General features: G+C 53.1%; 1 protein-coding gene across 1 annotated transcript; it reads left to right on the forward strand.

Annotated features, from left to right (window-relative positions):
- The first annotated feature begins 6,377 nt into the window (after positions 1-6,377).
- LOC111154748 (peptidyl arginine deiminase 2) lies at positions 6,378-46,910 on the forward strand. The gene is made up of 16 exons (XM_022514634.1): positions 6,378-6,469; positions 18,296-18,479; positions 19,443-19,515; positions 25,416-25,477; positions 27,701-27,818; positions 28,456-28,581; positions 33,484-33,662; positions 35,391-35,494; positions 36,231-36,342; positions 37,049-37,156; positions 39,736-39,887; positions 41,754-41,898; positions 42,627-42,720; positions 44,468-44,553; positions 45,827-45,955; positions 46,586-46,910. The coding sequence occupies exons 1-16, from the start codon at positions 6,378-6,380 to the stop codon at positions 46,817-46,819; spliced, it is 1,998 nt and encodes a 665-aa protein (XP_022370342.1). The 3' UTR covers positions 46,820-46,910.
- The last annotated feature ends 11,986 nt before the right edge of the window (positions 46,911-58,896 follow it).

Genomic DNA, 58,896 nt, shown 5'->3' on the forward strand with positions numbered 1-58,896 from the left:
CCCAATAATTAGCCTGAAGCAAATCCTTAAAATAAGTGTCTCTCAGGGCTCCTGAGTGGCTCAGTTGGTTAAGCATCTGACTCTTGATTTTGACTTAGGTCAGGATCTCAGGGTCATGAGATCAAGCCCCGCATCAGGCTCTGAGCTCAGCGGGGAGTCTGCTTAAGATTCTCTCTCTCGGGACGCCTGGGTGGCTCAGTTGGTTAAGCGGCTGCCTTCGGCTCAGGTCATGATCCCAGAGTCCTGGGATCGAGTCCCACATCAGGCTCCTTGCTCGGCAGGGAGCCTGCTTCTCCCTCTGCCTCTGCCTGCCATTCTGTATGCCTGTGCTCGCTCTCTCTTCCTCTCTCTCTCTCTGATAAATAAATAAAATCTTTTAAAAAAAATTCTCTCTCTCCCTCTCCCTCTGCCCCTCCCCCTCTAAAAATCAATCAATCTCCCCCTCTCTGTCTCTCTCTCTGTACACAGACACACATTTCCATAGGTGATAGTAGCCCTGGAAAGATTTCAAGTGTGGAGCGAGTCACACTTCCCTCACTCTGAATACCTATGGTATAAATGGTAGAATAACTACTTTGTTCAAACCACTGTATAAATGTAACAATGTAACTTCCCAGCCCTTCCCTTTTCCTAAGTGGAATGGTTTACAGGACTGAGGGCTGAGGCAGAAGTGGAAGTGATGCCCCATCCCAGAGCCCCTCCTTCACTGACTGGCCAGAGACCCCTTCCAAGAAAGTAGGATCATAGGATGGGCTTTGCCAGGGAAAAAGGGATGCAAGGGAACAAGGAAAGACCCAGGGTGTGGGGAGTTGCTCTTGAGGATAGGGTGGGGGGAGGTCCACTGGGCACAGAGGAGCTACCTTGGAGATGGATGGCCCATCACCTCCCCACTCTGGCCTCCTATCAGAATGTCTGTCAAATTCAGCTCACGTGGTATCCAGCGTGATTTTCCTAAAGCACCCATCATGTCATTTGCCATGTTTCAAGGTCATTGCAAGGCTTTCCTGTGACCTTAAGAAAAACATCCTTCCGATGACTTACAAGGCACTGTGTAACCTGGTCATGGCCAGGCCAGCCCCTGCCCTACCCAAACCTTGGCCAGATAGAACTCACTAGACCCTTGTGTGTGTGCTTGCTTCTGCCTGGAGCACTCTTCTCACCCCCTCCTCCCCTGCAGCCCACCCTCTAAGTCTTGCCTGGCATGTCTCCCTCCCCTCATCTACAAGGCAGCCCTGCACCCTTCCTCTGGGTCCCCAAGGCCCTGGCTCAGTGGCTCTTCCAAAACTTCTGTATAGAGGGGCCTCAGATCTAATCTGCTTGGGTGGCTTTAGGGGGCTTAGTGGTGATGTAGGGGAGCAAACTTTGTCACCCCAAAATATGCCATTTTGGCATGCTTGTTATTTTAAACTGGTTATTTTTTTTAAGATTTTATTCATTTATTTGACAGAGAGAGAGATTACAAATAGGCATCCAGAGAGGGGAAAGCAGACTCCCCGCTGAGCAGAGAACCCGATGTGGCGTTCAATTCCAGGACCCCAAGATCATGACCTGAGCCAAAGGCAGAGGTTTAACCCACTGAGCTACCCAGGCACCCCTAAACTGTGTTTTTTTTTTTAGAATGTGCAAATCTGCAAAGAGAGAGAGAGAGAGAGAGAGAGAGAGAGAAGTTCTAAAGAATCAATAGAAGTTACCATTTCATCAAAGATATTTAATATGTATAAGGGAAAGTTCCATTTGTAGGGTGTCTCCCTCTCTGTACCAGAAAGAGATATTTAGGATGACCCTAAGTCTCTAGAAAGTCTATCAATAAGAAGACATGGACTTAAATCTGCTTAAAAACCTGACCTCTTGTTGACTGTGCTTTTCCTGGTCACCTCCCATAACTGACTCCCTACCCCAACATCTTCTTTCATCTTTAGCTGGAGATGGAGCTACTTCAGGAGTTACTTGGTTTCCTTGAACCTCCCCCATGTATACAGAACTTACACATACTATTAAACTTTGCTTATTTTTCTCTGGTTAATTGTTCTCATGTTGGTTTGAGTCTGAGACCAGCTAAAAGAATCTCAGAGGGTAGAGAAAATTTCCCCCTCCCCCAGCAGTGATCAAGGGCAATCCTCTGCTCCTGCCCGCCCCTTCTCAAGAAAGGCCACAGCATGGGCACCTGGGTGGCTCAGTGGGTTAAAGCCTCTGCCTTCAGCTTGGGTCATGATCTCAGGGTCCTGGGGTCCTGGGATCGAGCCCTGCATCGTGCTCTCTGCTTGGCGAGGAGCCTGTTTCCCCCTCTCTCTCTGCCTGATTCTCTGCCTATTCGTGATCTCTCTCTCTCTCTCTCTCTCTCTGTCAAATAAATAAGTAAAGTCTTAAAAAAAAAAAAAAAAAGAATGGCCACAGCTACTTGTTTTTACATCTCAAACACCTGGTGCGCAGTACGGCCTGGCACACGGTGGCGCTCGCTAAATACCACCCACACCCTGCTCTACATTCTTCCATTTGCTGTCTGGCTGGGTGACCTCTCTCCAATCTCTCCCCTTCTCTGAGTCTCCTTAGCTAATCAGAACCTTGCTTTCATCCGCAAACTCTGAAGTTCTGGACACCATAAAGGGGGAGGATGATAGCACCCTAGAAATACATGCTCGTGATAAATTGCAGAGGTTTTTTAAATTGTTATAGAACAGCATTTACAGTCCAAAATATGCATCTAGAAAATAACTACCATCTATTAGACTTAGTTGGAGCTAGGCTCTGGTGCACCAAGAATGTTACTGTCTGTACCACCTCGTTATTCCTTACAACCCTGCCAGCTGAGTATTGGGGTCCGTTATCAAAGAAACGAGACTGAGACAAAGTGAAAATTATGCAATGCCTTATTCTATATCAAGCATTAGAAGTCAGACTGACCGGCCAGGACCGCCTCTGAAGAGAGCGACCCCCTCCCGATCTCACAGGCTGGTTTTATAGGGCATAACTGCAGACCCAAGGTATGTGGCTTCTATTGTCAAGGCGTTTACTCCCGGAATTGATACCCAGACCATACCAGGGACTACGGGGGCGTTTATTCCCAGAATGAAGTCCGTGGATGTAAACAATATGGCTACCTAGGCAATATGGAGTTGCTCTGGCTAAGCAGGCCCTAATAGTTAAACAGGTTTTAACATTAAATTGGCCCTAACACTGAGTACCACCAGCATCTCCTATAAGGAAGAAGCAGCTAAGGTCCAGAACGGTCCCCTAGCTAGCGAGGGGCAGAACTGGACTTGACCCCAGCTTTGCCAAGTCCAAAGGCCATGCACGCTCTTCGCCACCAGGCCAGTTGGTTCCCCTGTGCAAATTGGGAATAATAATAGCTTCCACCTCATAGGGTTGTTGGAGGATTAAACGAGCTAAGAGGTGCAAAGCCCTCAGGGCGGCTCCTGGCAGAGACTTAGGGCTCAGCCAGCATCATCACCCACAGCAGCACCGGACTGCCTCCAGGCGGGCCCTACAAGATCACACTCAAAAAAAGTTAACAGTGGTATCTCTGGTCCTGAGGTCCTGGGTGATCATATCTTTTTTTCTTTTTCTATACTAATCAGGTATTTATTGTATATTTCTTTCTTCTTAAATTTTTCCATGAACTATGTCCTCGGTGATCTGTCCCTTGTCTCAAAGCAGGCCTGTGATGTCTGAGTCACCTCCCCACGACCTGGCACAGGGAGACCCCCGGGGACAGGATCATAGCACGGAATGGCTCAGAAGAGCCCTCCCAGCCCAGGCTCTCCAGCCACACACTTGGCAGGAGATGGAATTGCGGGTGTGGGGTGCAGATCAGTGCCAGGAAGCAGCCCACACTAAGCCTGTTCTTTGTTGGCATTCCCCAAAAGACACAATGAGATGCCTTTGCAGCTCTTCCGGGCCCCAGGGGAGCGGTGGGAGCAGCCGTGATGCGTGAGACCTCCGGCCCCGAATCCCCCAACAGCTGTGACCACTTCAGCTATTTTAAACCCTTGGGCACCAGGAGGCTCCCCTCACACCGACCAGTGCCGTGACCCAACTGCAGGCCCTGAGCCAGGGGTAGGAACCCGAATGTGGGTCCCCTGGGTCCAGGTTGGATTTTTGAAGGAGTAGGAGTTTCATCTCTTGACTGCTTGCTTTGTACCAGGCACTGTGTTCGTGTTTCCCACACATTGTCTCCTTTAATGCCATCCTCACACCTATGCGAGAGCTGAGTCGTTCACAGGTCCCCAAAGGGCAGGGTGAATTGTCCAGGGCTTCATGATGCGGTCCCCACAAAGGAACTAGAACTTGGGTTTCTTCATCTACCAATCAAGAGACAGCATTCCATCTCTGCCCTGACCTGCTCTGTCCCCCAACCCATTCCCCCATGGCCACACAAGTCCCTACATTGGCTCTGCCCCTCTTGGGAGCTGGGAGGTGGAGGGTGTTGGGGTCCATTATCAAAGGAACGAGACTGAGGCAAAGTGAAAGTTATGCAAGGCCTTAGTCTATGCCAAACATTAGAAGTCAGACTGACCAGCCAGGGCCGCCTCTGAAGAGAGCGACCCCCTCCTGATCTCACAGGCTGGTTTTATAGGGCATAACCGCAGACCCAAGGTATGTGGCTTCTATTGTCAAGGCGTTTACTCCCGGAATTGATACCCAGACCATACCAGGGACTACGGGGGCGTTTATTCCCAGAATGAAGTCCGTGGATGTAAACAATATGGCTACCTAGACAATATGGAGTTGCTCTGGCTAAGCAGGCCCTAATAGTTAAACAGGTTTTAACATTAAATTGGCCCTAACAGAGGGCAAATTCCTTGCCATTTGTGCAGCTCCCTTTCTTCATCTGGAAAGTGGCAGGGTTATGGGGAGGGTACAATGATCTAATTCTAATACATGAAAAGTGCCGCTGGGACAGCGCCTGGCATGCGAGAAGAATGCATTAAGGGCCTGCTGTCATTCCTTCTCTCCTGGCAATCACCACCCCTTGTCTGACGTTATCACTATCCTGCTCCGGTCGTGACCTGCCAGGGCCCCAGTGGGGTGCAGCATTCCTCCCCCCAACTCCAGGGCCCTAGTTTCTGGGTGGGTGAGATTGAGGTTGTCATGCTTCATAATCCCCAGGAAGGGGGCACCCCTGGCATATGCCCAGGATCTGCCACATAGTAGGGACTCAAAAACAATTCTGGGAGAGGGGTGCTCAGACGAGAACCCCCCCTCAAGGGACCCTCGAAGTCAGCTCCCAGGTGCACAAGCTTTCTCCTCTTTGGCGGGTAGCTGCCGTCTCCTGAGTCTCACTCCTATCAGAAGTTACCAGAGTCTCTCTGGCTCAATGCGCCTTTTGGGGCAGATGCCCCCCACCCCAGCCCAACTCAGACCTTCCCCTTTGTCCACCCACATTCCTCCCAGATCCTGGCTGCCCATGAGCAGCCGGGCTTTTCACCATCTCTTAATTTGGGCCCTCTCAAGAAGGCTGCTGGGGTCAGAGGCTGGGTGTGCCTCAGCTCTGGGCACTGGTAAGCCCCCACCCGCTCATTCAGGGGCACCCCATCCCAGGGCTCCATTCCCCCAGCAACCCTACCCTCTTCTCAAACATGAACCCCCTCCAGCCTACTCCCTCCTTCTTGTAACCTGCGTCCACTCTGACCCCTCCTCGCTGAAGAAGTCACCCGAGGCTCCCACTGCACACCCAGCCAGCGATGCCTTAGCTTGGCGTTCTGACCCTGTAGGCTGCTGGGTTCCCCTGCCAACTGCTCCCCGTTCTCCCTCATCATAGGGGGTGGATGGGGATGTCATCTTCTCTCTGGCTTCCTGGCTTTCCTCCGGACACTGCCTCTCCTCCCTTCCCCTTAGTTTGCAAACGCCTCCTTTAGGAAGGCTCAGGTCAGGACCCCAAGCCGGGTTAGGGCGCCCACTCCCTCTGGGCTACCACCACTTCCTGTCCTCGCCCCTGTTAACAGCTCCACGGCTGCATTATCTGCCCTGAAAAACTGGGGGCGCCCGGAGGGGAGCCCGGGCCTGCGTCCTGGCGCCCGGTAGCTGGGGGCCCACTGAAAGTATACTGAGTCAGTAAACCAGCCGTGGAAAGGAGGAAATGGGCAACCGCCGACTTCACCCCGATTACAGACCCGGGGATGGGGAACGCAAGTGCGCGGGCGAAGGCGCGGAGGTGGGGGGAGCTGCGGGGAGGGTGGGGGCGTGGCCACGCTTGACGGACGGGCCCGCCCTCTGCTGCGAAGCCGAGGCCAAGCGGCCGCCCCGCCCACCGGCCATAAATAGAGCGGAGCGCGAGGCCCGACCGCCGGCAGCTGGAGTGGGCTCACCTGCGGCAGGTGCTCCGGCAGGTGCTCCGGGCCGACGCGACCTGGACGAGCGAGGACCGGCACTGCGGAAAGATGCTGCGCGAGCGGACCGTGCGGCTGCAGTACGGGAGCCGCGTGGAGGCGGTGTACGTGCTGGGCACTTACCTCTGGACCGATGTCTACAGGTGAGTGGGGCCCCCCGAGACCGCCGGAGACACCCCTCCCCCCGCCGATCCCAGAAACCCCGAGCCCCTCCTCGGATGTGGGGTTGCGACGGACTTCCTCCAGCGCGAGTTGCTGCTCATCTTGAGGCCCTTGTATCCAGAAATCCTAAGAAACTCACCCGGAAGACCGACTGCCCCCAAACCGACAGCCTCCCCGAAATCCTGACACCCTCTCACACACCCTAACACAGACCTAGCTCCCTCATCACCCCTTTCCCAGACCCGCTCCCCTGGAGCCCAGTCTTCCCATGGTCTGACCCTCTGCAGCCCCTCACCCAGAACAAACCGGGAGACCCCTAGTCTTTCCCCTTGCTCTCCCCTCAACACCTCCTTCTCCCCCCTAGGCTCTCCGCTTCCTCTCAGACCCTTCTGACTCATCACCCACCTCAAAGCAGCTGAGCTTCTTCCAGGATCTGCTGGGGGGAGGGGGGTGCGGCCAGGGCCAGGCCGCAGGGGAGCTGCCCTGGGGCGGAATCTGGCCCTGGGGGTTACTCAGGCTCCAATTTAGCCCTGTGGGGGCTGCTGGTGGTTGCCTGTCCCCAGGCACTGGCTGTGAGCTCCATGTCCCTGAATGCCTTCCCCTGACTTCACCCTGGAGTTGGGGAGACTTGGTTCTGCCAGGCTGCAGGGTGCAGAGGAAGGGTCTTCAGAAAAGGGTCCTTGACTACACCCTGTTCCCTCCCCCTCTTCTCTGGCCCACAGATTTTGGCGGGATACAGGGTTTCTGAAATAGCAGGAGATAGGGTGGGGAAATTGAGGTCATGACCCTCCCCACTGCCCCTAGCCCCCAGGAAACAGGGGGAACCCATGGTCCCCCTCCTGTATTCTGTGGGTCACCCTTGTGAAGTTGTGGCTGGTGTGTGCAAAGGGGTGAAGGGGGACCCTGGCAGGATCATTCCGTGAGCAGGCCTCTCCTGCAAGCATGGCTAGAGTGAGACAGGCCAGCACTGACAGGAGGGAACATGCCGGACTCTAAAGTGGGACCCCAAGCTGATAACCTTGGACAGGTCCCCTAGCCTCTCTGTTCCTTGAGCTGAGCTGAAGCTGCTGATGTGTCTCATTGCCTCCAAATCATTCTGCCATCCAGAGTACCCGCCTCCCCAGGACCTTCACCAAATCCCATCCCTGCCTCTCCCCACGCCTCCTCCCCACCCCATCCTCGGTCACCTCCGGTGGCCCTGGCAGCCCTGCCCAGCCAGTCTCCTGCCATCCCTTCATCAGGCTCTGGCCACGCTGATACCATTAGGGCCCCAGCCTCCTCCTTTGAGGACAAAGGGTCCCGTCACCATGCAGACAAGGCACCCTCTCTGCTCATCGGCCCCTGGCCTCAATTGTGCACATGGAAACTTCAAGGTGGTTTCTGAGGGTCAAAATACAGCAGAGGACTGTGGTCCAGGCCTCGGTGGCCTGGAAGGGCTCCCCTCTGTTCCCCACCCCCAATCCTAAACCAGGCACTGCCAGGGAGCGGGCGGGGAGCCAAGGCACTCAGGTCTCTAAGCCTCAGCTGTCCCTATACCCGCCTGTTTGTTCACTGGAGCACTTTCGCTGCAGCCTGAAAGGCTGGCATTGTGCCTCTGGTGGGGGGATGGGGAGAAGGGAGGGGGGTCATCCTTAGGCCTCCTGCCCTCCCCTGTCCTGGCAGAGAGAGAGGCCCAGCCCCAGTAGGGAAGTGTGTGGGGGAGGGGTGGACCCACCATCCTCCTTCTGGCAGGGGGCAGAGGTGTGATGATCCCCTTTGTCCTTTCCCAAGAAAGCCCCCACAGCCACAATGACCCCCGTCCCCAGCTGCCCTTCGCTTAAGACCCTACCACCCCCCAAGAGTAGAAGCTTGGTCTAGACCAGCACGGTCCAGCAGAAATAGCATGCCAGCTACAAAGAGAGCCGCAGGTGTACATTAATTTCCTATCACCCACAATTTTTAGGATTCCAATAAAGAGGCGAAATTAATTTTCATAGTGTATTTTATTTAACCCAAGAGATCCAAAATACTAGCACTCCAACATCTAATCAGTTTAAAATGATTAAGGAGATAGTTTACATTGTCTTTTTCATACTAAGTCTTTGAAATTCAACGTGCGTTTTACTTTTTTTTTAAAGATTTATTTATTTATTTGACAGACAGAGATCACAAGTAGGCAGAGAGGCAGGCAGAGAGAGGAGGAAGCAGAGCCCTGCGGAGCAAAGAGCCTGATGCGGGGCTCAATCCCAGGACCCTGGGATCATGACCTGAGCCGAAGGCAGAGGCTTTAACCCACTGAGCCACCCAGGCGCCCCCAATGTGTGTTTTATACTTAGGGCTCGTCTTGGTACAGACGCACTGAATCTTGGGCTCTCAGTAGACACAGGTGCCTGGTTGCCACTGTCCTGAACAGCCCAGGCCGGGGTTCCAACCCTCAACACTAGTGCATTTGGAGCCGGATAATCGTTTGTTACGGGGGGCTGTCCTGTGCAATGTTCAGCAACATCCCTGACTTCTAAACTCTAGACGACTATAGTAAGTCCTGTTGCTGTGATGACCCAAAATGTCTCTAGATAATGGCAGCAGCCCCCTAGCAGGAGGACAAAGACACCTCCAGCTGAGAACCACTCACTGGTCGAGTGGAAGGAAGCCTCTTTCAGAACGAAGGAGACGGGCTGTTACTCCTCCTGCCACTCCTAGTATCCGTGGCGGTAAGGTCTAGGGTCCGTTTTAATAAAAGCGGGGATATTAGTGAGCACTTGGAAACCGAATGCATTCTCTTGTCTCTTCCTCACCACGGACCTTGCAGGTCAGGCTGAGATCATCTCATTTTCTAGATGAGGAAGCAAGGCTCAGAGATGTGAGGCCAGTCGCCTGATGTCAGACAGGATTTGGGTCCGGGTCGGTCTGACTCAGAACCTGTACTCTTAACCTCCACTGCATTGTGTGTGACTTTAAAACTAGCAAGTTGAACTGGGTGACCCTCTCGGCCAGTGTTTCTTCCTCCCTCCAATGTCTCAAGACCCTCCACCCACCCCCCTTTCGACCCTGCACTTCCTACAGAGTCCTTCTGGACCCAGATATAGGTTCTGACTCTAGATCCCACATGAGTCTTCCCCTCTGCCCAGGGTCTCCAAGGAGACATCAAGGGACAAGGCCTTGTGGACCCTGGGCCCAGCTAGTAAGGGAGTGTGTTTGGACCCCTCACTTCCCTTGTGACAAAAGTGAGTGAACAGGTCTCAACACCCACCTCCTCTTCCCAGGGGCTCGGGCCTCTTTTCCTGAGATGTATGCATGGCCCCCCTTTCCTACAGACACACAGTGGGGGCCACAACTGTGGGTGAGGAGGCCACACAGGGGGGTCCTCAGCAGACCCTGTGGTTGACCCACCCTCTCCCAGCCACACTGGCCCCTGGGGATAGATGTCCTGACCCTGGAACTTTCTGCGTGCTGGTTTCCAGTGAGCTATAAGTAAATAAATGCACAGAAAAAGGAAGTCAGTTTTTTTCCTAGAGATTTACTTTGCAGTTGTTAAAGGTACTTGCTGTTTCCTTCTCTCCATCCCAAGCATCTTCTCTTAGATCTGGCACGTGTACGCCTTGCCCACACCATCTCCCCCGACAGTCCCTTTACCTGCCAGATGCTTCTTCACTGGGGCTGACCCGGGTTCCCCTCTGCTTCAGGCTTGCAGCTGGAGAGAGCAGAGAGAGAGTGGCTTCTCCATGTTGATTTCAACCTCCCCGCTCACCTCTGGTTTCCATGAGGAGACACCCCCAGAGCCGGGAGGGATCAGAGAAAGGGCAGCCTTGGAGTCGGGTAACAGGGGTGATCACACTGTGCCTGATTGTCCCACTGACCCACAAAAGAGGCTGTGTAGACAGCTTCTCCTCTCCCTCCCTTGGTCTATGCATCTGTCCAGGGGAATCAGAGGCGTACCCTTCTCTCTGGTGCAGAAAGGTCAGGATCTGTTTCCTAAAGCCTGCAGAAGCTTTAGGACGCAGATGACCTTAACAATGGTCTCTTGCCTCTGCGGAGCATTCTCCTAATTATAGCTGACATCAGGATGAGATGGGGGATGGGAGTGATTCCCCCGCCCCCCTCCCGTGGGATACCCCAAGGCAGAAGCTGGCCAAGGGTACTAGGGCAAGAGAAGCGAGCACAGTAAAATGCTGGGAAAACAAGGAGGGGTACAGAGATGTACCCCACCTTGGGGAAGAGCCTGGAGAATCAAAATTCACCATCTCACTCTCTTGACCCTTCTTAGACTTCCTTCTTGTTCCTTGGTTGGTGTGAGTGTTTTAGAAAGTATCCTTAGGACAAAGGCCAAGGGTGGGGGGAGGGTCTGTGATCCAGTTAGAAGCATTAGAGAACTGGGGTGCCATGGTGTCCCCATCCCTGAGAGTGCCAGACCCTGCCTCACAGATCCCATCTCCTGCCAACTACCCTACACACATTCTACTCTGGCCACGTTAATTTTGTGGATGCTATTAGCTCTTGACCACACTAAGCTCATTTGTGCCACAGGACCTTTGTACGTGCTATTCCCTCTGTCTGGAGTACTATTCCCCAAACCTCTGCAAGCCTGACACTTCATCCATCAAGGCTTAGCTCACACATCACCTCCTCTGAGAAGCATTCTTCATTACCCTCATTTCATGACACACTATCTCAAGCCCCAAGCATTCTCTGCCTCCATGCCATTTTTCCTCCTGCAGATCTTATTAACTTAATATTACTGGATAACATTTATTGAACACATATTCTGTATCAGACTGCCTTCCTAACACCTTCCATACTCATCTCACATGTATTTAATAATTTACATGTGTTTAAACCTCACGACAATTTTAGGAGTTAGCTACAGTTGCTGGCCCCCTTCGTTGGGGAAACTGAGATAAGGAACATTTGTCCAAGTTGGCACAGCAGGTAAATGATGGCACTGCCTCACCCCAGCCCCAGACTACTCTGCCAGGCTGCCTTCTAAGGACTTATGTTTGGGGCGTGTCCCCTTCACACCTGCTGCCTTCCTTACTCCCCTGTACCTCCAGCCCTCACATCAATGAAGGCCTCCTTCACTGAGTAAATGAATGGATGGATGTGGCCAGTGATGCATGTAGATCGGCCTGTCACTGGGCTGAGCTCCCCACCCCCAGCATCAAGGGATGAGCACTGTTGGACTGGCCAGTGGAAGGTCAAGGGCATGTGGCCGAGCTTGGCCAGAGCAGCACTTGCTCCTAAGGAATCAGGCCAGATCAGGTGGCCTCATAAATTAGAACAGCACCCAGCACTCTCAACCCTAAAAAGGAGGTCTTGCCAGGAGCTGTTTTGAAGCTCTGGTTTCAGGCTAGTTCCTCGGGGGGAGGCAGGGTTCTAAGGAGGACCTGGTACCCTGTGTGTGCAGCCCACAGCCCCAGACACAACTGGGGTCCTGCAGAGGCTTCCCTTCTTGCCCACAGGACCTGCCAGGTTGGGAGCAAAGTGGCAGGAGCTCACCACTGTGTCAATCCCCCAGCTGGACAGGGACACCTGTTAGATGGGGGAGGTAGGGGGAGGCCAGTTTTCAGAGGCAGCTCTGCCTGCCTAGCCCTGCCAGGCTCCATGGCCGGGGGCTTTGACTGGCCCAAGCCTGCCTATCTAGATCACACACCCAAGCCTTCGGTGTTCCTTTTCTGGGCCTCAGACCCCACCTTCAAAATAAGTAGGGGTCTCTAGAGGTTCCTTCGGGCTTCTCATTTGCTCCTCTCCTGAGCCAGGCCCAGGATTCCCCATCCCCATCTAGAGGACCTTTAGGGAAGACTGTAACTTCTGGACCTCCCCCCGGGAAGGGAGCAGACAGGCCAGGGGTTCAGAGAGCTTGAGTTTACCTCGCACTTGGCCGTTACTGTCCCTGAGACTCAGATCCAGCGCTCACACTCTGGAGGTCTGGACAAGCTCATCTGTAAAAATGGATGATACTGACACAGACCTCCTGGGGTTTCAAAAGGATGGGTGGAGATCACGTGGGCCAAGGGCTTAGACCAGTGCCTGGTGCATGATAAACACTCAGTAAGTCATTATCATGAATTAGTACTGGGATTATTGTAATATTATTAAAACAGTGATGAGCTTTGGCCTCCAAGCATTCATAACACTCATGGGAGAGAAAAGTTGAACAACATTTGTTTGAGGTGCTGTTTAAAGCATCAACAAAGTGGGGAGGGAGGGAGGAGTCCTGGCAGATGGAATCAGGGAAGACTTCCTGGAGGAGGCGGCAACCAAGCTGAAGCATGGACAGGGGTTCACAGTGTGACCAGGACATACCACGCAGGAGCAACGGTGCCTGGCAGGACTGTTGGGACACATGCAGACAGAAAGGCAGAAAGGGCATAGACTCAGTGGCCTATAGTGCAAGGCTGCAGAGTGTATGAGCTCAAACCAGGGCTTTGACTGTGAGGCTCAGGTGTTGGGCTTTGTTACATAGGCAGTGGGGAGTTTTTGAAGCTGTCTGGAAAGGGAGTGATCACGGATTTGAGTGTTTCTGCCCTAAGGAGAGGGGCCAGCTAGAAGTACCAGTGTCCAGGGAGAGAGGCAGCTGAGGTCACCAGGCAGAGAAGGGGACTTGCTGAAGGCGAGGCCTTTTCAGGGCAGCCACCCACCTCGGGGCTCCAGACCCCGTCATGCCAAGCTGAGGCTTCACCTTCCTCCTCTCATCCACGTCCTTGAGGGTGCTCACACTGGGCTTTTGTGCCGGGTTGGCACCTGCGAACCCCTCAGACTCCTGCAAAGACCGGAGGGCAGGATGTCACACCCGCAGCGCCAGGAGCCGGGTTCGCTGGAGCGGGGGAAGTGGGGGGGGGGGTGATCCCTGGCTGGTGTTAACGAGGCCCAGGACAGGTGGAGAAGCTGGGAGGGCCAGACGCCAGCCAGAAGCAGGCACATCACACCCTCCAGCCTGGGACTGAGTGGGCACCCCAAGCCTGCAAGGCCAAACCAGTAACCTCCCCACTGAGTGAGTGAAGACCAGAGAGGCTGACTGGCTCCCCAGAGGCCCTACATGGGGCCGAGCAGCTGTTAGATCACAAAGCCTATTCCCCTGGGCTGGGCTCAGGAAGCAACCCTCTTCCACATCCAACACTGCGTTCCAGTCTTGCTCAAAGTTCCTTTGTTTACCAGCCATTTCTCTCCATTTCCCCAGCCACCACTTTGTCCCACACCACCATCATGACTCACCCAGACAGCTGTGGAGTCGCCCTCTCCCTGAGTCCCCCCTTCCGGTGTTGCTTTCCTGAAATGCTTTCCCCACTCTGCACCCTGGGTGATCCGTCCTCGGGGCAAAATCAATCATGACCCCCGCCCCCAGAAGCCTTCGGTGCCCTCGGTGGGGAGGGCCAGCCCCTCACCACAAGCTAGGTCCTCTCCCCTGACCTGCCGCCACTCCCCCCCCACAAAACTACAGCCACAGTGATCTCCCTCCAGTCCCTCCAACGCACTGGGCTAACATCTACCTCGGCCCCCACCCAGGTGGTCTGTGCTGCCTGGAAATTGCTCCTCTTCCTCCTCCCTTTGTCCAGTTCACTGGTTCTTAAACTGGACCAGCAGCAGTAGCAGCAGCTGGGGACTTGTTAGAAACGCAGTCTGAAGTTGCGATGTTAAGACCATGACTAAGTGGCCAGGCTTGGTCCTTCCCAGGTCTGGTTTGATAAATGCTGGTGATAGACCAAGTCTGATTTATATCCTGCCTCTTCTGTGGGAAGTGCCTGGGATTCTAGGGATCTGATCAACCTCAAGAAATGATAGCACATTCAGCGTCATAGCTTTTGAAGATGACTGTTGTTAATTTGCCGTTAAGTGAATTATAAAACTGGGAAAAGAAATGTAGTTTCTTTCCATGATGTATATGTACAGCAAGTCATCGTGTTGGACATGTTAAATATACATAATTATATTTGTCAATTGTTCTTCTGCAAATTTGGGGGAGAAAAAGAAAGGTAAACCTCGTTTCCCGGGCCCCTCCCCAGATCAGCTGAGTCAGAGACAAGATGGTCCAACAACCTATATTTTAACAGACCCTTCCGATAATGCTGATGCACGCTCCAAATTTAAGATCCGCTGGTCTAGTGAATTCTTGCTGTCCTTCAGAGTATAGAGTTAGACCTCAGCTCCAATGCCACTTCCTCCAGGAAGCCCTCCTTGACCTGCAGGCCGGGGCTTCATGGCACACATTGCTTCTATGTTAGAGCCATTCTCACCACCAAAACCACATCGTCAGCTGTGTAACCCATGGAAAGTTCTTCTCTTCCACTAGAACATGTACTCCATGGGCCCAGGGAACCTGTTCTCTTTTGCTGATCTGCCCCCAGCACCGAGAACTGTGTCTGGCACTTAGGAAGTGCTCAGCCAATGCAGGTTGAGTGACCACATAAGCAAGCCCTGTTCTTCCAGTCCTTCCCGCAGCAAACACCTAGATTTACTGTGAGCCTGGACTGGGCCAGGGGCTGAAACAGGAAAAAGAGACAACCCCCACCTTCAAGGACCTACAAGAGGAAAAAACACGGATGGAGACAAATGGATTGAGCTGGGTCTTTAAGGAGGGATGGTGAGTTGCCTGGCAGAGAAGTCAGGGAAAGGAAGGGTAGAAGGAATGGCATTTGCATGGGATAGTGCAGGCTGCAGAGGCTGGAGAGTCATGCTGAGACCCAGTGACGGAATGTCACTGGTTGGGCCCCATCTTTTATTGTATTGTCTGCCATCGAGGAGCCACTGAATATTTTCAAGCAGGCAAGTTGCCTGATTTCATTTTATTAATCCCTCTGTGATACAGTTTGGGAAACCAAGAAGGGTGGGTTCAATCATTCATTTATTCCCACCGAAGAATATATGGAGGGTGTGGCCTTGTCCAGGGCACTGGGGTGCAGTGGTTGGCAGAACAGATGTGTCCTGGGGACTGGCAGCCTGTCCCAGGCACGCTACCTTTAGCCTCCGTCCCATAAGCTGGAGGTCCTGGCCACCATCAATACCCTCATTCTCTCCCTCAGTACCATCCTGGGCCCCTCCCTGCAGCCCCCTGGGACCACTGAGGCACCCCCCCCAGCCCCTGGTTCTCAGGTTTCTGGGGGATGAGTTCTGAGCGGTTCTTCCTGGGGAGGGAGGCAGCCAGCAGGCTCTGTAGGGGACAATGGTTGCCTTTGTTGCTTCTGCCAGAGTCTCTCCAAGAATAGCTGTTTGCTCAGCTCAGAGCAGGGCTGGAGCTGGGGTAGGAGGGTGTGGGGCCCAGGCACTAACCCCTGGAGCCTCTGGGGTCTCCTGCAGCTTCTCACCAGCCCAGAGGAACGAAGCAGGCAGCTATGGTCATCACTTAAAGCAGCTATGGTCAGTGTCCCGTCCTAAAACGCATCCTGTCTATGAGTTTAGAAAGCATTCTTTTTCCTAAATAGAACTGTATGCAGAAACCCAATATGCGAAACCAGGTGGCATCAGTGGTTCTGCTTAAAGGAGAGCGGGGACACAGCCCAGAGATCCCCAGCTTTTCCGTGCCTCCCTCCTCACCCCTTTGCCCAGGGCTTGCCCCCTCTGCGCTGCCCAGATGCCAGCCACCAGCTGACCTGGTGCCACGCTCCCATGTCACACTTGGTGAAACTGAGGCAAAGTGCCTTGTAGACAGAACGTGGCAGACCACTGCCGACAAGTGTCCAGCCTCTGATCAGCCCAGTGGCCCCGTGAGGAGCTGGGAAATGTAAAAAGGAGCAGATAGACAAGAAACAGGGTGGCCCTGGAGCTTTTCTTTCAAGCTCCTCTCCCAGGCCCAGGCGTGGACTGCCAGACCCTGGTCCACACTCTCCTGCGGTGCCCACCCAAGACCAGTGATCTCTGCCGCTGTCAGTAGCCTGGGTCATCAGAGAGACCCTGCGTGACTCACACTCATGGCCCCGGCCACTCCAGGGCTCTCACCACCAGGCCACACGGCTGAATGTCCAGACCAGTGGTTCTCAGAGTATAGGCCTGGACCAGCATCACCAACCGTTCCTAGAAATGGTAGAAACACAAATTCTCAGGCCCCACTGCAGACCTACTGAATCTGAAACTCAGAGGAGGGGCCGGGCAATCTGTCTGCAGAAAAATATTCCAGGTGACACTGCTGAGCTGGGAGAACAACTGGTGGAACCACTGGTTGGAGAACCACTCCAGCCCCTGGCCACAGCTGCCCAGCCGAACCTCCACCCGGCCAGCCAGACTCTCCAGGGAAAGGATCTACTAATCTCTAGCCTTAACAACACCAACAGAAAAACCAAGCAAACAAACCCGGAGACTTAGACTGTACCCCTGGATGATTCCAATGCCCAACCATTCCGGAAGACTATTCTGGAACCCAGGAAGGCACGGCCCTCCAAATAGCACGTGTGGCTCTGAGGCAGACACTTGTACCTACGTCTTAGTCCCAAATCCCACGAGAATCCCGCCTAAATCCATCTGAGCCCTCTTCACCCTCTGGGAACCTTCAGACCAGGGGATGGATTTAGCAAAATTGTCTGCCCTGGGCACCTCCCTCCCCCAGTCTCCCCATCCTTCCTGTCACCTCCGCTTAAACCAGTGTCTTAGGCAGTAACAAAATACCTCGGGCTGGGTGGCTTAAACAAAGAAATGAATTTCTTACAGTCCCGGAGGCTGGAAGTCGGAGATCAGGGGCCCTTGTGGTCCTATTGGGGTGGGACCTCTTCCTGGCTCACAGGCGGCCGCTTTCTCGCTGTGAGCTCACACAGGCTTCCTTGTAGCATGGGAGAGAGAACAATCTCTCTTCCCTTTCTTACAAGGCGACCAGTCGGATCAGAGGGGACCTCGCGCTCATGATTTCATTTAAGGCTATCTTCTGAAAGCCCTCTCTTCAAATGCAGTCATGTCAGGCAGGGGAAGAACTTTGGCATGTGAATTTGGGGGCACACAGACGTGCCTACAGCAACTGAATCAAACTAGTCCGTTTCCTGCCCTGAAATCTTCATGGCTTTTCAAGAATTCCAAGGATACTAGGACGCCTGGGTGGCTCAGTCCTTTAAGCCTCTGCCTTCGGCTCGGATCATGATCCCAGGGTCCTGAGATCGAGCCCCACATCAGGCTCCCTGCTCAGCGGGGAGCTTGCTTCTCCCTCTGCCTGCTGCTCCCCCTGCTTGTGCGCTCTCTCTCTCTCTCTCTCTCTGACAAATAAATAAAATCTTTAAACAACAAAAAAATAAAAATAAAATAAAAGAATTCCAAAACTATCAGCCATTTGTAGAAAAACCACTCCAGAGCCCCTAGGAATGACTCTCAGAGAAGGGAGTTCCAAGCTGGGAGAGGAACGTGTGGCCGGAGGGAGAGATCCTTGTGACAGAGCCAGCCCATTGCTGCCCCTTGAGGACCCAAGTCCCAGGCTCCTCCCCTGGGCAAACCCAGCGTTGTGACACCTGCCTCGTGCCCTTCCTCTGCCTGCAGTTCACATCCTGGATCGGGGGTGGGTGCTGCCTTTGGTGCAAATTCATTTTTTGGTCTGAGCCTCAGTACCCACACCCTTAGGGCCCCACATGGCGGCCCATCAGAAGCACCAGGAAGTCTGTTAAGAATTCAGATCCCCAGGCCCACCCCCGAACATGCTGGCTGGGTGGATAGAAGACAGCCCCCAGGCTCTGTATTGCTACCCAGTGCCCTCCCCACTACCGGGAGACTGTGGTGCAGCTGGGTCCTTGGGGGTCCCCCAGACCTGGCTCTCCCAGGGGTCTGCTGCAGCCCCACCCCCCCCAGGAGTCTTTTTTGGAAACCCCTCGTCCCACCTGCCCTGGGATCCTCCCCGCACCATGACCCGCTCTCCTCTCTCCCCACAGCGCGGCCCCCGCCGAGGCCCGGACCTTCAGCCTGAAGCACTCCGAGCGCGTGCGCGTGGAGGTGGTGCGCGACGGGCAGGCCGAGGAGGTGGCCACCAACGGCAAACAGCGCTGGCTTCTGTCGCCCAGCACCACGCTGCGGGTCACCATGAGACAGGCGAGCGCTGAGGCCAGCAGTGACAAGGTACCCTGGCTAGGGTCGCCCTCCGAGGGCGGCGAGGGCAGCGGGAACCGGGGGCGGGGCTAAAGCAGCGTCACCCAACTCAGACAGAACAGAACGTGCGCCACACTTGTCACTGCCCCGTTCGTAGCATCCATTCTCAAAAAACAGAAAGAGACAGGCGGCCTCCATTTTTATAGTATGTTTTCCTTAACCCCATAGATCACGTATTATTATTTTGACATGATGCTAATATTAAAAAAAAAAAATCCATGACATACCGTATGTTCTTTTTTACACCAAGTCTGTGTCATGCTTAGAGCAACATGTCAGATCAGATTTGCCACGGGACACTCCTGTGGCTGGTGACTACTGGACACGGAGACTCAAGGCCAGACCGTGGAAGGATGGCTTCCTGGAGTGTTAAAGCTGTGGGCTGCTGAGTGATATATTAGAATCACTGGAAGTTACAGCCCCAAATGTCCTTGGCCTCCTCCTGTATTAAATGGGGTGCTGAGTGCCCACATAGTAGGGCAATTTGCCCAGTGGTAAAGCTGAGACCTGACGTCTCTTCGCTGGGTTCTGTAGTTATGAACTTCCGATGCGCCCCGTGGCAGTGATGGCACTGGGCATTATTTAAAGAAAACCCCTCAGCCCTACCCCGGCTGCTTAGCAGGAGCAAGTCATATGCCATGGCAGATATGGCATGGGGGTAGGCAGCAGAATGCACCAGGACTCATAGGTAAGCAGTCAGTACCCTAATGCCCTCTAAGAAGAGGGGAGCCCCCTATCTGTTGGATAATTTGAGAGAAGCAGCCCACCAACCCAGGAATGCTTCCTGGAGGAGAGGGTTTGTGTGTTTGGGGAGAATTGGCTTGACAGGCTGTGAGGGGTGAGTCAGGGAGAGGGGTCACCGCAGATTTTCCTGCCTGTGATCTGTGATCTCTGCTCTTCTCTCCCTCCCAATGCACCCCCTTCCCTGCCAAGGTCACTGTCAACTACTATGAGGAGGAGGGGACTATGCCCATTGACCAGGCTGGGCTCTTCCTCACAGCCATCGGTAAGTTGGTGTGACTGCGGCCTGGGTGCTTTGCTCCCCGGGAGCTGACCCTGCTGCCCTTCTCAGCGGCACTTGGCCTGAGTCCAGTGCTGCAGACCTGACACTCAGAGCTTCCTCTGAATAATGCAGGCCTGAGAAGTGATGCCACACGTGCCCGGGCCCTTCTGTCCTGGGGTGAGGGATGTCCTGCAGGAGGAGGCATACCCTGGTCTGCCAGCACCTCGCCCCCAATGTCAGCATCCCCACCCCAGGCTCTGTGGGCCCCTGAGAAGAAAGAGCAGAGTCTGTTCCTCCCCTGCCTCTCCCCCACAGCCTGGAGAAGAGCTTGTCCCTCAAAGTGAGGGAAATGGCCAGTCTGCTCTGTCCCTGACAGTCCCAGCTACCCCCTTGCCCTCCCTAGACCCTGCCCTGGGAACACAGAGAGGCAGCCTGGTTCCTTAACTCACCTAGTCCAAGCCTTTCATTTGGCATGGAGGACAGGGAGGCCCAGAGAGGTTAGGGAACTTGTTCAAAGTCACACAGCATCTCCCTGGCAGGTTGGGTCCGGGGCTCAGGACGATCCCCCTCTCCGGGCTCTTCACATCTGCAAAGCACTCCCCTGCCCGGGTTCTGGGGCTCGGGCGGTGTGGTTTTCTTCCAACACTCCCCTCTTCTGCAGGTGAGGTGTTACTTTTACATCTTCCTTTTCATCTTAATTACATAATGTTTAAGGCAGGAGGACATGTCAGGGGGTCGTTCTGTCTGTCCAGCCTGATTTAGCATTGCCCGAGCTGCCCCACCGCAGGGCGAGAGAACTTTCAGCTACTGAGAACCAACCGAGTGCGGAGAGCTTTAAAAGTTGCAAAAATGTCTCGCACTTACTCAAAACCTACTCTGGGTCCTCTACAGTGCTGGGTGCTTCGAAGAGGAGAAGGAGAAACACCCAACCTTTCTTGAGCGCCGACTGTGTGCCCAGTTCCGGTCCTTCACTGTCACGGTCTCAATCTTCTCTTCCAACTATGGCCAGGATAGATAAGGGGTCTCAGAACTTCCCCCCAAAACAACCAATTCCCACTCAGCTTCTCCTCCTCCAACCACCAGAGTAGCAGCAGTGTACCTCTGCCCTCAGCTTCTTCCCCGGTGGGCTTTGTTTGCTGGTCACCCTGACCCTCTTTCTGCATGGGGGGGAGTGCCTGGCCTTGGGCTGGGCTCCTCGGGACACCCTCGGGGAGGGGGACCCTGGAGGAGGGTCCTCACAAGCACACACGGCCCCTGGGCGTCTCAGATGACCTGTCCTGAGGAAACCTAATCCCACAGAGACGGGGACACCTGAGGACGTAAGCAGGAAGGGCAGTGGCCAGTGGTCCCAGAGGGCTGACGCCACCATGAGCAAGTCTACCCCCGAAGCCAGGCAGACAGGATAGATGGCAAAACAGTGCCCCGTGAGGAGGCAGGACCGGACCCCCCCCTCTCATCCGAAGGACTGGGGAGCTTGTGCTCGAGGGAACAGCAGGTTCCACAGACCAGTAAAGTGCCCACCCCGTCCCCAGTAATAAGCCTGACATTGTTGGTGCTTGGCCAAAAAGAAAAAAATATGTGAATATGTATTTATAAAATATAAATAAAATAATTTGCCAACAACTATCACCATCATTCTAACATTTTTCACACTTAAAAAGTAGACAGAGGAATCATTCCAGAATAGAAGACAGTCACTTACATTGCCGAAATAAAGTCTTGCGGAAACCTCACCCGCTGAACTTACATTTCCTGTTCTACCAGGGACCCTGGGGGAAATTGGTTCCCCTTAGGGCCCGCTGGTCTGTCTGACCCTCTGGGTCTTGTCTTTCTCAGGCATCTATTCCAGGGGCCCTGAGCCCCAAGTCCTGAGTAATCATTGCCCCTTCCTAGGAAGGGCACCTCAGAGGCAAGGAATACCCCAAAAGTTCTGGGATAGGGGGCTGCCCCCCCAGGGATATATCAGAGTCCACCAAACCCTAGCTCTGCCCTGAGCCCCACATTCCTCACCTGCCCCGAGGGACCCACAGTGCCCTTGTGCACAGTGCTCACGGAGATCCGATCATGGGGCCTGGGGTAGACACTCAGTCAATACTCGTTCTTCTCGCCCTTCTGCTTGGGGTAGCCACATTTTCCTTCCACCTGGGCAAAGCTGAAGAACCCTATTGTCCCTCAGTCTTCCTCCTGGGACTTGGAAACAAATCCATGGTGCCCTTGGCCAAACCAGGCCCTGGGGCTTGGCTCCCAGTCCTGCCAAGGACATGCTGTGTGACCTCACCAAGTAGCCCGCCCCTTGGGACCTCACTTTCTCCCAGCTGTAAAACCAAGGCTTTGAGCCTGCTGACGGCCTTCAAGACCCCAGGTAGGACTGAATTGGAAAGTCCTTCCTGTGAAGGGGACTGGGGGAAGAGAGGGGTGGGAGACAGAAGAATGGTCTCCCCGTCTTGGCTGTGGTTCTGGCAACAGGAGCAGGACATGAGCCTTGAGAATTATTAGCCTCATCCTAAGGATCTCATTTCTTGTGCCCCCTCCCCAGAGCCTAGGCTGATTGCCCTAGTTGGCTGTGGGGGAGAAAGTCCTGCCTCCCCACCACACCCCGTGCTGCCCGGTTACATAAGAAGGGCAGGCACCCTGCTCCTGCCCCTGCCCCTGGGGGCCGGCAGCCTGCCAAAATGCTTATCCTCTGTGTCAAGCCTGAAGCCTCGGTGTCTGGATTCTCAGGGCAGACTACCTTGAACTCAATCCCAATGACATTTCCCATAAATCTGCCCCACACCCCAGGTGCCACCTGACCCCTTGGGGCTATTCTGGGGAGCTGAGGTAGGATTCTGAGCCTCTGGGAAATGTCGTCTGGAGCCCAGATGCCCCGAAACAGCTGTCCTCACCCCCTTCCCCTTCAGGGAAGACAGAGCTATCTCAAGACGACAGAGCTCTGGGTGGGTCACGATGGCCCTGTCCTCTGTCCCTGCAAGGATCATCTCTGCGGAAATCTAGTTAAATGCGACATTGGAGGGAACTTTGAAGGGGAAAAGCCCAGGCGGTTGGGAGGTGGGTGATAAGAGAGCCTGATGACGTCATGTCTGAATTTTATAACAGGAAGTCAGTGAAACTTGTCTGAAGTTAAAGTTAAAACTTGTCTCAAGGGAGAGCAATAAGCGTAAGACTCGGTATTCTGGAGATTTCCTAAGGCAGGTGAGAGGATAGAATGGGCAGGAAACTGCTATTTTTTAGAAGGTGTTTGGTGCTATTTGAGGTTTGCTTGTTTTGTGTGTGGGTTGTTTTGTTTTGTTTTGTTTTGCATTTTGTGCAAATATTCCATCGATAAAATTTTTATTTAAAAAAAATTTTTTTAGAGATTTTATTTATTTATTTGAGAGAAAGAGAAGGAGCAGGGGGAAGGGGGGGGGAAGCAGACTCCCCACTGAGCCTAGAGCCCAATGTGAGGCTCGATCCCAGGACCCCGGGATCATGACCTGAGTGGAAGGCAGAGGCTTAACCGACTAAGTCACATGGGCGCCCCTACATCGACAAAATTTTTAAATTTAAGGAATTTATCATGAAGGAAGACACAGTTAAGTGCTTTGTAATTTCTCTCCTGTGGCCCACTGTGTCCGTGGACCCACCAACAGCCATGGTGTCCTGTCACCTTGAACTAGAGACCAAAGTCCCAGGGCTGCCAGGGTGGGGATGTGCCCAGCTCCCCTGGGAATGGCCTTAAGGGGAATAAGCCTTGGGTCTTTGATGGCGGACTTGGCTTTTAGAAACATCCCAAGGTGGAGATCAGCCTGAGTCAGTGGAGAGGAAACGGGCCAAGGTCAGGGGTCTGGAGTCAGAGGCCTGAGTGGGATGCCTGGCTCTCCACTCTCTGGAGACTTTGTGGGCATCTCCCTGCAGGATGCCTTGGTCTCCCCATCTGTGCGGTAGTGGTAAGTCATCTCTGCAGGTGTGACTAAGGGGAGAACACGCGATTAGAGGCACTCTGCCTCTGGAGAAGGGAACTGCACACACAGAAGAGATTGTTACCTGGAAAAGCAAAGACAGGGGGTTCCTTAGGGAGCCCAGGACTGTGGTTGGTTCCCGGGGAGGAGCTTCAGGAAGCCAACCTCCCTGAAAGGCAACACTCACTGGGGAGTGTCCAGTTGGAAAGTTCATGAAGGTCTGGAAGTCAAAATCAATACTGTTCCTCCATCAGAGCCTTCAATCTCTTTAACAGCAGCTGGCGGTACCTGCCTCCCCACTTGGTCTGGAGAATCCCTACCCTGCACCAGCCTCCAGGTTATCTATCAGCCCAGTTTGCTGACAGGTGACGTCTCGAAGGCTGGGTTTGCTCACCTCTACAGTCGTGGCAATAATAATATTTATCTCATCGGACTGGGGACTCCAGGGTAGGCAGGTGTCCAGAATGCCCACCGCTGGGCCCCCCACACTCTGTAGAGCGCCTGGAATGAGGGGATGCTCAATGATGATTTATTGACAGATGGGATCGATAGGACGAGCTTATCTAATAATCACGGCCTATGGCACCCAACTGACAGCCGGGCTGCAGAGACTGGGATGCAGGGGTGCTCCCTCTCCCAAAGGACCAAGCGCCCTGAGAGTTTCCCCTGTCCTGCCTCCTTCTAGACCCAGAAAAGCCACATTCAGGGAATCAGACTGTGAGCAAAGAGAGGACTTGTGTATTATCCCCAGGGTGAGCCGCCTCAGGAAGGGTGACATCAGCAGCCCTTCCTGTGCCAGGACCCTCCTCCCCACCCGATCCAGGGAGAGAGCACGCCTGCCAAGGGGACAGACCAGGAATGCATTCACTCCCACCCAGCTCCCGCCTCTGTCCAAGTCATGCTCCGCGTGAGGCCTGGGCATTTCCAAGACCTGGACTCAGCTCATCCATTGTGTGACACTCCATCACCTCGGGACAACTCCTCAGCCCTGCCCTGTCCTGTTAGTCTCTAACTCGGGGGGCCATTTGGCCTCCCAAGGGACATTTGGCAATGTCTGAAGACATTTCGGTTGTCGCAGTTGGGGGGTGTCACTGGCATCTGGCAGGTGGTGGCCAGGGATGCTGCTAGACATCCTCCAATGCAGGTAGAGGAACTAGGGCTCAGAGAGGCTGTCCAACCTGCCCAAAGTCACACAGCTTATAAGCAGAAAACCAGGGTTTGAACCCAGCACTGTCTAACACTTAATCTTGGGCTCCTTTCACTGCCCCACATGGTTTCCATGAAGCTGGTCCCTAGGACAGGCCTAGAGATACCAAACAGCCCTTCCCCAAGAGAAAGAATAAACAGAGACCCCAGATTGAGTCCTCTATCTGAGAGCCTGGCTTTCTCAGGCACCCTCAGACCAAGAGGGATTGGAGACCCAGCTTCCCATCCAAGGTAAAACCCCGATGGGAGGCGGAAATTCTAGAAGAGATCACACACGTGCGTGTGTGCACACTGCCAGGACAGACGGAGAAAGGCAGGGATGCCTATGAAAGTTTTCAAAATCCGAGCTTCGGGTCAGGCCAAATGCAATGTGCCCCAGTTCCGCTAATGCCGCCTGTCCACACGGGGCACGTGACTTGGCGTCTCTGAGCCAAGTCTCCTGGACCTATCTCATGGGGCTCATCCCACCCACCACCCAGAAACGTCTGCGGAACCATGAAGGCTGGGGGGATCCCTGCCCTATGTGATCGCCCCTCTCCAGGCCGTCATGTGTGAGGTTGGCACAGTATCCACTTACATCCTCCATCGGGCGGTGGGGGGCTGGGGCAGGGGGCTGCCTGAGATGGCAGCAAGACCCTCCCCTTCCAGGGACCCAGGGACCAAGCAAACGTGTGAGCTGCACAGGGCTTCCCCCCCGGCCCTTGCCCCACCCCGCCCTGTCTGGCAGGCTCCACAACTCACGCGTGTGTCTGTCCCCAGAGATCTCCCTGGATGTGGATGCAGACCGGGACGGTGTGGTGGAGAAGAACAACCCGGGAAAGGTACCGAGCTACCAGGGCAAACGGCCCCGGACTTGGTGGGGAGGCTCCCGGGGGTGCAGAGCAGAACCCTAGGATGGGTGCTGCGGTCAGCCGCGGTCCTCCCCGCAAGCACGGACAGCTCCCCTTTTACAGAGAAGGAGACTGAGGCCCAGCGCAGGCTCCCACACAGCGCGCCCATGGCAGAACCCACAGAGGAGCCAAGTGCCTCACAGCCGTAGCCGCCAAGCACCTTCCTGAGTCGGTTCCCCGTCCACAGGACGGAACACCCGGTTCGTAGAGCTGTTGGACGGCGTCCTGCCACAGAGGAGGCATTCGCTCTTATGCCTCGGCCTTCTTGTTCATTTTAAAACCGAACGAGGGAGACCCTCGGGAGCAGAAGGCCGCGTAAACCATTCTCGTTCAAGGCGTGTTATCTTTAAGGGCGCACCAACACCCCCTCTCTTGTTTTATTCACCCATTCATTCATTCATCCCTGCATTGGTTCATATCTTCATTCCTTCACTCCCTCTGACCCTGCGTTCCACACTCCCATTCAGCTCCCCTACAGAGGACCATTTTAATGGGTTTGGTGTGTTCCTTTCCGTTCTCATGATTCTTGCAAAACACACCGTGTGCTTGGTGCACATGTGTCTTTTACCTGCGTAGACAGCACTGTGTTCTCCGGCTCCTTCGGCTGTGGCCTTCGCCCTCCAGCCAGGTTTTAAGCTCCACTGGTTTTGCTCTGTGTACATGCAACGTTCCTTCTCCATTCCATTTCCCGGCCTTCTAGATCACTTATGTTGGTGGTTTATGTTACTTTCATAATAACAACCCAAAGCCTGTTTTAAATTACATGTAGATGGATACTTGCAAAAGTTAAATGAGCACAGCCCAGGGAGAAGCCTGGGTCCCAGCAGCCAGCCACAGACTCTCTGTACCAGGGATGCGGGTCCTCAGGCCTGTGGGGGAGCCCCCTCTCCCCGGCTCCTCCATGGGACTCCGCCTTCTGGAGGGCTCCCGCTGCAAGGAGACGCCGAGTCTGTGTCCGTGGCCAAGCCACATGACAGTAGACTCCACGGAGGCCTCGGTGACACCCCGCCTCCCCCGAGCAGTTCTGCAGCCTTGGTGAAGTCCCACAGTCCTACGGGTCTAGACTTCCTCAGACTCTCTCTATCCGGGCCTGTGAGGCTTCATATGTTCTACCCTTGTCCCATAAGTATTTGTTGATGTTCCCGGACAGGTCAGGCCCTGCAGCTGCAGAAGGAAAGAGTGGAATTCAGCTGCTGCCCTCCGGGAGCCCGCGGTCCAGGGCAAGAGGAGGGAAGGGGGGCCTCTTTAAACAGAGTGTCCTGGGTGACCATCTCATCACAATTGTCCCAAGCTCGCCTCCAAAGGGAACATGTATGGGGCCCTAAATGTAACCCCAGTGCAGCCGCTCAGGGCTGGAAACTTAGAAAATCTTCTGGAAAGAAGGGATGGTCCTGCCAGGACCCCAGGAGTTGTGAGGTTGGTCAGGCGAGGGGAGACCGACAGTGTCGGGAGCACAGGACCTGTGAGGGCACCAGCCTGAGAGGTCCTGAATCTGTATGGAGGGAGCAGAGCGAGCCAGCAGGAAGGGGGATGGATGGAGAGTGGGCCGGGCTTACCCGGCCTTGCAGCCCACAGTCAGGGATTGGGGCTTTATCCTAAGTCAACAGGGAGCCCCGAACAGGGCTTACAGCAGGAAAGCAACATGATCTGGTTGGAGCTTGTTCTAGTAAGGCCCTGGCTACAGTGGAGAGAACGGATCACCTTGCAGGTCCCATTTGGAGCACTCAGCATGTCTGGAAACAGCTGGGTGTCCGTCCATCCAGGCGTCTCCCCTCTGATCCCCTCCGGGGACTCCAGAACCTGTTGTAGAATGCGAACCTCCTCATTCCTCCGGCCGCCCTCCGTCTCCCTGCCTCCACCCCTTCCAGACACAGGCACACCAGGCTTGCGGCTCATAAATACCCAGTGTCCCCATCTCTGTGTCTCCTTATGCCACCATCCCCCTCCTGAGCTTGTCTCTGGTGCCTGCACTGAGCCTCTCCGGGCATCAGACGTGGGGTTCACATTTGCCACATCACCCCTGCCTCGATGCATGGTAGCTCTGTTTATCCTCATCCTGGGACTGTCTCTTGAGGGTCCTGTGGGGTCTGTGGCAGAGCTCGAATCAGCCAGAAGGTAGACAAGAAGGTGCTGACCCTTTCCCTGACATTGCAGGCATCCTGGACCTGGGGCCCTGAGGGCCAGGGGGCCATCCTGCTGGTGAACTGTGACCGAGACACGCCCTGGCTGCCCAAGGAGGACTTGAACGATGAGAAGGTCTACACCAAGGAAGGTGCCAGCAGGACTCACACTTGGAATGGGTGGGGGGTTGGGCAATGAAAACACGCATGCTCAGCCCTGGGCTGGGCCAAGACTGAGGCAGGAGTGACCTTCAGTCTCCTGGGGATGGTGGACTCCAATATCCACTCTTGGGACACCTGGGTCACTCAGTCTGTTAAGCATCCAACTCTTGATTTTGGATCAGGTCGGGATCTTGGGATTGTGAGATCAAGCCCTGTGTCCAGCTCTTTGCTGGGTCTGGAGCTTGCTTAGGATTGTCTCCCTCTCCATCTGCACCTCCCTGCTCTGCTCTCTCTCTCACTCTCAAAAAAAAAAAAAAAAAAAAAAAAATCCATTCTTGCTAAAAAACAGAAAAAAACTATTAACAAGGATCAATGGGAACCATGGTTTTGTAACGGGAGTTACACGTACACAAACACATAGGGAAAGGACTGGAAGGAAATTCCCAAAAAGTTACAGGAGGTCATGGTATTAGAGAAGACAACCTGTTGTTGTGCTTCTCTGTGGTTCCTACAATACACATGTGTGGGGTTTTCTGTCCCGATTGGAAAAGCAACAATTATTCCTGAGCTCACATTCCAGCTGCCTGTCTCTTAATTCTAACCTCCTCTGTATCCCCCGCTCCCCAGACCTCAAGGACATGTCCCAGATGATCCTGCGGACCAAAGGCCCTGAGCGCCTCCCCGCCGGATACGAGATAGTTCTCTACATTTCCGTGGCGGACTCAGACAAAGTGGGCGTGTTCTACGTGGAGAGTGAGTGACCCCAGTTCAACCCCTCTGGAAGTTTCTATCCATTTGGTGCTCACTGAGCTAACTTCCCCAGGGCCCCGGTTTGCCCTCCTGCTCCCCAGAGCACCCTCCCCCAGCAGCTATGACCTCTGCAGGTGCAGGTGACTGGAGAGGGCCAGGACCTGCTTCTTAGTAACGGTCCCTGGGAGCACTGTTGCTGTCCTGTGAAGTCAGGAGGCCCCAGGGATAGGCCTCTCCTCTCCCAAAGGAGTTGGTACTGATGGGGGTTTATGTACAACCCAGAGCCCCTCTCTCCTCTTGATGGTGACAGGATATCCTGGGCCCTAGCTGTGTAGGGAACATGCTTCTGCCACAGAACCAGTCCTCACAGCCACCTGCTCTGTCTCATGCCTCCTATAAATACGTGTTGAGCCCCCTCCACACCCAGCACTGTTCTCAGTGCTGGGGTCCCCTGCAGTGAGCTCTGCAGTCACACCCCATGTGTGTCTCCCTCTGCCACCATCCCTCTCCTGAGCTTGGGGGAGGGGATGGTCTGGGCATGATAAGGAGCACAATGGGAGAAAATGACACCCACCAAGTACTAGGGACTTTCAGAGGCAGAGGTGAGAGATCGCAGGCCCTGGGCCATCCAGAAAGGCCTCACTGAGCAGGTGACATTTGAGCTGAGGCCCAAATCCACAGTGTGAAGGACCCAGACATTCATGAGCTGAGGGAAGTGTTCTAATTAGAGGAAACAGCACACACAAAGCAGAGAGGAGTGGAACCAGCTTGGAGTGTTAGGGGAGCAAAAGGGAGAGACTAGAGGTGGGGGATGTGTTGGAGTCAAGGTCAGCAAGCTGGACAGGGACCAGGGGCATGAGGAGCAGGCTTGGATTTTATTCTGAGAGCAGTGAAAAGCCATTAGAGAGTTTTAAGCAAGAGACTGTCAAGATCTGATTTATGTATTAAAAAGCTCTCTCAGCAAAATAGTTAGCTTTGCAATTTGCCATGATGCGAGGTGGGGTTTCCCCTGTGTGCCCAGCTGTCTGGGGGGCCCAGGATCTCTGGCCTACCTCTGGGGACCACCAGGACAGTCGCCATGAGGAGCTAGTCATGGGAGCCCCGGACCCTCACTGCAGGGAGTGATTTAGCCCAGACAGCAGTGGACCGCTGCCACCCAAGGCCAGTCCTGATCCACCCTGGGCCTGGCAGTGGCCTCCCGGAGATTGGAATGTCCCCAGAGTCAGGCCGGCTCTGCTGCCCCAGGGGGCCGGGGCTGCTGATGTTTGTCCCCGTCCAGTCCAAGGCAACCGCAGAGGATGGGGCTGACGGCGCGGCAGGAGGGAGTGGTACAGCAGGACCCCCACCTGCTCCTCTCGACCGTGACATTCAACTGGGACATGCGGCGTGTTGTTAATAGTGGCCCCTGGCCATTATCTAGAGGGTGCTGCTCATTAATGGGAGTGGATTGTAGTCTGGCCCCATAATCGCATCCCTGCCCCTCCCTTGCCATCCGAGATGGGCCCTGAGCAGACAGACGCCTTGAGACACTGCTGTTCCCTAGTCTGCCTTATAGGACTGCTGTCCTGTGGGGCACAGGGGGCACCTTACTGATGCAGTGATGAGTCTAAAATAGTTTTCCCACGAAATGCGGAATCCTGGAAAGAACGGAGTGGGGAGTAGGATGGGGAGGGGGTTTCTCCGTCTGTGGCAGTTTCCCTTTCTTCTGTGCAAACACTTCCAGGTTTTGTCAAAATCTCAGTACACCTATGGGGGAGAATGGGCCGCATTACACAAATGTTTCATGTCACCTGGGTCCCCCAAGAGCAGGGAGCTGGGCTGAAGGCCAAGGGATCCTAAGAAGGAGCTCTGGTGCCTGGGGGGTTCAAACCCTGCATCTGGGCAAGTCTACTTACCAGTCTGTGACTTGGGTTCAGCTGTGATGTGACGTGGGGATGATGGGGGGCATGACGGTCCCTGCTAAGGTTGGGGACTAAACAAGGACCATGTGTGAGACACCCAGCGCAGGAGTGGGCCCATGGAATGCCCTCTAGAGATGGCCCTTGTTGGTTTGGCTGGGATCGTTCTGATGATCATGAATTAGAACCCTTGCAATAGACAGAAGTCCCCCGTGCTGTTAGGAAGACACTGATATCTGGGTTCCAGCCTCAGATTCTGCCCCAGGATCCTGAAGTTGGGGCCTGACTTCTTCCAATAACAATACAGTGACCAGCTTGTCCCCGTTTGCACAGGACTTCCCTGGTTGTCACAGTGAAAATCCCCCTCCCTGGGAAACCCGAGTCCCAGGCAAACCAGGACAGTTGGTGGCACCATCAGGGAGTCTCCTTGGGAGCTTGGGAGGTGGAATGGCTCCAAGGTGACCAGAAGGGTTATGCCAAACCAGACCACGCGCCGGCCAGTAGGGCCAATGCCTGGGGCCAAGGAGAGGTCAGGGTGGCTGGCAGGCCCAGCCCGGGGCACGTGGGCCGCTCAGAGAAGGGCATTGTTGGTTCCTGCAGGGAGAGCCGGCCATGCTCAGGCAGCCTGCCCCAAGCTGGGGGCAGGGGAAGCAGGCTCCTTGGGACAGTGGCTGCATTGTTCCCACCACCGAGTCAATCCACCTGGAGCTGGCCCAAGCACCAGAAAGAGAGACGTGTGTAAATCACAGGCCACAGGAGGGAGAAAATTACCTGCAGAGGAGTGAGAACGTGTCCTTCCACCTGACCCAGCTTCCTGGCCAGACCCCATCCCTCCCCAGGCCCAGGTGGAGTGCCCCGCCACCCGGAGTCCTGGGGAAGCTTTGGAGGTTTCTGCAAAGACAAGTCAGCTTCTGGGCCCGAGATCTCTCCCCTGAGCCTCAGCCCAGGCAGCCTGAATGCCTGGAAGAGACCTTTTTAATTACAAAGATCTTTCTGGATGTATTCAGCAGTTAGGATCTACTGAGGGCGCACCATGTTGTTTCCGAGTGAGAAGGACTTCATCTTCTCGGTCAGCTCCTTGGCACGTCCAGGGTCTCAGCCTGTTGGCCTCATTTCTTGGGCCCAGCCAAGGGGAGGAGAGGTGAGGTATTGTTTCTTTGCCTTCTGCTCATAAGCCATTCAACACAAAGGCCATGAGTTTTGCAGAAATGGGCGTGCCAACTCGGCTCAGGCGCTCGTCTTCCTGACATCTACAGGTCCTGGCTGTGTTAATGATGGTTACCCGTGGTTAACGGGTGTCCCTAAGTTACTGATGCTGTGTCATTCTATCTTGCAATGACCTTGTGGCCTAGGTGATATTAGACCCATTTAATAGATAGGTAAACTGAGGCTTGGGAAGTTTAAGTGAATTCCCAGAGATTTTGCTGCTTGTAAAGCCTGAATGGTATTGGAACCCAGGTCTCTCTGACTCTGGAAGTCATAACCAGTAAGGTCACGTGCCCTCAATGAGACGTATAACCAGGGTCCCCCGAACACATTGTCCTACGTGAGGAGCTGTCCCAAACCCAGGCTTCGGAGTTTCCTCCATTTAATCTGCTGGTTTTCAGCATACACCCTGTTTGTACGAGGACCGACCCACGGGTGACTAGTGATTAACCATCACTGTTGTTGCTGACAGTATGCCCTAAGCTGAGCCTGATTCTGCCCTTCCAGCTCTGCGGGGCATAAAGAAACTCCTTCTGGAACTACATAGGGTTCTGCCTCCACGCCTTTGGCAATGCAAGTATCTGTTTCCTCTCCTCACCGTACCCCACCTCTGCCACCCCAAAGGGCATCTCAAAGTCTCCCTTCATCTGCTCACATGCTCCCCATCCTGCCTCCCTTCCCCCCACTCCCCACCCCAGTAACCTGCCCAGAGCTCTCACCCATGTTACAACACTTCCCACGTCAGCGTTATCATCGGCCGAGCACTGCTGTTGGACAGACAGAGGTATAGAATCTTGCCCATTTCTATCCACTACCCCCCACCCCAGAGGTTGCCCATGCTGGGAACAGAGTAGTAATGCTGCTCTGGCCTGAAAATTCTCCTATAGGGAGTGGTGTGGAAGCCACGGGGTCATTCGGTAGACATTGATTAAACACGACCTGTGTGATGCTGGCACTGGGCCCAGCCAGGCCTGTCTCGGCCCTCAGGTGACAGTCTCTCAGGGCCAAGAACTAAACACTGAGATCATATCCCCTCAGAAGGGCTGTGATGGGCAAGGAGGAGACGGCAGAAACTCCACACGGACCCCGGCTTGGTGTCTGGAGGATCCGGGCGTAATTCCCAGAAGGGACCCAAATCGAGGCCTGGAAGGAAAGAACAACTCTGCCCAGTGGAGGGAATGGCACTGGAAAGAGCTGGGGGATGCCAGTGGGACAGACGCACCGGGGAAACCTGCCTTTCCGCCCAGCCACGAGCCAGTACAGCCGGACACCATGCGTGTGGCTTTACACCAATGTGACTTTCATCACACAGACAGAAATTTGGGATATAAATGGGCATCTTGGGGTTTTGCGTATAAAAGGGGAGGGGAGCTTGGGGTTCAGAATTGCACATGAATTTGAGCCCCAGCTTGGCCACTTGCTGGTTATATGACCACAGCAACCCACTTCTCCTTTCTGAGACTCGGTTTCCTCATGTGTAAAGCAGGAACGTACTGTCCTTCCTCAGCCCCTCTCAGTGCTCGGTCATCACCTGCTATCAGAGCGCCTGGGCCATTCCTGGGCGCCAACCCATCTTCTAGATGAGGAAGCTGGAAGCTAGAGAGGTGGTCCGGTTCTCACCACGGGCGAGCGCGCGGCAGTGCTGGGACGATGACCGGCGCCATGGCCCTTCCAGTGGCATTTTCTGCTTGTGCTTATCTCCCTGTGTCTAGAGGACGAGTCATTCTGCCCTCTTGTCCCCTGCCCCACTGACACACCCCTGGTGGGGGCGGGGGCCTGACATGAGCCCCTCTCCCTCCAGACCCGTTTTTCGGCCAACGTTACATCCACATCCTGGGCCGGCGGAAGCTCTACCACGTGGTCAAGTACACGGGCGGCTCGGCGGAGCTGCTGTTCTTCGTGGAAGGCCTGCGCTTCCCCGACGAGGGCTTCCCGGGCCTGGTCTCCATCCACGTCAGCCTGCTGGAGTACATGGCCGAGGTGAGGGCTCCTGGGTCGCCACCATGAAGGGCCATCCCTGGGGACCAGGTGGGAGTCTTTCCAGCATGCCACTCTCAGGGATTCCCATGAGGCTCCAAAGCACTGGGGCGGGGGTGGGGGTTGGCCAAGCTTAGAGACCCACCCACCAACCTACGTGCACCTGCCTGCCAGGCTCCTCTGGGCTGTACTCTAGGGGTCCTCCTGCTGGCCGTACCTGCTCCCCAGGAACCCCCATGGGTGAGATTTTCCGGCGTTCCCCACAGTGGTGTGGTCTGTCCTCCTCCCTGCAGCACTATAGGCCTAGTTCTGAGGCACAGATGCCCAGGCAGGAAGGAAACTAGGCCATACACTTGAGGTTTTCCCTCCCCAGACTGACCCTTCACCCTAACTGTGGGTTATACCAACTCTGACCACAGGCTGAGCCCATCCCCCCAACCCTGCAGGCAGACATCTCACTCGCCGTTGTTCTTGGTTTGGGGAAACTGGACGAGAAGGAGAATGTCTGCCCCTCTAGAGGAGAAGCCCCCCTCACTTAGAGTGTGTCCTGCTGACAAGGCCTCTTCTCGCAAAGACCACAGCCCCAGACTCCCACCTCTCGGGCCCACCCCGCTTTGCTCAGGTGTAGGGAGGGACCTGGCTGCCCTCCCCGACACAGGGTCCCCTCCCCATTGTCACTTCCAGAGTACTGGGGGCAGGGCACAGTGGGCTCTGTAGAAGGAGAGGCTGAACCTAGCTTACACTTATGAGAACGGGCTCTGGAGTCAGACTGCCCAGTTCCAAGCCCTGGGAGACACTGGGCAGGTGAATTTGCCCCCTGTGCCTTAGTTTCCCCATCTGTAAGACAAACGGCAGAAGTTTCTGCTTCCTGGGGTGGTTGTGAGCACCCATACTTGTAAGAACTCCTTCACAAAGCATCCTCAAGTCCCTCAGAAGAATAAAGGCAGGAAAGGCAGCACTAACAGGACGGGACAGAGAAGGGCTTCTGCTCCCATCTGTGCCTGGAGTAGCCTGGCCATCGGGGCCTCAGACTGGCCCCTCCAGCAGGCACCAGCGGAGACTCACAAGGCAGACTCAGGCAGGAAAGGACAGCTAGGGCCCTAGTCCCACCTGCTCCCACGGTCTCTGCCAAGGGCAGGTGCCCATTTCCTGTAGCTGTTCAAAGCCAACTACATACGCAAAGGAACCCCAGAATCGACTCATTTTCCCTCAGGTTCCAAGCAAGCTTCCTGAACCTTTACTTAAAGAACCATCTGGACATAGCAAAATTTCCCCGAGAAACATTAAAACGCTCACCTGTAGAAAAGAGCAAGGTCCCAAAGCAGAGACAGAAGAAGGCGTGGCTGGCCCAGCCATCCTCTGGGCTGGTTTCAGGACAGGGACTTTGATGGGGCAAGACCCAATCGTGGTTGAGAGTATGAAGGCAGCAGCCTGACCACGTGGGTTTAAATCCAGGCTCCCCCCGCCCCCGACTGACCACATGAAACAGGTCTGTGACTAAAAGCCTGTGACTCAGTTTCCTACCTGTAAGACATGGGTTATAATAGTATCTTCCCCCTGCAGTTGCTGTGAGGCAGAAATGAAATGGCATGTGTGGCGCTAGCCCAGGACCTGGTATACTACAAGTGCTCAATAAATGTAGTTTTGTCATCAGATTCACCCACTTTAGGAAGCAGGCATCAAAGCTACCCTGACCAGACTTTCTGGTCCCCTCACCTCTCCCACATCCAGAAGATTCCCCTGACACCCATCTTCACGGACACCGTGATATTCCGGATTGCTCCGTGGATCATGACCCCCAACATCTTGCCTCCCGTGTCGGTGTTCGTGTGCTGGTAAGCAATGGCCAGGGCGCAGGGAGGTGGCACGGCCGAGTCGCTAAAGCTGGGGCTTTATGGACAGACAGCTCTGAGTTCAGAGCCTGGCTCTGTCCCTTACCCACTGTGTGACCTTGAGCAACTCCCTTGACCTCTCTGTGCCTCTGTTTCACTGAAATGCTGACATCACAGCATCACTGTGGGCACTAAATGAAGCAGGTCAAGTATTAATCCAAGGTCCTGGCTCTTGCGTATGCTATAAAAATAAGGTCTGTCACCCCTTTTCTCATTTTTGGCTTGCATCGTCTGCTTGGGAACCTCCTGTGCAGTGGATATTCAGCTCCTCTTATGCAGCTTTTTTTTTTTTGAGCAGCTATCATGTGCTAGACATCTGCAGCAAGATGAGAAGCAAGAGAAAGTGCCCTGCAGGTGGCTGCTGGCCATGACGAGAGGGCCCTGAGGCCCTGGGCCCATCCCCCTGCCTCTGGGCTAGACAGAACTCTCCAGAAATCTGGGCGGGTTGGGGGGGAAGAGTGCCCCTTCTCGTTCGTGACCTTGGCAAATACCATGGGTGGAGGAATTTGTCTGGCCTTGGCTCCAGCAGCCTTCGCAAAGGTGACTAGGAACCCATTTGTGGCCTCATCTTCCCAGCACAACCCAGAGGTGAAAGCTGCTTGTTGCCACCTCAGTTGGACTGGCCCTTGACCCTCCTCACCCTTCCTCCTGGCCTCCCTCTCTTCCCCGAACTTCTCAGCATGAAGGACAATTACTTGTTCCTGAAAGAAGTGAAGAACCTGGTTGAGAAAACCAACTGCGAACTGAAGGTCTGCTTCCAGTATATCAACCGAGGGGACCGCTGGATCCAGGTGAGGCCCTGCAGGCTGGGAGGGATGTGGTCCAAGGCTCAGGCAAGAAGAGTTGGCTTAACATCAGCTCCGTGGCACCCAGCAGCTCCGTGGATGGGAATTCTGCTATTGGCTCCTACGTGCCCATGTGCACAGAGACAAATGTAGAAGGCAATTCTCTGCAGCATTGCTTCTTTTTTTTTTTTTTTTAAGATTTTATTTATTTATTTATTTGACAGAGATCACAAGTAGGCAGAGAGGCAGGCAGAGAGAGAGGAGGAAGCAGGCTCCCTGCTGAGCAGAGAGCCCGATGCGGGCCTCGATCCCAGGACCCTGAGATCATGACCTGAGCTGAAGGCAGAGGCTTAACCCACTGAGCCACCCAGGCGCCCTCTGCAGCATTGCTTCTTGAAGTAGCAAAAGACTGTCCCCCAAGAGAGACTGGGTCACCATATGAGCAGATAGCCTTACCATGGAGTACTATACAACAGCGAAAAAGAAGCCAACCTAGAAATACAGAATGAACTTCAAATGGAGATGTTACTTGCAGGAAATGTAAATAGGATGTTATTATGTTTTAAGAAATGGGGTTGATAGGAGTCAAACATGCTTGGAGCAGGCAGAGACTATTTGGAGAAGGATATATAAGGAACCCCTGCCATCGCTTGCCAGGAAGGAGAACTAGGGAGGCTGGCTCATCTGATGGCTCTCCTTGGTGTCCCCACAGGATGAAGTTGAGTTTGGCTACATAGAGGCCCCCCACAAAGGCTTCCCAGTGGTATTGGACTCCCCCCGAGATGGAAACCTGAAGGACTTCCCAGTGAAGCAGCTTCTGGTGAGATGCTGAGGGCCACCTCAGGGTAGGGGGTTGGGGAAAAGATCCTGGGGACTCTTACAGGGCCGAGTGGGCAGGAGACCTGGGGGGCACCCTTGACAAGTTAGTCTATTGACCAGCACCTCCATCTTCTCATCTGCAGAATGGGTTAGTTGGGATAGTGACCTCCATGGTCCTTTCCTTGGAGAGTTTTCTCAGAGGAGAGCATGACACTACCCCACGGCCTGGCACACCACAGGTGCTCAATAAATGTACCATTGTTATCAGTTTCACCCACTTTGGAAAGCAGGAATGAAAAGCACCCTGACAAGACTTCTCAATCTCCTGGGTAAAAAATTTACTCATAGGGGAGTTTTCTCATAGGAAATGGGAACTTATGGGAAAGGTGCAGCTCCTGCCCTTGCCCCTACCCCACCCCCACCTTGCAGAACAATCAGTTTCAAAGAGGAAAGTTAGAGTTAAGCCATTGTCAAAAATTATGGTTCCAACTTCAAAGCTCCCTGAAGCTGCAGGGCTTTGAAGTTGGAACCATAATCAGTCTGTGGGTTTTTTTTTTTTTTTTAACAATCCAACCCCCTGATTCTAGAGGCCATTACCACTTCCACTGATGCCCTTAGCCACTGGTGGAGTGAGGGCAGAACCAAAACATCCTTCTTTTGTCCTCACCTTCCACCTTGAACAGGCAGGGGAGGTGAGGACAGAGCACGGAGCAGAGACTGGGATAGATCAGGGGCTCTTCCCAAGGTCGCACATGGGACAGCTTCCGCTAGAGTCGGAAACATTCACAGGCTCACCTCTACTTCTTGAGAACTTAACCTAGGGCCCTCACCGCAGGAAGATGGTGCTAGAGCCTGGCCTGGCATCTTGTCCCACTCCTTGACCTGAGGCAAGCAGCTGAACCTCGTCAAGCCTCAGTTTGCTCATCTGTAAATGAGGCTAGAAATGGCATTCCTCTCACAGAATCATTGTGAAGATTGAAGGCACCTAGAATGCGTCCTCCTACTCCTAATACAATGCTCATTATTAGCTGCCCTTACGGTTGTCATCCCACAGCCCTGGACATTGTCCTTGGTGAGGACTGTCCGCTTCTTCCCACACTGGGAGGGGTAGAGTCAAGCTGGTCTTCAGCAGCAGTGGCCACAAGCCTGAGAACCACAGCCGCCCAGCTCCTGCTCCCACGGTCTTCCCGGGTTGTCACCTGCCTTCAATGTTCCAGGCTGGCTTGGTGCCAAGGTCCACGGCTGCATTGTTCCTGGGGACCTGGGCCAAGCCCGGCTTTGTGCTGTGTGCCTGCCTGCCTACGTGTGCCCTAAAGCCCAGCTGCCCCAGCTTCCGGCAACACACACCTTACCATCTGGGGCTCCCGGGTGAGAAAGCGCTAAGCTGTAGCCATCCACGCCACTGGGCATGGCTGTCCCTTGAGCCTCTCAGCTGGGTGAGGATAAGGCACATCTTCCCACCCCAGGGGATATTTTTACCAAGAAGTTTTGTCAGGCAAGCTTCATTCCAGCCCCAGTACAAGTTCCCAAGCAAGGGCTCTACTGTTTCATCAAAAAGTCCTGAAAGGAACCTTAAAATTCAAGGGTCCCTGGGGTTATATTGTGCACCAACTCTCATTTCTTGGAGCTCTGTTCGAAAAAGGATTCTGAGGCTGTCTCTGGGCTCGGGGAGAGGAATGGGTTGGGACGGTCTATATGTTACATATCTGCCATACCTGCGTGAATCGGTCAGATGTTCCTAGGTAAGGCTGCGGGGACAAACAACCCGCAAACTGTAGGGGCTGACAACAGCAGAGGTCCATTTCTTGCCTGCACCTTGCACTGATGTCTGGTTGGTCTTCTGCAGCCCTGCTTCCGAGTGCCTTCCCCATTCCAGAGCCCAGGCTGAAAGTGCAGTGCTAGACTGGGAAACACCGTTCTCCTAGCACAAAGAGCAGAGAATGATTTGGTCTTATGGCTTCTGCTCTGAACGGGCATGCGTCACTTCGGCTCACATTTCACTGGCCAAAGCCAGTCACGTGACTGAGTCCAACACTGGGTGCGGAATTCTGTTCCTTCCGCGGGGAGATACCGCCATGCATACCAGCTATGGCTCAGGAAGCAAAAATCCTCTTCCCGGGGAGAGGGCAGCAAGTCTCTGGGCACAACAATAGAACCTACAGGTCTCCCTCTTTTACAGATGGGGAATCTGGTTCCTTCTACGGATGGGGAAACTGAGGGTCAGATAAATAAAGAGATAAACAGGGATGTCAAGGGCACAAAATGAGAGCCAGCCCTGAAGTCACCAGTGTGTCTCTGTGTCCAGAAACAGAGGCGCATGATGAGACCCAGTGCACACACGCACTAATACATACTTATATACCGTCAGGCAGGCCCACCCTCACGCCAGCCTGCCCACAAACTCAGCCTCCCTATGTCTTACCCCCTGCTCTTCAGTGGGACTAAGAAGACCCCTAGAAACCAAGTGCCCACAGTGCCAGCCCAAAGGTAGTGAAACAGTAGTCCTCAGTGGCTAGCTGAGCTGGGGTTAAGGACCTCTGGCTACAGGAGACTAATGATGGGTGTGTTCTCCCTGCCCAGGGCCCAGATTTCGGCTACGTGACCCGGGAGCCCCTCTTCGAGCCTGTCACCAGCCTTGATTCCTTTGGGAACCTGGAGGTCAGTCCACCAGTGACTGTGAACGGCAAGGCCTACCCCCTGGGCCGGATTCTCATCGGGAGCAGCTTTCCTCTGTAAGAGAGGCGAGGGTGGGGCTCAGGGGGTTGGGGGAGTGGGGAGATGTTACTCTTTCTCTTTAGGAGTAGCCTGGGCTATTCACACGTGGAGAGATTATCTGGGAGAATGAACCCCTTCCACGACTCTTAGAAATAAAACCAAGTTAGCCTTTATATCTTAGTATGACTTAGGATCTAATATAAAGCTAACTAGCTCTTCCCAAAATAGGAGGTTGTATAATGAGATTATAAACCAGGAAAGGAAGGGACGAAGGAGTCCATAAAAGGTAACTCAAAGAGGCTGAGTGGGAAGGTAGCAACAAGTCCTTGGGGTTGCCAATACACCAAAGAGGGATGAGAAGACATGGCCCTGCCCCAAAGTGTGAGTACTTGGCTCTTGGGCCTGTCCACAACACTGTCACTCCCTCCCCAGGTGACCCACTTCCCAATAAAAAGGCAGATTCTTCTTTGGTCAGGACAGTCACTACGAAGACTGAATACTGTGGGTCCTCATTTCACAAAAGGGCTGCCAGCAACCTGCATACATGGGATCAGCCAGGATTTGGGCACCAAGTCCCTGTGAGCTACAAGGGGGGATGCTCTACCTTCTGGGAGGAGGCCAGAGCCCGTTTGCCCACCTCCTCTCCTCCCTCCACTCAATAGTCAATCATCCATTCCTCAGGTATTTTCCATGCCCTAGCCAAGTGCCAAGTGCGAGCCGTGGCATTCTAAACCTGAAGTCCAGCCCCCACCTTCAAGGAAACAGTGGAGATCCCAGACATGAAACAGTCGGGGGCAGGGGGATGACCATATTCAGTGATAGAAAGAATGATAGGGAGCTGGGGAACCCAAAGAGGGGTCCCTAACCCCTTTAGGGAGTCCAGAGAGGGCTCCTTAGAGACAAATATTTATTGAGGGCCTTCTCTGTCAGGCACTGCTCTGGGCTCTAGGGATACATCAGTGACCCAAGCAGGCAAAGCCCCAGATCTTGGGAAATTTTCAATCACGGTGCGAGGAGTACAAAAAATCAACACGGAAGCCAGCAAATGAGATGCTTCTGGATGCTAATAAGTTGCAATGAAGAAGGTAAAATAGGGTTCCATGGCAAAGAGTGATGGGGCAGGTGCACTTTAGCTTTTGTGGTTTTAAGGAAATGACTTGGGAATCGAGACTTGAATGAGAAGGGAGCAGCCATGGGAAGATCAGAGGGAAAGGCATTTCATATAGATGGAACAGCAAGGGCAAATACTTTGAAGGGCTAGCTAACATGTAGGAAGTAGAACAAGGGGGAAGGGAGGGAGAGGAAGTAGCAGGTCCAGGCAGGGACCAAATCAGAGAGGAATTTCTTGGCCACTGGGAGGGCCTTGAGTAATAGTCTAAGGGCACTAGGGAGATCGAAGACCTCAGAGAGTCTAAAAGTCAGGAAGGGCTTCCTGGAGGAGGTGTCACTTGAACTGATTAAAGATGGAAGTTAAGTAGAAGTTAAGGTAACAAAGAAGCACATGGGCTCGGGCAGATTTTGGAACCATACCTGTGCCCTAGCCCCCTCCAGCAGTCCAGGCAGGGCCACTGAGCGCAGAAGATGGTCTCTTTATGTCAACTGACACCCTCAGTATCTGAAAAAGCTGAAGGCTGGGCTCCATGCCTTTCATACAGACCATGGCTCTAGCTAATGCCTCCTTCTTTCCCCTTGGGCTCAAACGCCTTCTTGTCTGCACCAGGGTCTCTCAGCCCTGTGGTTCAGGCTCCTTCCCCTGACTTTTGCTGATGCCTCCTAGGATACAGCCTGGGTTGCAGAGGCTGAACTGCTGCCGGCCCTCTGGTGAGGCAGGCACAGTGGGAGATCTGAAGAGCGGCCTCCTCCCCACCCACCCCTACCCCCAGGTCCGGCGGTCGGAGGATGACCAAGGTGGTGCGGGACTTCCTGCAGGCCCAGCAGGTGCAGGCGCCCGTGGAACTCTACTCAGACTGGCTGACCGTGGGCCACGTGGACGAGTTCATGACATTCGTCCCCATCCCGGGCAAAAAGGTGAGCTAGTCCCTGAGTCTAGAGTGAATAGGATGATGGCGAACCCATGTACTACCAGCTCTTGTCAGCAGGGGCCAGGATCTACAGGTAGTGGACTACATGCATAAAGGAAGAAGGAAGTAGGCTCAAGTTGGTTTGCCTGTTGTCGCTGTGGCGGGTAAATGTTTAATCCCATATACCAAAATACTAGCATTGCAACAAGTCATCAATGTACAAATATAAATGAGAGATTTTATGTTCTTTGATCCATACCAAGTCTTCAAAATCTGGTGCGTATCTTACTCTTAACCACACATCTCAATTCAGATTAGCCACAATTCCAGAGTCCAATAATCACGGGGCTCGTGGCTACTGTATTTGCTGTGATGCTCTAGAGAGCTCTGGGGTTATGGGCCTGGGGCTTTTTCATTTTCTGACGTGAAAGAAATGGCTGCAACTTCATACCCTGGAAATGTCGTGTAAATGGCCTGTCCTCTTAGCCCCTTGGAGACGCAGTTCCGCCCTGTCCGAAGACATTCTGGACTCTGAGCTTTGACACGATGTCATTGCTGAGGTGGAGGAATTTCTACAGCAGGAAGGGCGAAAAGTACTCTCCCAAAAGAGAGAAAGCCCAGCCAGGTCTCCTTGCCCCGCAACACAGGGAGGCCTGAGACAGCAGGCAGACAGGGCTCCGAGTCCCTGGTCCCTTCCCCCCTGCTGACACGGTCCCTCTGGACGTCCTCTCGCAGGAATTCCGGATGCTCATGGCCAGTACCGCAGCCTGCTACAAGCTCTTTCGAGAGAAGCAGAAGGAGGGCCACGGGGAGGCCATCATGTTCAAAGGTGAGTGCCCCTGGGACCTTGGCAGGGGGTGGATAGCTGAGCCCCCAGAGGGATGCTCGGGAGGATGGGGCTCGGGAGGATGCTTTGCCCCTAAGCATCCAGCTCCCCTTCCCTGGGTTCCTGGCCCACTCCAGCCTGTGAGCTCACCGTGGTGGGAAGCAGCGGTGGCCTCTAGTAACCCTCGCCATGGTCAGTCGGACCACCGAGCCACCCACCGCTCCTCATTATCAGCAGCAGGGCCAAATGCTTCTCCAGGACCCAATGGCACCAGACACAAAAGAGAGTTAGTTAATTGACATGTGATCTGTATTCAAGGAGCTTGAAAAGGAGATAGAGAAAAACAGACACAACGCAGTTTAGGAACAGGTAGAAAAGTGAGTGGACATAGACATGATCTAGAAGCAGACATCACCACCGTCAGTCCCGGAGTGAGAAACTACCTGCTCTGTGCAGACATTCCCTTCACTGGGCCAGATGTAGACGGGGATTAGGTGCGCTCTTAAATGAATCACGGAAAGAGGGGAAGCTGATCAGACGCAGACGGTGAGCCGGGTTAGAGAAGCCGTGACGATTTCTTCCTTACATGTTTTTCTTAAATTACTTCATGTCACTTTTCAGGTTGGTATCTCCAACCTGCCCACTCCCAAAAGTCCCATTACTGAGGCTGGCTGATACTTACATACAACCCTGCCTGCTGGATCCGAAGGCAGTGTTCCTGATGGTTACTGGTATCTAGAGCAGATGAGGTCAGTTTAAGCCCTCCGTCCTTTTTTGATTCCCCACCGATGGGAAGTCTTTTCTTTGGATTAGCAGGCATGAGTCTGGATTTTCTGGAGGCTCCTTGATATATTAAACATACTCTAAAGCTACACATAGGATATAGAAACCATTCTCTTTGTAGAGATAGGTCCAAGTGGGGCGTGGAGACGGTGCAGGAACAGCAGGGGCGTGACAGCCCCAATCTCTTTGCCACTGACACCCTGCAGGACTGGGAAGGGCAATGGGCCAGCAAACTCTTTCCAGATCAGGCAAAATGGAAAAAAAGAAGGAGGAGGTAGAAGAGGAGGAAGGGGAGAAGAAGAAGAATTATGATTAATAGCTTAGGCTCTGAAATCCGACTGTCCGGTCTGCACATGGGCTCTGCTATTAGCTACTAAGACCTTGGACAAGTCATTGAACTTCTCTGTGCCTCCGTTTACCCATCTTTAATGCTAGCAGCTGCCTCATAGAAATGTAGGGATGATTCCTGAGTTAATCCTTGTAAAATATCTAGAAGAGTGCCTGTCACACAGTAGGGGCTGGATGAGGGTTAGGAATTGCTAATCAGACCAAAAGCCAGGTGTGGACCAGGAGGCAGGCGTAGCAGCGACCAGGGCAGGGGCTGAGCATGAGGCAGTTCTGGAAAACAGGAAGGGTGACCTCGGGGTACCTGCTCTGCCTCCCTCCCCCTGGTCAGCTGCTTGTCCTTAGAAGCAGGCTCCTGGTGGGAGGCCCAGGTATTTGTGCTACCCCACCCTCTGGCCAGAAAGAGAGCAAGACGCCACCACCTGGTCTCTGGCCCAAGCAACATGGCCGCCCTGGCAGAGGGGCCTGGGTTCCCGGGGCCGGCCCTCCTGGGTCTCAGCCTGTCCTAGCTCCATCTCCCTCCTCCCCGCAGTTAGCCCAAAACCTGGGGGCTTGATAGAGGGGAGAATGCAGGCTGGGTACCTGAGGCTAGACTGTCCCCTGTGACCTCTGACTTCCACAGGCCTGGGCGGTATGAGCAGCAAGCGAATCACCATCAACAAGATTCTATCCAATGAGAGCCTCGTGCAAGAAAACCTGTACTTCCAGGTAAGAGCAGAACAGGGGGCCCTAGGAGGGGCGGGGGTGTGCCCGGTGACACCGCTCACATCCTCATGGCTTCTAGAGGGAATGACCAAGGGGTCAGGGCACATGACAGAGGGAAGGGCCTCCATGAGCATTCGATCCAGCCTCCCTCCATCACCCCCATGTAAAGCCGGGAGCTAAACGGAGGGGCAAAGGCAGGGTGTGCAGCTCAACAGAGGTCAGAAGCAGCCAGGAGACCAGGGAAGGAGAGCATAGGAGGCTGTGCCAAAGAGCCAAGGGCTCTGTAAGGCTAGAGCCCGAGACATCTGGGGGAGACACAGCCCTTTAAACTATGATGTGGGAGCACCTGGGTGACTCAGCCAGTGAAGCATCGGACTCTTGATTTCAGCTCAGGTCTTGATCTCAGGGTCATGAGTTCAAGCCCCACGTGGGGCTCCAGGCCCAGCATGGAGTCTACTTAAAAAATAAATTAATTAGGGGCACCTGGGTGGTTCAGTCATTAAGAGTCTGCCTTCAGGGGCACCTGGGTGGCTCAGTGGGTTAAAGCCTCTGCCTTCAGCCCAGGTCATGATCCCAGGGTCCTGGGATCGAGCCCCACTTCCGGCTCTCTGATCAGCGGGGATCCTGCTTCTCCCCCACTTCTCTCTGCCTGCCTCTCTGCCTACTTGTGATCTCTGTCAAATAAATAAATAAAATCTTTAAAAAAAAAAAAAAAAAGAGTCTGCCTTCGGCTCAGGTCATGATCCCAGTGTTCTGGGGTTGAGCCCTACGTCAGGCTCCTTGCTCAGGGGGGAGTCTGCTTCTCCCTCTCCCTCTGCCTACTTATGCTCACTTGCTCTTTCTCTCGCTCTCTCTCTGTCAAGTAAATAAATTTTTAAAAATTAATTAATTAAAATAAAATAAAATAATAAAATATGACGCAAGCTACAGACCTGCCTTCTAGAAAAATTGTCGGTATATGCCCTGGATTTTTATTTATTTTAGGGGCTCAGAGTCTCCAGAAGTTTGCCATGAACAGATCCCACCTTCTGAGTCCCCGTCCCATTTCTCTCTAACAGCATGATTTCTGTGATCTTCTGTCCTGCTCTCTCTGTTACCCCTGTCACCGGACCCTGATGGGAGGGGCACTGGAGAGGTGGCGGGGGGCGAGGTGAGCACTGGAAACCTCTCTGGCGTGCTGGGGCCCAGGGTCTGCTGCTGCTGGAGACAGGAGCAGGGTGGACAAAGCGACAGGAGTGTCCCCTCACTCACCTGCTCTCCCTCCTCTCTCCCTCAGCGTTGCCTGGACTGGAACCGTGACATCCTCAAGAAGGAGCTGGGGCTGACGGAGCAGGACATCATCGATCTGCCCGCCCTGTTCAAGATGGACGAAGGCCGCCAGGCCAGAGCCTTCTTCCCAAACATGGTGAGGCACTCGGGACCCCAGACTTCATCTAGGCCAGTGAGGGGCAGCCAGATCAGAGGGACCCCTCAGCTGAGGCTGTTCCCTCAGGAGGTCCAGGTGCCCGTCCTGGCTGAACTGCTGTGCGTCCTCGCCCACCCGCCCCAGGCCCCTCGTCCTCTCTGGGCTGCATTCCCTCCTAGGAGTGAGACGCTCATCCTAGCTGCCTCCCTGGGGTCCTGGGAAATCCTTTCCCTTAGCATATATCGAAGTGCTTTCTAAGTTAAAAAGGCCTTCACAGAGAGGAAGGATGCTTTTCATCCTAGGGGAGAGTCTTCTGTGAGACGGGGGAGGTTAGAACACACGCACGGGTACACACTTGCACGCACGCACACACCGATATGGACACGTATAACCACGTGCAGGTACCTGTACACAGCATACATGCAGAGGAAGGTCGCCTGGTTTTCCGCTTCAGCTCTACCACGTAGGAGCTGCTTGGCCCCCTCTGTGCCTCGGTTTTCTCATCTGTAAAAGGGATGATCGCAACATCTACGTCACGGGAGAGTTAGGAGTGCCCAAGAGCTTGGAACAGGGCCCCCGAGAGTAGTCGGTGCTCATTAAACGGGAGCTGTTGCCCACGCCCCATCACAGGTGAACATGATTGTGCTGGACAAGGACCTGGGCATCCCTAAGCCGTTCGGGCCCCAGGTGGAGGAGGTGTGCTGCCTGGAGACGCACGTGCGCTCCCTGCTGGAGCCCCTGGGCTTCTGCTGCACCTTTGTGGACGACATCTCGGCCTACCACAAGTTTCTGGGGGAGGTGCACTGTGGCACCAACGTCCACAGGAAGCCCTTCTCCTTCAAGTGGTGGCACATGGTGCCCTGAGCAGCCAGGGCGGGGGCTGTGCTGTGCGGGTCTCAGCCCGTCAGTAACCAAGATTGTGGTGGGGCCAGCCCTCGTGGTTCTTATGATTGCAAGATGTTCTTCAGCAATAACGATCAGGAAACTTTGGTGGGGGGGGGGGTGGAGAAAAGGACGATTATTTCCAGGACCTGGAAATTGCATGGCACAACCGGGGCCACACAGCCAAGTCGCAGGGAGAGAGAGACAGCCCAAGCCTGGGGTTCTGCTTTTTGGGCAGTGGAGGGTCGGGGCCGGGGGTTTTGCAGCACCGGCGGGGAGTGGGGGATGAGGAAAATCGAGGGGCTCAAATGGTCAGCTTTAGAAACCAGCCAAGATTTCTAAAACGAAGGAGCCTGGGGCAGGAGGAAGCCTGGTGTTTTATCTAGTCCTGTGGCTGGCAACAAACATGCTTATTGGAGATGGCTTTCTTTGAAGCGGATACCTCGCAATCAAAGCCCAAGTCAGGCACTTGCATTACCAAAAAGAGAAAACACACACAGCCGGGGCCTTGGCACCTCCCTCCTTCCTTCTCTAGACCCCTGGAACCGCCCCCCAAAGCTTCCCCCTACCTGCCGAGGACTTGACAAGGACCGGACTGTCCCCACCAGGCCTCCAGGAAAGGGGAAGGGACCTGGGACATCTGTGCCTTGCCATCTCTCAGAAGGGCCCCAGCGTCCACCAAAGTCACCCCCGATGAACCTCAACTTGGTACTTCCTGAAAAGAGCTGTGCCTTTGGCCAGCCTCTGTATAGCCCTGACATGAAAAATCAAGAAACAAAAACTCTGTACCCAAACCATTCCCCAAAGAGTGCTTAGTCTCTTGTCCAAAATTGAAGGAGGGGAGAAGGGAAGAAGGTTCTGGAAGCTCTGGGATCACCAGCTCTGGCAGCCATCCTCTGAAGGTCAAGGTCGATCCCATGGAAAGGGACCCTGGGACCCCCAGATGTACTTTGAACTGCCGTCATCATTTCAAGTTTCCCACTCCCTTGGAGTGTGCAGAGGGCTGCCTTCAATTATTCATTCCTTCCCGGCCTCTCTCAGACCCCCTTGGCTTCCTCTCTGCAGTGTAGAACATCCCTGACTAGCTTCCCCACTCCCTGAGGGTCCAATAATTTAGCTTAGAACCTTCCCCAGAAGTGGATTTTCTCAGACCTCTCCATTTCCAAGATGCTCCTTATACCTCATCTTTCTGATGGGCACTGGTTCTCGCAAACGCTTGTGAGGCTCCCCCCAGACCAGCATCCTTGAACCTGAGAGTGCCGTGGGTATAGATGCCTGGGCTCAGCCTTATCCTTCTCCTGCCTGGTTCTCCATTCCCTGGGCAATCCCTGGCCTCCCTCCTCCCATGCCTCCACTTCCTGTTCCCAATCCTATCCCTCCAAGCAGCTAGATGGGGACTGGTTTGCCACCAGCCAGGCTCAGGCCTGCCCCAGGTTATAATTAAAGACCCTCCAGTTCTCCCCAGACCTTAGACCCGACATCTAAGGACCTGGGCTGGCCCCCAGCCCAACGGCCAGTTCTGGACCAGCAGGTGGCCTTAGACACAGACTGTCTATCCCATGGAAGTTCACCAGCACATTTGCTGAATATCCTCTCATCTGCACATGACCAGATTAATTCCCTGGCTCCAACCCAGAAGACTCAGTTTCCACTAAAAAAAAGTTCCTTGAGGGCCAGCTGATGTCGGGAGAATAAGTGAATTATAATCCCACTTTGTGGGTTAAAAAGAACCAATGTATAGCCAATGAGACTGTTATAAATTTGTATTCTTGCGAAAACAGGATTTTCTTCTTGGGTTATTTCATTCATGCATTCAGCAGACGTTTCTTGTATGTCTACAGTGCTGGGCTCTGAGGATGTGGTGGTCCCTAGCAGGCTGGACCTGGTCCCTGCCTCTTGGAGCCAGTCAGTTCTCAACATGCCGTGTCCAAATCTAAATGGCCAACATTTGCCCTTTCAGTGATATGCTCTTCCAAAGTGGGAACCCGCTATATTCAGGAAATGCCCGGGGCACAGACCTTCCTGCAAGTCACTATTTTGGATGAAGGTAGAGGGTTCTTTTCCAACCAGACCTCCTTTCCCACCCAGCTGGGCCAATACCCACCCGACAGATCAGACCCCAGAGCCTTTAGAAGCTGTTGTGCCCCTGCCTTTGGGGGCCACAGCCCCAGACCTCTGCAACCCCAGAGCTGAAAACACCAAGTGCCTATTCGAAGGTGTCCATCTGGAGACTTAGAGTTTGTCGTGTGTGTGTGTTTGTGTGTGTGTGTGTGTGTGTGTTTGGTTAATGTGGGGTTTGGGGTTTTCTTTCATTTTTTTTTTCTAGCCTACCTTTAAGGGGAAGTGAGCATCTCCCATGTGGAGACATTGTGTGTTTATAAATTTTTCTAAAACTCTCCCCATCGGTAAGTTGGTAATTTCTGATGATTCTGGAGCCCCCAGGACTCAAACACCCATTCCCATCTTGCTTGCCCCTCCTACCCCGTGTGACTACCCGCAGTGTGCACAGCTCCCCCAGTCCCCATGAACTTATTGCTCTTCCCCATCCCCAACTTTCTATAAATGTAGACCTAAGATACAGTTCTGTGTTGCAAAACTCAGCTAAGTTCCTGTTTCGATCTTTATTTTGAAATACTTTATGTAAGAGGGAAGGGGAGGTGCCATGAAGATGGCAAGAAGCAGAGAAGTTTCAACTTTCTGGACGAGAGGCCATGACGGAGATCGAAAGATGTTTGGGGAAGAGCCTAATTAAATAGCAATAAAATAAACCATCAGAAGGGAAGTCATGTGTTGGTGTGATGTTCATTGTTGCCTCAGGGACACGGCCTGGAGTGAAGTAGGCCAGACAGGGGCACTCTTCTGGACTTGTCGCCCCTGCTCTTTTGGGCACAAGGTCAGGGCTCAGTAAAGGTATCTCAAGGGTTTGGAATCCCCCACACATTCAGTGGATGTGTATTCCATGGCCACCCCCAAGGTCAAGACCAATACCCACAATAAAGTCTGGCTGTGTTTTTCTGGTGGTGTTCTGCAGAAGGAGATCCTGAAATGAGCAACTGAGAACAGGTGATTTGTTATTTATTAAGTGCCTCCAAGAAAAACCAGGAAGGGAGTAAATGGAACAGGACAGGGAAGGGGAAGAAGCCAGATGAGAATGTGACTTGAGGTGTAGCCTCAGCCTGATCACTGGAAAGCCCTGGAGCATAAGTGCAGCTTGGAGCTGTCCCACCTGGAGGCAGAGTTTTGTACACCTGCTCTAGTCAATCGTTGGCTATGGGGACTTTGGCTCTCTGAATGGGCAAGGGGGCACCAGTAGTAATCAAAGCTTCAGTTAGCAGCAAATTCATGGGAGCTGGGGTATGGGCTCACAACCAGAAGAGGATCTGGTAGGGCACCAAGAGTGTCTACCACTCTGGACCATATCATGTTCTTATCATAGGAATTGTTACATGAGGACATTTGTGATTTGACTCCTGGTATAAAAATCCATACTACACAGCCATGGTCTAACAGGGTCTTTGTGAACAAACTCTCCGAAGCCCTAAAAATAAAGCCACCTAGTTACTTCCCAAGCCTGGAAACCACTCCTGAGCTCTTTGGGATGGACGTGGGGGCTTCTTGTCCCTCAGCCCCGTCTTGGGCTTCCGGACTGATGTTTTGTTGAAGCTATCTTAAGGAGCAACTGCAAAATGAAAATCACTAGTTCTCATACTCCCAGATTTAACCTGTGGGTCCGGCTGTCTGAGATCACTCTTCCCTTTTATACCCAACTAAGGTGGCCCAAGCCACAGCAATGGCAATCTTCACCGGGGTTTCCACATCCACCAATTTCTGAGACTCCCCAAGGGATGCTGGTGTGTTAAACCCAGCCCTGGTGGTGCTTTCATATCTTGGCCACTCACCTACCTCAGGATGGCTGGAAGTCACCCTGAGACTTCTAGACTTCTAGAACAGCACTTTCCAACAAAAATGTAATGCAAGCTATGCACGTAATTTTAAATTTTCTACTTATAGGACATCATTCAAATTAGCCACAAGGAGCGCCCATGTTTGAAAGCACAGTTCTAGAATCTTCTCTGCCAGGCTGAGCCCAATTATAAGAGTAGGCACATTCCTTAAATCCCCAGAGTCCAGCTAGTCTGACTGCAATGGCTAACAGAAGTTTATTATTATAATACCGAAAAGAGAAGCATAAAATAGACATCAGCCCTCCCTGGCCCCAGTGTGCAGAGCCTTGCTCCTGCAGAAGGTCCTCTTGCCTGAGTTGTGGCTGCTGCCATGTTACCAGAACTGGCCTTGCCCTCAGCAAGGGGAGTACCTTTGGGCAGGCCACCTCTGCCCACTGTCAAGATGAAAATCCCCATCAGCCCCATGGAAAATAGAACAGCCTCACTTCCACAATTCGACCCTGCATCTTCCTGCGAGACATTGTCTACAGGTCCCGGTTGAGTGGAGTTAAGGTCCCCATTATCTCAGCACCTTCATTCCTGATGGGACCTGATCCATACCTCAGTAGAGCCAAGAGCTTGTGGAAGTGGGATTCCTCCCCCAAAATAAAAAGAGCAGCCAGGGATAAATTCTGCCTGCCCCAGGGGGACATATCCAGGATCCTCACCCAAGCGGCGTCAGGTCCAGGGGACTGAGGGCAATGTTTTTGGTAACTCAATACAGTGAGTGACATCAAATGACAGCACGTGGTATCTCTTCCACCAGCTGGACGGCCAGAAGAAGGACATGCCCAGGCAGAAAGCTCAGCTCTGCGGCCTTGTCTCCAGGCTAGCTGTTGTGAGAAATCTGCCTTTCCATTTGAGCTTCACCTCTGGGCAGCCCAGGCTCCTTTTGAGCCCTAATGGCTGAGAAAGCAAAGGTCTGGGCTTCTCTAACTAGTCTGGAAGGAAAGTACCAGGTTCAGGTCAATCCTGCTTGTGCCTTGGCCCCTCATGCTCTATAAGCTAAGGCCCATTTTGTCCGTCGTGGGTATGCCTCCAGATGAATTTTATGGACCCGTCTCTCACTTGCATTCTGGAACTCTCCTTACATGCTATCCTGCTACTAGCAATGTTATAAGGGTTACTCTACTTACCTCCGGCAATTCCTAGCACATAGCGCTCAGCAAAGACCTTTTTTTTTTTTTAAGATTTTATTTATTTATTTATTTATTTATTTATTTATCTGAGCGAGAGACAGAGAGAGCAAACGCACGGGGAAGAGGAGCAGAGGCAGAGGGACAAGGAGACTCTGAGCTGAGCACAGAGTTCCACCCAGTGTTCGATCTCACAACTCTGAGATCATGACCTGAGCTGAAATCAGGAGTCAGACGTCTAACAGACTGAGCCACCCAGGCGCCCCAATTGCATTTTGAATGAAAGAGAGAAACGTCTGTTCGGCTAAGCAATGGAAGCAGAAAGATCAGCCCAACCACGTGGGAGGTATTAATAGCCACCATGTCTTAGACACTGACTACGTGCCAGGCACCTGCCTGCTTGAACTATGTGAAAAAGCCGTTTTGAAGGTCAAAATGATCAAATAGAGATGATTTCACATGATATTTCACATTCCTCATCGCCTCTGATTCCCCCCTACCACAGAGCCGCGAGGTTACTATCCCCACTTTACAGATAAGAAAACTGAGGCTCAGGGAGGAAGTGATTTGGCTCAATTTTCCACAGCAGGAAGTAGCGGAACCAGGATTCCCACCAGGGTGACCTGACTCCAGAGCCCACACGCTGAACCTCTGCTCTGGACTACCCCGTCTGAGAAGCAGCTTCCTAACCCGAGTCCAATGGGTCGTCAGCTCATTTATTCACAAATGTTTCTTTCACGCCAGTCATTTCTTAGCATGGCCCATTAGAACCTTATAACAAGAATGTCCCACCACCTGCAAGCATCTGTCTAGGGATTAGAGGATTCTAATAAATCCCTCAAAGGCACGAGAGCCCAGGGTGAAATGGCATCTCCACAATGTAGTGTGTTCTCTCCAGGCTTCAGCTCAGAGTAAGAGGGCATCTCCAAACGTGAGAAGCAAATTACATTCACTCATCTGCCGAATTCATTCTTTTTTCCAATTTACAGTTACTGGAAGCATCTATCGTGCGTAAAACTAAAGTGATCATATGATTTCTCACCTCAAGCAGAGTGAAAGGAGGCGCTACTAATAATTTCACTGGACAGCAGTGCGTGAAACAGGAACCACCCTGGGCAATCCAGGTTATCTCTTCTCCTTGGAAACCCCTATGCATGAGACATGATCTCATCCTCCCAGGAACTGATAGCCAAGTCAGGGTGACGGACAGGAGGCAGACTGATGGAGTAGAGACTTGATGAGTATTTGCTGCATGGAGGAGCGAAAAAGGTACAAAAGCCTTTGGAATCACACACACGTTTTCATGCACAATTTTTCCAGCTGGGAGAGTGACCAAGGGTGGCCCTCGTGTTCCTTAGGCTAGAATGAGCATCGACTGAGTGTAGGAATAGATGACTGGTCAGAGAAGGGGGCACTGCCAAGCTGAGCAGACATACAAGGGGGAGTAAATGTGTGCCATGTTTCAGAAATGGTGATCATAGGGGCGCCTGGGTGGCTTAGTCGCTAAGCGTCTGCCTTTGGCTCAGGTCATGATCCCTGGGGTCCTGAGATCGAGCCCCGCATCAGGCTCCCTGCTTGGCGGAAGCCTGCTTTCTCCCTCTCCCACTCCCCCTGCTTGTGTTCCCTCTCTCGCTATGTCTCTCTCTGTCAAATAAATAAATAAAATCTTAAAAAAGAAAAAAAGAAATAATGATCATAGTGAAAGTCTAAGATGTAAACTAAAGCCTGCTGAAAACACAAGGGTTTGAGCAATGGGGACCCCCTGAAGATTCAGGATAGCTGCGGCCACGTGATCAATTCTGCGTTTTAGAAAGAGGACAGTAACATATATATATTTTTTACTGCTCTTAAGCTAATAGGAAAATCATTTTTAAGAAACTACCTGAAGAACGATCAAACCATGGTACATGCCTACATTGACACATTTGGGAGTACATAGATGAAATAGGTCGGTGAGCATTGACATGGAAAGAGCTCCAAGACATTGGGGCGCCTGGGTGGCTCAGTCCATTAAGCACCTGTCTTCAGCTCAAGTCGTGATCTCAGGAATGGGATCAGGCTCCCTGCTCAGCAGGGGAGTCTGCTTCTCCCTCTCCCTCTGCCCCTACTTGCACTCTCTCTCTCAAATAAATGAATAAAATCCTTAACAAAAAAGAAAAAAACGGGACGCCTGGGTGGCTCAGTTGGTTAAGCAGCTGCCTTCGGCTCAGGTCATGATCCCAGTGTCCTGGGATCGAGTCCCACATCGGGCTCCTTGCTCATCAGGGAGCCTGCTTCTCCCTCTGCCTCTGCCTGCCATTCTGTCTGCCTGTGCTTGCTCTCTCTCCCTCTCTCTCTCTGACAAATAAATAAATAAAATCTTAAAAAAAAAAGAAAAAAAAAAAAAAAGAGCGCTCAAAGACAGAGCATTTGTTGCCAGTATTAAAAAAAAAAAAAACACCGGGCCGCCTGGGTGGCACAATGGGTTAAGCCTCTGCCTTCAGCTCAGGTCCTGATCTCAGGGTTCTGGGATCGAGTCCCACATCAGGCTCTCTGCTAGGCAGGGAGCCTGCTTCCTCCTCTCTCTCTCTACTTGTGATCTCTCTCTCTCTGTCAAATAAATAAATAAATAAATAAAAACCACCAAGCAAAGCCATGGATTTCTATAGAAACATACATATGTATATACATGCAAAAGATAAAGATATGGAAGCAATCTCATGAAACGGACAATAGTAATCACCTCTAGAAAAGGAAGTGTGACTGAGTGGATTTAAACTTTATCTATGTTGCTTGAAATTTTTACTTCCTGAGAATTTAATTACATATGTATTTTAAAATTTTTTTAAAGCTGCCTGAAACCCATGTCATCATTTTTTATGCTGAAGTCTTTCTATCCTGATTAGCATAATCTCTTTTATTCCACTTTTATATTCCCCCAGCTGGGCTTCCCACCACAGTTTACGACTGACCAGCTCCTTACAGATACTAATTCATTTACTCCTGCCTGTGAGGTGACTATGATTCTTTTTCCCCATTTTACACAATATAAAAGTAATGCACAGAGAACGTAAGTAACTTGCGCAAGGTCACACAGCAAAAGACCAATAAAGCAGAATTTGAACCTCCAAAGGCCTGCACACTTAACCACTCCACCTCCCTGCTCTCTAGAAGGTAGAAGTTGCTTTAGTTTTTTGCACCGGTCTGACTGGTTCTGTTCCCAGGGAGCCAATGTCTACTCACTACCAATGAGTATTTACCGCTATGCGTTTTTCACATTTCATGGACACAACTCCTTCTCTGATAGAAAGGGGTGCTCAAAATTCAGATTCAGCTGGAAAGGGAATTTTACCCCGGACTGTGTTTACAAAGCACACACCCGGAGGATCAAATTAACTGCTAATTTGAGAGTATGCTGGTGATGTGGCAGGCAGATGGGAGTGAGACAGAGGTTAGCGGGGTGGGTGAGCTCTAATTGTGTGTGTAGGTGTATGTGTGGTGTGGTATGATACTATAGGGCCCAGAAACGTGACAGTCCCCAGAAGGCCTTGGGCCACCTGCTAAGTCCCAGCAGCTGAGCTGACTTCAGCAGTGTGAAACGCGACCCCATCTGGAGTGGAGGTGGCTCGTGACTTTTGCTCCGGGAGTTCCATAGAGACTGCTCATGAAATTGGAGAAGTCTGTAGCATATGATGGTCCCCATCCCACTCAGAGAGAATATTTTGAGACGTCTAATTATATGGTGGGGTTTAGAGGGAGGAGGGTTTAGAGAAGCCCTTTCTAAGGGCAGGTTGAGAAGGGCTATTAGGGAGCTGTGGACAGTTCCATGAGGCCGCGGCTCCCTCTGCAGGTGGACCGGAGTAGCTGCAACCACCTGGATCCCGGGAACCTTGGGGAGCCTGCCTAGAGCCCAGGCATCACCCTAACGGAGGACACTGACCTCCTAGCTGTATGACTTAAGTGAGTTGTTGACCCTCTCTGAGGCTCAGCTTCCTCAACCACAGAGGGAACGCAAGCAGGGGGAGAGCCCGATGTAGGGCTCGATCCCAGGACCCTGGGATCATTACCTGAGCCGAAGGCAGAAGCTTAACAACTGAGCCACCTGGGCGCCCCCTGTCTCAACTTTTTTTTTTTTTAAAGATTTTATTTATTTATTTGACAGACAGAGATCACAAGTAGGCAGAGAGGCAGGCAAAGAGAGAGAGGAGGAAGCAGGTTCCCTGCTGAGCAGAGAGCCCGATGTGGGGCTCGATTCCAGGACCCCGGGATCATGACCTGAGCTGAAGGCAGAGGCTTTAACCCACTGAACCACCTAGGCGCCCCATAGTCCCTGCCTCAACTTTAAATGAAAGACAGAAATCCCTACCTCATGGGGTTGCTTTCATGATTAGACGACGAAAATGGACCCCAAGTGTTTTGCAAAAGGTCTGATATTCAGGGCCCGTGAGTCTGCCGGACATGGCAGCTGACCTGGAGGCCATGCTGGGGGTGGGTGGTCAATTGGATGTGGCAGGCCGGAGAGTCGAGGTACACTCCAGATTTCTGGCTTAGTGGTGCTGAGAAAAGAGGAGCTGTTAACGCCTCAGGTGTTACACATGATTGGGGACAGGTTGCGTTTCAGAGACCACTGGGACACCCAGATAGAGATGCTCAGGAGACAGCTGGACAAAGGGAAGAAGTCAGCCAGAAACGGAAGAGAGAGCCCATTGGTCAAAGGCAAACGAAATCCCAAATTTTGGATGAAAAGTTTCTTGAGTCCCACCACAGAGATTAACTGGGGTGAGGTGGGTTTTCTCAAAGACAAATAACTCTCCAAGGCAACAAAATTATCTGATATTTCTCCCCTAGATCTTATCTGATAAATCTTCCCTAAATCCTTGGCCCTCTGGCTGGGGAGGAATCTAGCCAGGTTGCCCTAAATCACAAGACCCTAGGAATATAGTTGATTGTACAAATGATAGTTGACACACCAGAATGGTTTTGATTTTAATTTTTATTTTTTAATTTTTTTAAAGATTTTATTTATTTATTTAACAGAGAGAGACACAGCAAGAGAGGGAACACAGGCAGGGGGAGTGGGAGAGGGAGAAGTAGGCTTCCCGCCAAGCAGGGAGTCCTATCAATGTGGGGCTTGATCCCAATAACCCGAGCCAAAGCCAGACACCCAACGAGTGAGCCACCAGGCACCCCTGGTTTTAATTTTTAATTCTGGACTGGAGCTCCTGACGCAAGATTCCCACCCAACCAAGATCGCTCAGCTTTCCCATTATCCAAAGACTAAGAAAGTCTATAAAATGGGGGTAGTTCTTCTAACCAAGAAGGGTTGTTATGAGGACTAGAAGACTATTTATGTAAACAAATCTGTAAGTGATGGAGCTCCACATAAACTTAAAGCACGTAGCCGACTGCTGAGAAGCAATACTTCACTCACTAGACAAATGGAAACAGACAAAAAAACCTCAGGTCTCACCACGGGGACACCTTGGGAAGATCTGTCAGGAGCAGGCCATGAAAACTTCTAAGCCCTGCAGCTGTGCCTTTCTGGAATCCCAAAGTTCAGGGCGGAGGTGCAGCTGTCCAGGAATTTATTCCTCCATAACTCTGAGCTCCCCAAATCCCCATGAAGCCCGGGAATGGTGTGACTGCAGGGCGCGTGGGCCCCTTGGCACCAAGAGCCCCTCCATAAATCAAGGTCTCACTACTGCTGGTCTCAGACTGCTTTTTCCAAGGTGACCTGGGCAAAGTAAAAGGGTAGTCGCTTCTCTAGGAATAAAATCTGCCTTTGAGATGAAAAAATCATGAAAAAGCCAACAGGACCAGTTCTTTGGAAACATATTCCTTGGAAGGAGAGGACTCTCTTCCTCCATCTCAGAAGACAATTCAGCCAGGAGGAGCTAGAGAGACAGTGACAATCTTCCCATGAATTCACCCAGGTTGGGTGGCCCAAGAGGCCTTGAGGCAGACACAGAGGAGACCTGTGCCAGGTCAGCCCCAGTGAAAAGTTAAGGTGACCTCAGCCCTGTCAACAGTTATGCTCCACATGGCCCCCACCCCACAGCACCCCCAGGCAGCCTCCCGAATCACAGAACCCTGCATCAGCTGGCCCAACACCCTGGTGATATGGGCAAGGAAACTATAGGCCAGAGATGAGAAGGGACTTGTTCAAGGTCACACAGGCTTGAGAAGTTTGGAGGTTAGACCCGGGGTCCAGGCTATTTCCATGTGGCCTCACTATACCCCTCCTTTTAATGAGGCCACAGACCAATGTAGCCAGGTTCCAGCTCAGGGCTCCAGAAATTTAGCCCCAACAAACCAATTTGTCTGGCCTTCTTAATTTTCCCAGTCACATCTCAATGATCTATGAGAAAACCAAAGACTGTAAAAAGATGCCCTTCATATGTTAGAAATAAACAGGCAGAGAAGGGAAAACGTCATTCCTGACAAACACTGATACCTGCAAAGCCAACTGCCTACATAAAGTTTGCCAGAGGTGACCCAAGAGACCAAGCCACTAGGAGGACTGAAGTAATCAAGCCCCCAGAGGGAGGCAGGCTCTGAGATGAGCCTCGGAGAGGTCAGGGAAAGCAGCTGAGAGGACTGAACTGAAGACGGACACACACAGACTTCTCCCACAAGACTACTGGCAGGCTTACATGAGACGATGGAGCCCAGCGCTAGGCATATCGCAGGTGCTCAATCAATGGTTTCTGGTGCTATATGGCTAAGTAAGCCACCAACGGCTGGCTCCCCTCTCCCCACTATTTTACAGAGCAAAGCTTGCTGAGGCGTGAGTGCCTGGTTGCGTCCCTATCCCACAGTAAACCTGGTGAGGGCAGGAACTGTGCCTGACTTGCTCACTCACAACAGCAACCCAGCACCCAGCACAGAGCAGTGCTGCTGGTGTATCTTCAGATGGATGGATGGATGCGTGGGTGGAGGGACGATGGGAGGGTGGATGGATGGACGGATGGATGCTTGGGTGGATGGATGGATGGGAGGG

This window comes from Enhydra lutris, unplaced genomic scaffold (assembly GCF_002288905.1).
Source record: "Enhydra lutris kenyoni isolate GAN:26980312 unplaced genomic scaffold, ASM228890v2 scaffoldscaffold38, whole genome shotgun sequence".
Classification (NCBI taxonomy): domain Eukaryota; kingdom Metazoa; phylum Chordata; class Mammalia; order Carnivora; family Mustelidae; genus Enhydra; species Enhydra lutris.

Excerpts from the sequence above, each read along its gene's own strand:
- LOC111154748 (XM_022514634.1), top strand. The coding sequence starts at position 6,378 with ATGCTGCGCGAGCGGACCGTGCGGCTGCAGTACGGGAGCCGCGTGGAG. Across the intron at positions 27,819-28,455 it reads GAAGGTCTACACCAAGGAAG|ACCTCAAGGACATGTCCCAG; the intron begins GTGCCAGCAGGA and ends CCCGCTCCCCAG. Across the intron at positions 41,899-42,626 it reads TCCCCATCCCGGGCAAAAAG|GAATTCCGGATGCTCATGGC; the intron begins GTGAGCTAGTCC and ends GTCCTCTCGCAG.